General features: G+C 43.7%; 2 long non-coding RNA genes across 2 annotated transcripts in view; one reads left to right on the top strand and one right to left on the bottom strand.

Moving 5' to 3' along the window:
• Window positions 1-38,318: 38,318 nt before the first annotated feature.
• On the top strand, window positions 38,319-60,626 carry LOC117513302. Its single transcript, XR_004561546.1, has 3 exons — window positions 38,319-38,329; window positions 48,638-48,642; window positions 59,697-60,626. It is a non-coding gene; the product is annotated as an uncharacterized LOC117513302 (long non-coding RNA).
• Window positions 60,627-69,201: 8,575 nt separating this feature from the next.
• LOC117514009 overlaps window positions 69,202-72,089 on the bottom strand; it is a 16,605-nt gene continuing 13,717 nt past the window's right edge. The window contains exon 5 of the long non-coding RNA XR_004561769.1: window positions 69,202-69,777. This is a non-coding gene — a long non-coding RNA (uncharacterized LOC117514009). The remainder of the gene's footprint in view (window positions 69,778-72,089) is intronic.

Here is a 72,089-nt window from a genome sequence, read left to right as displayed (position 1 = left end):
TCCCAGATATAGGATACAACTCAGGAGAACTTTATAGCACAAACAAGCAGCTACTAAGATGAAAAATATCACTTGCACTGTAAGGGAGCATCAGCTTCTACATGTTGATCATGTCACAAGTTTCTCTGTGCATGGTCCAGCACGCAGGTGAATCAGTGTTGAGGAACCCAGCAGCAGGAGAAGGCCAATGAGATGTCCACATTTCACCTGGGTGCGGCAGATAAATGTTATTTTAGAGATGTGCGAATGGGCTCGTTGTCTGCTTGCATGGCTGCCGTTCAAGACCCAAGGAGGTTCCACGGTGTTATAGATGTGGCAAAGCTCAGTACCAGTGCATGCTCCCAGACTTGACTTGACTTAACAATACTACTCAACAAAAATATAAACGCAACACTTTTGGTTTTGCTCCCATTTTGTATGAGATGAACTCAAAGATCTAAAACTTTTTCCACATACACAATATCACCATTTCCCTCAAATATTGTTCACAAACCAGTTTAAATCTGTGATAGTGAGCACTTCTCCTTTGCTGAGATAATCCATCCCACCTCACAGGTGTGCCATATCAAGATGCTGATTAGACACCATGATTAGTGCACAGGTGTGCCTTAGACTGCCCACAATAAAAGGCCACTCTGAAAGGTGCAGTTTTATCACACAGCACAATGCCACAGATGTCGCAAGATTTGAGGGGGCATGCAGTTGGCATGCTGACAGCAGGAATGTCAACCAGAGCTGTTGCTTGTGTATTGAATGTTCAGTTCTCTACCATAAGCCGTCTCCAAAGGCGTTTCAGAGAATTTGGCAGTACATCCAACCAGCCTCACAACTGCAGACCATGTGTAACCACACCAGCCCAGGACCTCCACATCCAGCATGTTCACCTCCAAGATCGTCTGAGACCAGCCACTCGGACAGCTGCTGGAACAATCGGTTTGCATAACCAAAGAATTTCTGCACAAACTGTCAGAAACCATCTCAGGGAAGCTCATCTGCATGCTCGTCGTCCTCATCGGGGTCTCGACCTGACTCCAGTTTGTCGTCGTAACCGACTTGAGTGGGCAAATGCTCACATTTGCTGGCGTTTGGCACGTTGGAGAGGTGTTCTCTTCACGGATGATGCGAAGGAGATGTGTTGCACTGCATGAGGCAAATGGTGGTCCCACCAGATACTGACTGGTATCCCCCCCAGTAAAACAAAACTGCACCTTTCAGAGTGGCCTTTTATTGTGGGCAGTCTAAGGCACACCTGTGCACTAATCATGGTGTCTAATCAGCATCTTCGTATGGCACACCTGTGAGGTGGGATGGATTATCTCAGCAAAGGAGAAGTGCTCACTATCACAGATTTCGACTGGTTTGTGAACAATATTTGAGGGAAATGGTGATATTGTGTATGTGGAAAAAGTTTTAGATCTTTGAGTTCATCTCATACAAAATGGGAGCAAAACCAAAAGTGTTGTGTTTATATTTTTGTTGAGTATATGACATTTTGATCAAAACAAATTTATTTTGGCTTCTCTAGTACTAGATATGTAGAACAATTCCAAATCAACTAGTACGTAGTTTAACTAAATTTTGAGGTGTGTCATTTTGTCCTATTGCACCACTATACTAGATTTTAGGGTTCACCCACCTGCCAAATCCCACTTTAACCCTTAGGGACAGACATACACTGGATAATTGCTGATGAGTCCCTTTGGCCTTCTCCAGTTACTGGGTTCCACAGGCACCTGCATGCTGGATTCTGCATAGAGAAATGAGCCACATGGCCAAAATGTAGAAGCTGACACTCTCTAACAATGCAAGTGATGCTCCTCTTCCCAGTCTCCCTTAGTAACCACTCCTTTGATGCAAAACCATTCCAGCAGTACCCAAGGATCCTCCAAAGATACCTAGTACCAAAGACGTTCAGTCCTCACCTTAGATCACCTCAAGAACCCCTGTACAATATTCAGAAATAACACAACAAAACACAAATATTTGCCATTATTTGCAGTTCTCTGAGGAGCCTTTGCCAGGAGCCCCTGTCAAAGTGAATTTATTCCCTTGATTGATGCTTCTGACACAAATTGGCTGCTCTTTCCCCCTTGCAGTTTTTTTTTCCAACAAAAGATCCATGTTATTGTCACTGTTCAAAGATTTTATGTTCATGAAAAAAAAATCTGCAGAATGACACCACATTGTGCACTGTGTACTTTAACATTCCACAGCCCCTCATTACTGACAACTTGCTAGAGTCCAAACTCCCAATGATAGTGCATAAACATCTGCTTATGGAGAACTGATTAACTGAAATGATCTGAGGAGCCAATGTTGGCCAATTTTGCTCTGATTATGCAATGCTCTCTCTCTCTCTCTCTCTCTCTCTCTCTCTCTCTCAACTAGTTTGTATAAGTTTTATATTCAAAGAAGAACATTTTCTCTTTCAAAATCATTTGGTCTTTAGGAAATTTATTGGAAGGAGGTGTCTGCAGCTAACAGAAATCCAAACTAACTGCAAATGTGTTAGACAACTCCTGTTTGTGCTGTTGTCATGGTTCACATTTCTGCTGTTCTGGTTTCTGTCTTCTGGGTTTCAAGAATTAATGCTATTTTTCTCAATATTCTCCTAGTGCTGAGTTTACTTTCTTGCATGCTTTTATTCTGAAGCCTCCTCTGTGTTTATTCACCGTAGATTGACTTCTTGTTCACAGGTTTCTGGATTTATGTGTCTCCTCACTTCTGCCTTTATTTTGTAGGGTTTTTAACTCTTCACAACTCACCTCCTCCTTGCCAGATAACCTAGCTTCACACCAGCTCTCTCACGTTTTTCTCTCATCTTTACCTCAGTATTATCAACTCCTGCTGCTTGTCTGTGTGGATGACTCTTCTGCTGCTCCCCTTAAGGGCACAGTTGTATCCCAGACTGTTTTTCTGTGCAACAGACCTTTGCCTGTTCAAGCGACCAATCACCTTACCTGTTTCTACCAGAACAACATTGTGGTACAGACTGTTCCTGTTGTGTGTTTTCATGAAGTGAGTTGCACCACTGGATAACAAACCACCTTTTGACCCTGCCTCCCCCCACTCCCACAAAGTACAGATTGATTATCCCTGCACTGAAAGGTACTGTACATCTACATGCCTTTGCACAGCCCCATTCCACTTTATATAACAGCTGAGTGGATCCTTGTCATATGATTGGTGCTTTATAAGTCACATGACATGGTTTATTTGTCCCATTTGTGTTGCGTTGCATTTAGCGTGCAAATACGCTTTACGTGCCATACGTTTTGTAGTATTGCACTCTGCAAACACAGCCCCCCTACACACACACACAAATCAATTTTATTTATATAGCGCCAAATCACAACAAACAGTTGCCCCAAGGCGCTTTATATTGTAAGGCAAGGCCATACAATAATTACGTAAAAACCCCAATGGTCAAAACGACCCCCTGTGAGCAAGCACTTGGCGACAGTGGGAAGGAAAAACTCCCTTTTAACAGGAAGAAACCTCCAGCAGAACCAGGCTCAGGGAGGGGCAGTCTTCTGCTGGGACAGGTTGGGGCTGAGGGAGAAAACCAGGAAAAAGACATGCTGTGGAAGACAGCAGAGATCAATCACTAATGATTAAATGCAGAGTGGTGCATATAGAGCAAAAAGAGAAAGAAACACTCAGTGCATCATGGGAACCCCCCAGCAGTCTACATCTATAGCAGCATAACTAAGGGATGGTTCAGGGTCACCTGATCCAGCCCTAACTATAAGCTTTAGCAAAAAGGAAAGTTTTAGGCCTAATCTTAAAAGTAGAGAGGGTGTCTGTCTCCCTGATCTGAATTGGGAGCTGGTTCCACAGGAGAGGAGCCGGAAAGCTGAAGGCTCTGCCTCCCATTCGACTCTTACAAACCCTAGGAACTACAAGTAAGCCTGCAGTCTGAGAGCGAAGCGCTCTATTGGGGTGATATGGTACTATGAGGTCCCTAAGATGGGACCTGATTATTCAAAACCTTATAAGTAAGAAGAAGAATTTTAAATTCTATTTGTCGGGATGTGTGGTGTATCTGTGCTTTGTCTGGGTTGTACTTCCTGTGGTTCTTCTGTCGGTAAATCTACTAAGTTGCTGTCCGAGTCTGATGTCTCCTGTGGCCTGTCTATCTGTCGGTCTGTATTGTCTGTCTGTTGGCCTGCGTCTCCAGTTGTTGCTGAGTCTGCATCTGAGTCTGTCGCGGCTCTGTCTGGCAGGGATCCACTACTCTCTGAAGCTGTGCGTTGTCTTTGTTCAATCAGTCTCTGTGAGCGCCTTGGCCGGTGTTCGCCTGGCTGCAGGGAGGCGTGGCCTTCCCTCGGTGCTTCTTCTGGCTGCAGGGAGGCGTGGCTTCTCTTGCTTCCCCCCTTGGCCCGGCGGCTCTGCCAAGACGAGCTTGCCGAGGCCGCAGGGGCGCTGGGCCACCAACCCTACAGCAGTGGTTTAAATGAAACCAAGTGTTCTTACCGTCTACTTTGACTGCTGTACGTGAGGCAAGAATAACTTTAAAAGGACCTTCTCGGCGGGGCCTGTCCCACTTCTTTTTGAACACTTTGACGTAAACCAGATCACCAGGCTGGATGCTCTGATTTTCGAGTGGAATCTCTGCTTCTCTGTCTTCTGTAGCACATTTGACCTGCAAAAAGATAGTTTTGTGTATTTGGGTCAACTGTCTCAGATAATTATGCCATTCGTCTTGTAGCTGCTCCAGCGATGGTCCTTCGTAGGGTCCTCTCAGGTATGGAATAGGCATCGGCCGACCTGTAAGAGCTTCAAATGGTGTCAAATGGGTTAGTCGGTTAGTTTGTGAGCGCATTGACAATAAAGCAAGCGGCAACGCATCCAGCCAGGTTAGTTTGCCATTGCTGTCTGCTATGATTTTTGCTAGTTTGTTCTTTAAAATGCCATTAGCCCGTTCCACCGCCCCATTTGATTGGGGGTGATAAACACACCCAAATTTCTGTTTGATACCCAATTGTTTGAATGTTTCTTGTGTAACCTTGGCTACAAAAGCCCTACCGTTGTCAGATGAGATAGTATCTGGAATGCCAAATCTTGGAAAGACATCTCGGCACAAGAATTTGGCTACCGTTTTATGGTCTTGATTTGCAGAGGCTACTGCCTCAATCCATCGGCTGAATCTGCATATCACTACCAAAACATATCTCATTCGTTTAACTCGATTTTCAGCTCCCATGTCTATGAAATCCATCATAAGATGTCTGAATGGCCCATCAGGGACCGGAATGTGGGCTAAAGGGGCTGTGAATGATTTCCGGACATTGTACTGTGCACATACCTCACACTCATTCAACAAACGGTCCACTGTAGCTGCCATATATGGTGACCACCAGACAGCTTTTAGTTTGTTCATAATTTGGACTCGCGAACAATGATCGGGTCCGTGGGCCCAAATGATTGCATGTCGTAATAAATTGGTAGGTAACACAAAATGTCCATGACTACTGCGCCACAGCTTGTCCGCTGGCCCCTGACTGCGTGTCTCAATAGCGCCTCGTTTAACCCACATTCGTTTTTCTTCTCCACTGGCCCTACTTTGAGCCACTATCAGTGTGTCAAGTGAAACCAGTGGGGCACAATCTTGGATGGTTAGCAGGGGAAACATATTTTCCCCTTGTGCTCCTTTGCGAGCTGCGTCATCTGCTAGGTTGTTACCTTGAGCTATGATGTTATTATTCTTTTGATGACCTGCACATTTAATGATGGCTACCTCAGACGGTAATTGGAGAGCTTGTAACAGTTGGGAAATTGCTTCTCCATGAGTGACAGGGGTGCCATCTGCTCTCAGGAATCCCCTTTGTTTCCAAATGTTTGCATGTACATGACATACGCCATAAGCGTAGGCTGAGTCTGTGTAGATATTAACACGTTGATCTTTAGCTATCTGGCAAGCCATAGTTAAGGCTTTGATTTCTGCCAGTTGGGCTGAACAAGGCTGATCAATTCCTTGGGACTCCAGTAATTCAAAGGTCTCGCCATCCGTGTTTAGTTTAACAATCCCCATACCTGCATGCAATCCCGCGGCATCCCGAAAGCATGAGCCGTCCACGAACAGGGTTAGATCTGCATCTATGGCGTGATTATACAAATGTTCTCTGGCTCTCAAAAATTTCTCTGTCTCTGCCACACAGTTATGTGGAGTACCATCTAATGGTGTGGTCAATTTGGTGGCGGGATTCACCGTGTGACAACGTTGTATTGTTATTTCTGGAGCGGACAACACAACTTCATATCCAGTGCGTCTAGCTTGTGTTAAGACAAAACGTTGACTGGTTAGCAGGGCATGTAACTGATGCGACGTGTACAACGTTACTGCATGTCCCATGATTATGGATGATGCTTTTTGAAATGCAAAGGCAGCTGCTGCTAGACCCTGATAGCATGGTGGCAATCCTGTTTCAATGTTGTCAAGCTTTGTACTATAATAGGCCAATGGTTGTTTTCCTTCATTTGTTTCCTGCATTAGTACAGCACAAGCATAACCAGCTTTTTCAGTAACATACAAATGGAAAGGTTTCCCATAATCTGGGTTACCTAACGCGGGAGCAGATTGCATGTCTGTTTTTAGGGCCTCAAAAGCTCCCGTTGCCTGATCTGTCCAGATGAGGAGAACTGCATTGCTTGTTTGCCCCACTGCTCTAATCATGGCACGCAAAGGTGCAGCGCTAACAATTTCTCTTGTTGGGCCGATAACACCATCTGTCCCTCTGGTCTAGGATTGAGCTCCACTTTTTGAGCTATAGCCTCATCATTTACTTTTAAATTAATTCGTATAAACTGCTGGTCTTTTGACAGATGTACTTGTGGACTTTCCATGTTTTGCCATTCTTCAACTTCTGAGGCTGTCTTTACCATTGGACCTAGGTCATGGGATTCGTACTTTTCAGAGACTAAAAGGGTCACATGAGGCGTGGCATTCGGCACTTGATACCATTGTTGTTCAGCTGAAGTTAGCTTGACAGAAGCTGCGGCCCCTTGGGGGCCTAAATAAATTTCTGTGGTGGTTATGTGAAACAGCCGTTGATTCATCAATACATCCCAGCAGCATGCATAGTCAGTCTGTTCTTGTTTGGCAACGAACATCAGGGTGACATGTAAAGGTAAACTAGGTGTATATACTGCTTCATAGTGTTGTTCTGCCCAGGGCTTCCATTTTTCCCATTCCAGTTGGAGATTTGAATTTTCTGGTTGTAACTTCAGCCATATACCATGGGTTGCACAGGTCGGACCTTGTTTTCCATGTCCATAAGCACCATAATGTTGGCGAGTGCTTCGTCAGGAAAGTGTATTTGCAGTCCTTGATGGGTACACACTATCTGGGTTTGTAGCTTACATAAAATGTCTCTTCCCAGCAAATTCACAGGTGTATTTTGTGAGTATAACAGGGGTGCTTCAATTGTTTTTCCTGCAATCGTTACAGGAAGTGGGCGTGTAAAAGGTATTATTTGAGTTTTCCCAGAGAAGCCGATGGTCTTAATTACAGACCCAGAGAGGGGGAGATGAGCGCCCATTTTCCCTATGCAAGAGTATGTTGCCCCTGTATCCACCATGAAAGGGAAATCTCTGTTTTGTATATTAACGGTGACGGTTGGCTCTTCCTTAGGTATCATCGAAATAGCCAATGCCACCGTTTCCCCCTCTGTCTTCTCTAGGCCCCCCTATTGCCAATAGGCAGAGGGTCCAACCCAAGGTCGGGCCGGACAATTTCTCATTCGATGTCCAGGTTGTCCACAGCTCCAACACTCATTAGAGGGTTGATCCCCTATTGGGGGTGTTGATCCCATAGGCGGTCCCGCTTGACTGTTCCTGGGAGCTGAGTTCTGGAATCTGCTTCCAAATGAAGGTTGGCGAGATCCTCTTCACCACCCTCCTCTTTGACCTTGAAAGTTCCGTGACTCTCCTCTCCACCCATGACTGTAGGTGGGTCCATTTCCGGGTGTGCCAGTGCTATGGTAGTGACAGTGATGCTCCACTGGTGCTGAGACTTCTCCTGCAGCAGTGCTCCCTGCTGCTCCCTGGGGGCTCTGTGTGGCTGTTACCACAGGTGCCTGTATGGTGGCAGCAGTGTTTGCTGTAGGGCCTGTGCTTGCCGGCTCAGAAGGAACAGGGGTCATCATTGGTGCCTGGGTCTTTGTTTTTTCTTTCTTGACTTTGGTTAGCTCTCCCAACTGCATCTGCACCAATTTTTTCGTCAGGGATTTTGCTGCATCTTCTTCTTTTTGTTTTTCTTTCTTGTAGATTTCAAGATGGTGACAAATATGCTCAGAGTATAAAGCCCAATTCATTTTTGATAGTCCCACAACTCCATCTAGGGCTTTCTGAACCTCATCTGGTAGAGCCTTTTTTACAGTTATTTTAAACAGGATTTCAGTTGCTGGAGAATGGTTCCATGCATTTCCTGTTTCCTCCGCCCATCTCTTCTGGAATCGGTGCAGGAACTTCTTTGGGCACTCTTCAGGTGTCCACTCCTCATCATCCAATTTAGAGGGATCCAAGACCTCAGGGTACTTTCTTCTCAGTCCTTCCCACATGGAGTTTCTATAGCGATTAAAGGGGACTTCATCATGTTGATTAGTGCCCATCATTTGTGTTAGTCCACCGTTTCCTGCTAATTCTTCAGTGTCATGTTTTCCCATTACATGCATTAGCAAGGCTTTTATGTCACCTAAAGACAAGGTTATCCCTGCAGTGCCTTCTTCTAAGGCAGTTATCCATCTCCCAGCTCCTTGGGTGATGTCTGGCAGCCTGTTGGCCAGCCCCACCATGTCTGTCCAGCTCCATGGGGTATACACATGATGACCATTTCTAACCACCAATGGGCATATGAGGTCTTCGTCCTCCTCTTCTTCTGTGGGGGCTCCATACTGTCTTCCAGATCGAGTGCGACTGACTGGTTCCAGGCAGTCCATCCAGTCGGTTATATTCTGTTCTAAAGCCGCTATGTCTTTGGCTACACATTGTTGTCTTTGCCTGAGTCGGGCCTCTTTTGCACTCTCAATGACGATCTCACCAGAAATTTTTCGGGTGGGTGGCTGTACCAGAGTTCATGAACATTCCTGACCTTTCACTCACACAGACATTCTTTTTCCCGGGAACACACACACCTTCTGAGCATTTTATCTACAAGGCCTGATAATTTTCAATCTTATCTTTTTTAGTCTCTTATCAATTTTCTTAGTCCAGGTTCTTTTGGGTAAGAGGCAATTAAAAATATCACCTGTCAACTTGGGCGGAAATCCCGACTCACTCCTCCAGATCGTGCAGAAATTATAAAAGGTTTCTGCTTACCTTTTAGTCGTGATCACTGTTATTTACGGTCTGGAGGGATGAGCTGGACTGCGCCAGGCTGCCGGAATGCCCCTGGACCCTCCTGAAGCTGGCTCGCCAAGTTCTGTCGCGGCTCGTCTTTAGTCTTCTCAGGATGTCGTCTTTTAGATAACACAAACTAATTGCAAGTGATATGCTAGAAAAGGACACAACACTTTAGAATAATTCAGCCTTAAGCAACATAAAATGCACAGAGTTTTTAAGTTTATTTAAGCCTTCGACACAGAGCTTAGACAAACTGAGTCCTCTAGAGAGACTGAACATATGACAACCGCACTCATCTATTTATTGGAGACCCGCGGGCATCGCTCCTCCTTCGACTTTTTTATTTATTTCATTCCCAAGACATGGTTTTCTATTGGAAGCGTCCTCTAGTGAACCCTAAGCAGGTGTTAGGCCATTATTTCAATGTGAGAAAACGCTCCCATTAAAACGTGAAGGATTTACAACTGATTTTTTTAAAAGACCTTCAGCCACAGGTGCAGCTGGCCTGAGGCCCCCCCCCTGCACGTGGCCTCAGCCACAGGTGCAGCTGGCCTGAGGCCCCTGCACGTGGCCTGCGGGAAAGCACCTAAAAGGCCTTGGAAAGCCCCTGACAGACTGAATGACTAATAGAGCCCTTTTTTGGGGTTGAACACCTGCTAGTTCAACCAGAGGACATACAGTTCGGATCAGGACACTTGATAGTTCATCATAGTTCGAATAAGGACCTAAAAATTCTTCTACATATTCTAGAATTAACAGGAAGCCAATGAAGAGAGGCCAATATGGGTGAGATATGCTCTCTCCTTCTAGTCCCTGTCAGTACTCTAGCTGCAGCATTTTGAATTAACTGAAGGCTTTTCAGGGAACTTTTAGGACAACCTGATAATAATGAATTACAATAGTCCAGCCTAGAGGAAATAAATGCATGAATTAGTTTTTCAGCATCACTCTGAGACAAGACCTTTCTAATTTTAGCGATATTGCGCAAATGCAAAAAAAGCAGTCCTACATATTTGTTTAATATGCGCTTTGAATGACATATCCTGATCAAAAATGACTCCAAGATTTCTCACAGTATTACTAGAGGTCAGGGTAATGCCATCCACAGTAAGGATCTGGTTAGACACCATGTTTCTAAGATTTGTGGGGCCAAGTACAATAACTTCAGTTTTATCTGAGTTTAAATGCAGGAAATTAGAGGTCATCCATGTCTTTATGTCTGTAAGACAATCCTGCAGTTTAGCTAATTGGTGTGTGCCCTCTGGCTTCATGGATAGATAAAGCTGGGTATCATCTGCGTAACAATGAAAATTTAAGCAATGCCGTCTAATAATACTGCCTAAGGGAAACATGTATAAAGTGAATAAAATTGGTCCTAGCACAGAACCTTGTGGAACTCCATAATTAACCTTAGTCTGTGAAGAAGATTCCCCATTTACATGAACAAATTGTAATCTAATAGATAAATATGATTCAAACCACAAACACACTAGTGGGGGTGGCGTTTAGCTAAACATGGCGGAGTTTGTTTTGTTGACAGATGATGATTTGAACAAGCTAATTAGCAGAGCTAATTCTTCTAAGACACACAAAAACATCCATTAAGTCATAAGCCTTCTGGAGGCACGAAGAACTGTTAGGATGAAAACCTGGACAAATTTCTGACACAAGTATCATGGACTACATCTGTTTTTTCCAAGTTGACTGAGAACAATTTTGGACTCCTACTTAAAGTTTGTGTTGGACTGCTGATGTTAAAGCACCAGTGATGCACATGTAAGTCCCTTTTCTGTTTTTTATAAATTAATATAATATCAAATGACAAGGATTTTCGCCGTTAATATAAAACAAATAATGAATGTTTTTACATTCTTTCAATGGTACGAATATTTAATTCAGTGAAAGATTCGTACCATTGAACTCATAAAAATTCATTATTTGTATAATGTTATATTTATTCTTCTTTCCTCGGCGTCCCTATGTCTTTGTATTCTTTCCTTCGCTAGCCGAAGCTGCTCAGCTAGTTCTTCATTATCTCTTCTGGCCAGATCCAGTGTATCACAGAAGCTCTTGTGCCACTCTTCGGAGCCTCTATAGCCTGTGAAGGTCCAGTCGGCTGACTTATGGTGGGAGGGGACGGTTTTCAGTGGACCTCGATGTGCAGGCGGAGCCTTCAGGTCTCTCTCTTTATCCTCGTCTGCCTCCGTGTCACTGTTATTTGTGGCCCCCCCTGCTGGTCGTGGTGAGCGACCACTTACTTTCGGACTTGGAGACCTTGTATGATCCATTTGACAGACTGAGCTTTTAGTGTCAGTGTGAATTTGCCCTCCACATCCATGCCTTGGTCCTCTTCACGAGTTCCTAATACAAATTGTCCAGCTGTCCTTCCCATATCATGACGTTTATATGGGGGTGGCTCTGCTTCCCAGCTCGGTGCACTGGCTTTAGTGTCTTTGGATCTTTCCTCTGTCATTTTTTCTCTTTTCTGCTGTAGCCTCTGTGCTTCCTGCTTGAACAAGGCCAAAACCTCTTTTTCTTCAGTGCATTTTTTGTTGTTATTTACGTTCTTCTGCTGATCTTTAATTTCTTTTTTCTGTATTTCTACCGCAACTACTTCACACATCACCGGATCAAATGATCCCTCCAAAGGCCATTGCCTGCCCCCATGTGACCTTTTGTGCCACTTTTTCATACATTGGTTGGCCTTAATGCGTTTTCCTGGATATTTTCTTAGTACTAAGTCTAGCGGGGTACTTTCCCGACCTTGACCTTGAGAGTTACCCATGTAACCCTGACAAACGCTATGTGAGGTGTTTCTATGGTGTTCTGGTAGTCCCTCAGGGGCTGTCCTGATCCAGACCAATAACTTGCTGGCTGTAACACCTGTTTTGTATTTTAAACCCTTAAAAGGATTAAATTTCCAACTGTTATGCCCGTCTTCTTTTTCTTTAACTAAATACGAAAATTTACCTGTTTCCCACCGAACCTTCCTTGGGACCACAGTCAGAGTCAACCTAGGAAACAGTTCTTCACCTGGATCGGTTGGCAGTGTTATTAAATGATTTAATGGTATGCTAAGTTCTTTATTAGGATCAGCACAAAGCAGCTCCAGCCACGGGGTTAAACCCTGATGCCACAGACGTCTTATCAGCAGCTCCCAATTAATTAGAGGGAATTGTTCTTTCTTTTGCTTCAGATTGATTACCTTAGTAATCTGCCATAATTTCTGATTGATCTCTTGTTCGTCCTGCCAATGTTCTGCTCCTACCCTGTCAAAATAGGTCCTTTCCAGCCAAAAATGTGTCCTGATTCCCTGGGTTTCGATGTCTCCGTCAGTCAAGTAATGTTCTGGGAGTATTGTTTCATCATCACTTAAGTCTCCCATCAAAGACTGTCCCAAGCATTGATCAGTCTGTCAGCTTTTTCACTATAATCTAAGCTTTAACTCTTTTGATTTATAACCAATTTTATTTCTTTACTCCTCTTACAACCCTAACACTTCCTAATGTCTTTGCTCCCGATTTTCTATTTTCCTTCTAATTTTTTAACTTTCTGCTTCTCGTCTTTTTCTGCTATGTTTGTTTATTAGTTTTCTTTCTTTGAAATAATATCTACCTTCTCTGTATTTACATAGCAGTCTCTTATCCTGTCTTTTTCTTCACTGTCTCTGTTTCACACTTTCCTCTCTGCCTGTCATGCACCTCCCAAGTCCTTCTGTTGGGTCTAAACACCTCCTCCTCGTACTCTTTCACATTAATCTTGTATGTCAGCCAGCCTGCAAGCCCTCACAGCTTTGCCTGCAACTCCCCGCTCTCCCACACACCAATCTTCAAAAGCTTTATACACAAAAATTATTAAAAACAACTTTCTATATATCTCTATCTAGACTTCTGCCACTTTTCACTCCGCTGCTTTAAACAACGTTTTTATTCACTTAACACCAATGTGTTCTGTTTAAGCATGTATCTCTTCTTCACGTTAGACAGCTTCTCCGGCGCTGCCAGCAACTTCATATATTATTTTTTTACAAGCCCTCTTTGAGCGTACAATATTTCATTTACTTCTACGCCTTACCGCGCCTTGCGTGCGTATCCTGTGCTTAATATATTATTTTTCACCAGCTCCTCTCTGAGCATACAATATTTCATTTATTTCTACGCCTTACCGCGCCTCGCGTGCGTATCCTGTGCCTTTTTGCACTTTCTTCTACTTTTTTCTTCACTTACTGAGCTCCTCGTGAGCTTAATGTGCCTTTGCACTGAAAATACTCTCTTTTTCTTTTCTTATAAAAAACTCATATTACTGTGTACTTAATTACTTATTCTTCTCCCACGCCCCACAAGCGTGTATTTGGTGCCTTACTGCACTATTTTCTGCTTCATTAATTCTCATGTATTCTGCACTAACTCTCTATTTATTTTATTTTATTTATAGTTTTTCTCTTTTCTTAAAAAATGACGTCCTTTATTGAGCTCTTTTACTTACTGTCAGCTGTGCTACTTTGCACTTTTCTCTTTTTATCACGTACGGTATTTCTACTGCGCCCCCTCAGGCGCTTATCTTGTGCTTCCTCTGCACGTATTCTCTGTTAAACTCTTTTTCTCACTTATTTCACTTCAGTCTCTGTTAAACTCTTTAAATAACCTTGTATTACCTTGTATCTATTTGTCAGTATACTCCCCTAAATTAACCCCTACAGCGCATGCTATTAGCCGGCACGTTAGTAACGAATTTCAACACCAATTATTCTCCAAGCATCCAGGTTAATTCTCCATGCACTCTTTTTCGCACCAGAGTTCATGAACATTCCTGACCTTTCACTCACACAGACATTCTTTTTCCCGGGAACACACACACCTTCTGAGCATTTTATCTACAAGGCCTGATCATTTTCAATCTTATCTTTTTTAGTCTCTTATCAATTTTCTTAGTCCAGGTTCTTTTGGGTAAGAGGCAATTAAAAATATCACCTGTCAACTTGGGCGGAAATCCCGACTCACTCCTCCAGATCGTGCAGAAATTATAAAAGGTTTAGAATAATTCAGCCTTAAGCAAGATAAAATGCACAGTTTTTAAGTTTATTTAAGCCTTCGACACAGAGCTTAGACAAACTGAGTCCTCTAGAGAGACTGAACATATGACAACCGCACTCATCTATTTATTGGAGACCCGCGGGCATCGCTCCTCCTTCGACTTTTTTATTTATTTCATTCCCAAGACATGGTTTTCTATTGGAAGCGTCCTCTAGTGAACCCTAAGCAGGTGTTAGGCCATTATTTCAATGTGACAAACGCTCCCATTAAAACGTGAAGGATTTACAACTGATTTTTTTAAAAGACCTTCAGCCACAGGTGCAGCTGGCCTGAGGCCCCCCCCCGCACGTGGCCTCAGCCACAGGTGCAGCTGGCCTGAGGCCCCTGCACGTGGCCTGCGGGAAAGCACCTAAAAGGCCTTGGAAAGCCCCTGACAGACTGAATGACTAATAGAGCCCTTTTTTTGGGTTGAACACCTGCTAGTTCAACCAGAGGACATACAGTTCGGATCAGGACACTTGATAGTTCATCATAGTTCGAATAAGGACCTAAAAATTCTTCTACATATTCTAGAATTAACAGGAAGCCAATGAAGAGAGGCCAATATGGGTGAGATATGCTCTCTCCTTCTAGTCCCTGTCAGTACTCTAGCTGCAGCATTTTGAATTAACTGAAGGCTTTTCAGGGAACTTTTAGGACAACCTGATAATAATGAATTACAATAGTCCAGCCTAGAGGAAATAAATGCATGAATTAGTTTTTCAGCATCACTCTGAGACAAGACCTTTCTAATTTTAGCGATATTGCGCAAATGCAAAAAAAGCAGTCCTACATATTTGTTTAATATGCGCTTTGAATGACATATCCTGATCAAAAATGACTCCAAGATTTCTCACAGTATTACTAGAGGTCAGGGTAATGCCATCCACAGTAAGGATCTGGTTAGACACCATGTTTCTAAGATTTGTGGGGCCAAGTACAATAACTTCAGTTTTATCTGAGTTTAAATGCAGGAAATTAGAGGTCATCCATGTCTTTATGTCTGTAAGACAATCCTGCAGTTTAGCTAATTGGTGTGTGCCCTCTGGCTTCATGGATAGATAAAGCTGGGTATCATCTGCGTAACAATGAAAATTTAAGCAATGCCGTCTAATAATACTGCCTAAGGGAAACATGTATAAAGTGAATAAAATTGGTCCTAGCACAGAACCTTGTGGAACTCCATAATTAACCTTAGTCTGTGAAGAAGATTCCCCATTTACATGAACAAATTGTAATCTAATAGATAAATATGATTCAAACCACAAACACACTAGTGGGGGTGGCGTTTAGCTAAACATGGCGGAGTTTGTTTTGTTGACAGATGATGATTTGAACAAGCTAATTAGCAGAGCTAATTCTTCTAAGACACACAAAAACATCCATTAAGTCATAAGCCTTCTGGAGGCACGAAGAACTGTTAGGATGAAAACCTGGACAAATTTCTGACACGATTTTTTGCTAGACTGAGGACACGTGGTTTTTTTTTTTTGGTTTTTTTTTTGGAAGTATCATGGACTACATCTGTTTTTTCCAAGTTGACTGAGAACAATTTTGGACTCCTACTTAAAGTTTGTGTTGGACTGCTGATGTTAAAGCACCAGTGATGCACATGTAAGTCCCTTTTCTGTTTTTTATAAATTAATATAATATCAAATGACAAGGATTTTTGCCGTTAATATAAAACAAATAATGAATGTTTTTACATTCTTTCAATGGTACGAATATTTAATTCAGTGAAAGATTCGTACCATTGAACTCATAAAAATTCATTATTTGTATAATGTTATATTTATTGGACAGCAAACAAAGTTTTGCCTATTTGTCTGTTTGACTCCATTACTTCTTACATAAGTATTTTTTCCTTTTCTTTTTATTCTTGTTTATGCACCAATAACACCAGATCAAATTCCTTGTATGTGAGAACTTACTTGGCAATACATTTGATTCTGATTCTGATTTTGACCTTCCACTGATGTTGTTCTCTCTGTCTGATTCCTCTGTTAAGCCATTACAGCTGTTAGATTCATCAGGATGTGCTTCAGTTTTCCCCCAGTGGCCGTGGTATTAGTGGTGAAAAGAGCACACAGTCTAGCAGGACAGGGCATTTTGACAAACTGCCCACTGTGCACAGTATAATAGCACATCCTGTAAGATATACAGTGAGCACGCAGCACATCAAACTCCAAAGTTCACTTCCCTTTGGTGTAATAAATATCACACTTCAGTCCAGTCTTAAAAGTCTTTGCAGCACATCGGTGACGATGCTTTTTGGAAAATCTGCCACTGAGGCATGAGGTTAGGTTTCACAACATTACATCACCTGTCTAATTGATCTGCTTGTTTGGGTTCATTTCATGCCTGCATGGAAGTGCTGATGAAGGGGGTGTGGCTCCTCACCCCCTCAACTGTGAGTGTGTGTGTGTGTGTGTGTGTGTGTGTGTGTGTGTGTGTGTGTGTGTGTGTGTGTGTGTGTGTGTGTGTGTGGGGAGGCAGGTATTAGCCCTGACAGATCGCACTGTTAATTGCTAATTGTGTTTCTCATTAGGCGCAGGGGTGACAGGTGTTGTTAGAGTGTTGTGAGTTCTTTGAGCACTCTCCCATGAATTGCACTGACTCCCTGCACGCCACAGTGCCGATTCGCTTGCTAATGGTTCCCACGAGAACTCCCATCAGCCCCTGGGCTCGGTGCAGCGAGGGTTCGGCATTAGATACTGTGTTGTAGCAAAAGGCACGTGGGAGATCTCCCAGAAGAGAGTTTGTCAACCAAGACATCCGTTTATCTCAGTAAACCTGTATGTATGGTCAGTGTATTTGTTATGTATTTCACAAGAGTCTAAATGGACTGAAATTAAATTTGATGTGGCATGAATGCAATTTTTCCATGATCATACAGAAACACAAGTCATACGAGGTCTGTCAATAAAGTATAGGTCCTTTTTATTTTTTTCAAAAACTATATGGATTTCATTCATATGTTTTTACATCAGACATGCTTGAACCCTCGTGCGCATGCGTGAGTTTTCCACGCCTGTCGGTGACGTCATTCGCCTGTGAGCACTCCTTGTGGGAGGAGTCGTCCAGCCCCTCGTCGGAATTCCTTTGTCTGAGAAGTTGCTGAGAGACTGGCGCTTTGTTTGATCAAAATTTTTTCTAAACCTGTGAGACACATCAAAGTGGACACGGCTCGAAAAATTAAGATGGTTTTCGGTGAAAATTTTAATGGCTGATGAGAGATTTTGAGGTGATACTGTCGCTTTAAGGACTTCCCACGCAGTGGGACATCGCGCAGCGCTCCGAGGCACCGTCGTCAGCCTGTTTCAAGCTGAAAACCTCCACATTTCAGGCTCTATTGATCCAGGACGTCGTGAGAGAACAGAGAAGTTTCAGAAGAAGTCCGTTTCAGCATTTTATCTGGATATTGCACTGTTAAAGGAGATTTTTTTAATGAAAGACGTGCGGGCGGATTGCAGCGTCGGCTCGCAGCCGCTGCGACACTCCGCCACAGGAAAAACACCTCTGTTGGAAGCCTTAAGGACAAGTTGGAACATGTCCAGCTGTTAAACAATTTCTCATATACTCACTCCACTGAAAGCCATCAAAAGCCGCCTGGATTTTACAAATGGTTATCAACACGGAGGTGTTTTTCCTGTGCCGCCGCACCGCGCCGGCTGCGTCCCGACGCGCGGACCCGTCCGTACGTCTTTCATTAAAAAAATCTCCTTTAACAGTGGAATATCCGGATAAAATGCTGAAACCGACTTCTTCTAAAACTTCTCTGTTCTCTCACGACGTCCTGGATCAATAGAGCCTGAAATGTGGAGGTTTTCAGCTTGAAACAGGCTGACGACGGCGCCTCGGAGCGCTGCGCGACGTCCCACTGCGTGGGAAGTCCTTAAAGCGACAGTATCACCTCAAAATCTCTCATCAGCCATTAAAAGTTTCACCGAAAACCAGCTTAATTTTTCGAACCGTGTCCACTTCGATGTGCCTCACAGGTTTAGAAAAAATTTTGATCAAACAAAGCGCCAGTCTCTCAGCAACTTCTCAGACAAAGGGATTCCGACAAGGGGCTGGACAACTCCTCCCACAAGGAGTGCTCACAGGCGGATGACGTCACCGACAGGCGTGGAAAAACTCACGCATGCGCACGAGGGTTCAAGCATGTCTGACGTAAAAACATATGAATGAAATCCATATAGTTTTTGAAAAAAATAAAAAGGACCTATACTTTATTGACAGCCCTCGTATTTCAGCGTTACAATTTCAATCGTTCAAAATTTTTGCAAGGCGGCCGCTGTCGTATTACATTGCATGGTGTTGCATACATGTTATGACAAGCAGAGAGACACAAAAGGAGAGGCACAGGTGTACGTGCACATGCATACAGTGATATTTGCACTGGGAAAAAATAAAACACTGCAATACAGTGTCTTCTCGCCCGGTGACTGCTGGGATAGACTTGTGACCCTTGATTGGAATAAACATATATAGGTAATGAATGAGTCAGACATCTGTAAATATTTTGTGTGAGGACTAGATCCAAGTTTGTGTTGTTGTAACCCCAAATAACACCAACCAAAAGAAAGTTTCAAAATAAAGTTGTTTGGCTTTAATGGACCCGCCTTCCTGAGTGTCCATAGAGTGTTGGCGTAACCAGAGACAACAAATATTTTCAAAGTTATTCCACTGGAAATGTTCCTGAATGCATGCAATATGTATTTTTATCCCCCATGAAGTAAATACTAAAATAATTTTGGCAATGTTAATCATCAGGAAAATGTGTCATGTCAGTTAGAAAGGATCAAAGTGTGTGTGATCAAAGTTTCATTTGGAATGAGGTTAGTGCAAAGCTTTCCATTCCAAATGAAATTGCTCAGAGGGCTGCTGCACACCGAGAGCACTCTGCAAACCACAATGTAAATGTACACATAAATATACATGTCTGTAATGTGTTTTTCATTATATATGCTTTCATCATTGGACTTCTACTCAACAAAAATATAAACGCAACACTTTTGGTTTTGCTCCCATTTTGTATGAGATGAACTCAAAGATCTAAAACTTTTTCCACATACACAATATCACCATTTCCCTCAAATATTGTTCACAAACCAGTTGAAATCTGTGATAGTGAGCACTTCTCCTTTGCTGAGATAATCCATCCCACCTCACAGGTGTGCCATATCAAGATGCTGATTAGACACCATGATTAGTGCACAGGTGTGCCTTAGACTGCCCACAATAAAAGGCCACTCTGAAAGGTGCAGTTTTGTTTTATTGGGGGGGATACCAGTCAGTATCTGGTGTGACCACCATTTGCCTCATGCAGTGCAACACATCTCCTTCGCATCATCCGTGAAGAGAACACCTCTCCAGTGTGCCAAACGCCAGCGAATGTGAGCATTTGCTCACTCAAGTCGGTTACGACGACGAACTGGAGTCAGGTCGAGACCCCAATGAGGATGACGAGCATGCAGATGAGCTTCCCTGAGACATTTCTGACAGTTTGTGCAGATATTCTTTGGTTATGCAAACCGATTGTTTCAGCAGCTGTCCGAGTGGCTGGTCTCAGACGATCTTGGAGGTGAACATGCTGGATGTGGAGGTCCTGGGCTGGTGTGGTTACACGTGGTCTGCGGTTGTGAGGCTGGTTGGATGTACTGCCAAATTCTCTGAAACAACTTTGGAGATGGCTTATGGTAGAGACATGAACATTCAATACACGAGCAACAGCTCTGGTTGACATTCCTGCTGTCAGCATCCCAATTGCACGCTCCCTCAAATCTTGCGACATCTGTGGCATTGTGCTGTGTGATAAAACTGCACCTTTCAGAGTGGCCTTTTATTGTGGGCAGTCTAAGGCACACCTGTGCACTAATCATGGTGTCTAATCAGCATCTTGATATGGCACACCTGTGAGGTGGGATGGATTATCTCAGCAAAGGAGAAGTGCTCACTATCACAGATTTCGACTGGTTTGTGAACAATATTTGAGAGAAATAGTGATATTGTGTATGTGGAAAAAGTTTTAGATCTTTGAGTTCATCTCATACAAAATGGGAGCAAAACCAAAAGTGTTGCGTTTATAATTTTGTTGAGTATATGTGAGTTCATTATGAAGCCATTGACACCAATCACTCACAAATATTTTGCTTATCAGTGTATGCCTTAGATTAGGGCTGCCCAAATCTGTAGGGTACCTGCCTCATGTGTTTCTTCACTCTCCCTGCTCCATCCACAGCTAATTAACTTTGACAGATGTGTCCAACCAATGCGCAAAATAATCAGGTGTGAATAGAGCAGGTAGACAGGAAAACATGCAGGGCAGATGCCCTCAGCAACAGATTTGGGAAGCTCTGCTTAAGATCAACCATCTGGGCTTTTTCGTTGTTGAGACACACACCAAAAGGTGTTTTTTGGACTGTGTTTTCCTTGACCTTTTACCAAACTGCTCCAAAATCTAATCTAAATAATATTCCAACCAGGTCTGATCCATCTAGGCTTCTTGGTTGTTGAGCCATTCAATAATTACCATGTTTTCCGTGACCTTCACCTATGACCAAAAAACTTCACAATCTAATCACCTCTATCTATCTATCCATCTATCCATCTATATATCTATCTATCTACAGTAGTGTTCAGAATAATAGTAGTGCTATGTGACTAAAAAGATTAATCCAGGTTTTGAGTATATTTCTTATTGTTACATGGGAAACAAGGTACCAGTAGATTCAGTAGATTCTCACAAATCCAACAAGACCAAGCATTCATGATAAGCACACTCTTAAGGCTATGAAATTGGGCTATTAGTAAAAAAAAAAAAAGTAGAAAAGGGGGTGTTCACAATAATAGTAGTGTGGCATTCAGTCAGTGAGCTCGTCAATTTTGTGGAACAAACAGGTGTGAATCAGGTGTCCCCTATTTAAGGATGAAGCCAGCACCTGTTGAACATGCTTTTGTCTTTGAAAGCCTGAGGAAAATGGGACATTCAAAACATTGTTCAGAAGAACAGCATAGTTTGATTAAAAAGTTGATTGAGAGGGGAAAACTTATACGCAGGTGCAAAAAATTATAGGCTGTTGGACATGTGGAAGTAAATGGAAAACAACCATCAAAATGGATAGAAGAATAACCAGAATGGCAAAGGCTCACCCATTGATCAGCTCCAGGATGATCAAAGACAGTCTGGAGTTACCTGTAAGTGCTGTGACAGTTAGAAGATGCCTGTGTGAAGCTAATTTATTTGCAAGAATCCCCCGCAAAGTCCCTCTGTTAAATAAAAGACATGTGCAGAAGAGGTTACAATTTTCCAAAGAACACATCAACTGGCCTAAAGAGAAATGGAGGAATATTTTGTGGACTGATGAGAGTAAAATTGTTCTTTTTGGGTCCAAGGGCCGCAGACAGTTTGTGACATGACCCCCAAACTCTGAATTCAAGCCACAGTTCACAGTGAAGACAGTGAAGCATGGTGGTGCAAGCATCATGATATGGGCATGTTTCTCCTACTATGGTGTTGGGCCTATATATCGCATACCAGGTATCATGGATCAGTCTGGATATGTCAAAATACTTGAAGAGGTCATGTTGCCTTATGCTAAAGAGGACATGCCCTTGAAATGGATGTTTCAACAAGACAATTACCCCAAGCACACTAGTAAACGAACAAAATCTTGGTTCCAAACCAACAAAATTAATGCCTCACAGATGTGAAGAAATCATGAAAAACTTTGGTTATACAACTAAATACTAGTTTAGTGATTCACAGGATTGCTAAAAAAGCAGTTTGTACATAATAGTTTTGAGTTTGTAGCGTCAACCTCAGATGCTACTATTATTGTGAACACCCCCTTTTCTACTTTTTTTACTAATAGCCAAATTTCATAGCCTTACCAGCGTGCATATGATGAATGGTTGATCTTGTTGGATTTGTGAGAATCTACTGAATCTTCTGGTACCTTGTTTCCCATGTAACAATAAGAAATATACTCAAAACCTGGATTAATCTTTTTAGTCACATAGCACTACTATTATTCTGAACACTACTCTATCTATCTATCTGTCTAGCAATATTCCCACCCATTTTTGCCATTTTTGATTTATCTTGTCCACAGTCACACAATGCAGGGTAATAAAAAGAAGTTGTGCTGTTGCAAGAAGCAAAGAGCACATCTTTAGAAAGGAATGGTGGATCAGGCTTAAATTTCCTGTCCACTGTACTGTAGGTTGGATTCATCCACACATTGTTTGAGAAGAAAGAAGCCAGAGCAATACTGATAGGTGCAACTTTGCTTCACTCATTCTATTCAGCGATTGCATGAGGACTTTTTGTTTCCTTGCTGGAATCCAAGTCAAAATGTTTGAACTGAGAGAAGGTTGTACAGCAGGTTTGTCTGTGTGGGAACAGGTTGTAAAATCTTAGTCTACACGTTATAATATCTTTTCTGATTAAATTGCTTCACATAAATACGACACATATCTGATCACTCATTTGGGCTTGTGAACAATACGGTGGAGCATATATTTTTACATACACTTTGGCCAAAAACTTTCAGTATGCCTTTACTGCACATATTCCATTCTCTCAAACAATATGTTTAAGTCAGTTCATTCATCTACTTTAAATACACATAGTTATTTTAAAGTGCTGTAATAGGTTTACGTAATTTAGTTTTTTTTTCATCAGTATGTCAGATTTTCAGTAGCTCAAAAACATTTAAATACACCAAGATGCTTCTTTCGTCTTGCACATGAGTCCAAGACAATTTTCCTTTTGGAACAATATGTCGTATTGTATCATATTAACAGCATAGCAAATTCAACAATTGTTGGAATTACTTGTAAACAGCTTCTGAATGAATAACTGAAACAATTCAGGGTTAATTGTGGAACCTTTAGCTGTATGGAAGGGCAAAGAACCAATGCTGCCCTGTGTGTGTGTGTGTGTGTGTGTGTGTGTGTGTGTGTGTGTGTGTGTGTGTGTGTGTGTGTGTGTGTGTGTGTGTGTGTGTGTGTGTGTGTGTGTGTGTGTGTGTGTTGGGGGGGGGGGGGGTTCCAAGAATTCAACTCAGGCTTTCAAAGCCCAATTTTCGATCTCAAGAAGTCAGGTTGTTCCATAGAAGCGTCTCCAAAAATATCCACAAGTAACTACATAAAACTGCTTCATCGTGAGCTTTGAAATTTGAGGTGAGGATGTTTGAACCTCCTATATTTGGTAACATTGCCATCTTTTGCTATGCAAGATGAAGATAGCATAAATAAAGATCTGTCAAGTTGGTTGTGAAAGCTTGATGCTTATCATGGAGTCCTGGTGGCCACTAAGGCTATCAGTGCATGTACAAATATTTTCTAATCTTCAGACATTGAGCTGTTTGCTTGTATCAGTTGCCTGTTTCCATTAGATGTTACCGCATGGTCTGACAGTGTTGTACCTTCTGTTCTGTATTGATAGAATAGCCGGAGCAGATGACCAACCACTGAGTCTGGTCTGCTTGAACTTTTTGTAAGTTTAAAGAAAAAAGTAGTCTTTTCTTATGAGAGTTGCCAGTGTGCTTTGCCATGCATTGGGTAAGGTCTACACTCTAATTCATGGGTGGGCAACGAGGGCCGAGACACTGCAGGTTCTCCTTGCAACCAATCACCTCAGCAGGTGAGTTGCTGATGAAGTTCTCCATTGAATATAAACACCTGATCGTTAATGAAATCACCTGCTGAGGTGATTGGTAGCAAGGAAAACCTGCAGTGTCTCGGCCCTTCGTGGCACGATTGCCCACCACTGCTCTAATCACTACACTAGTTCTTTTACTCATACGCATATTATGTTGTGAGGTGACTTGTGTTTTGGTGCTATATAAATATGTTGAGTTGAATTGAATGATCAAATCAAATCAACTTTATTTATATAGCGCCAAATCACAACAAACAGTTGCCCCAAGGCGCTTTATATTGTAAGGCAAGGCCATACAATAATTACGGAAAAACCCCAACGGTCAAAACAACCCCCTGTGAGCAAGCAATTGGCGACAGTGGGAAGGAAAAACTCCCTTTTAACAGGAAGAAACCTCCAGCAGAACCAGGTTCAGGGAGGGGCAGTCTTCTGCTGGGACTGGTTGGGGCTGAGGGAGAGAACCAGGAAAAAGACATGCTGTGGAGGGGAGCAGAGATCAATCACTAATGATTAAATGCAGAGTGGTGCATACAGAGCAAAAAGAGAAAGAAACACTCAGTGCATCATGGGAACCCCCCAGCAGTCTAAGTCTATAGCAGCATAACTAAGGGATGGTTCAGGGTCACCTGATCCAGCCCTAACTATAAGCTTTAGCAAAAAGGAAAGTTTTAAGCCTAATCTTAAAAGTAGAGAGTGTGTCTGTCTCCCTGATCTGAATTGGGAGCTGGTTCCAGAGGAGAGGAGCCTGAAAGCTGAAGGCTCTGCCTCCCATTCTACTCTTACAAACCCTAGGAACTACAAGTAAGCTTGCAGTCTGAGAGCGAAGCGCTCTATTGGAGTGATATGAGGTCCCTAAAATAAGATGGGACCTGATTATTCAAAACCTTATAAGTAAGAATTAACAGGAAGCCAATGAAGAGAGGCCAATATGGGTGAGATATGCTCTCTCCTTCTAGTCCCTGTCAGTACTCTAACTGCAGCATTTTGAATTAACTGAAGGCTTTTCAGGGAACTTTTACGACAACCTGATAATAATGAATTACAATAGTCCAGCCTAGAGGAAATAAATGCATGAATTAGTTTTTCAGCATCACTCTGAGACAAGACCTTTCTAATTTTAGAGATATTGCGTAAATGCAAAAAAGCAGTCCTACATATTTGTTTAATATGCGCATTGAATGACATATCCTGATCAAAAATGACTCCAAGATTTCTCACAGTATTACTAGAGGTCAGGGTAATGCCATCCAGAGTAAGGATCTGGTTAGACACCATGTTTCTAAGATTTGTGGGGCCAAGTACAATAACTTCAGTTTTATCTGAGTTTAAAAGCAGGAAATTAGAGGTCATCCATGTCTTTATGTCTGTAAGACAATCCTGCAGTTTAGGTAATTGGTGTGTGTCCTCTGGCTTCATGGATAGATAAAGCTGGGTATCATCTGCGTAACAATGAAAATTTAAGCAATGCTGTCTAATAATACTGCCTAAGGGAAACATGTATAAAGTGAATAAAATTGGTCCTGGCACAGAACCTTGTGGAACTCCATAATTAACCTTAGTCTGTGAAGAAGATTCCCCATTTACATGAACAAATTGTAATCTATTAGATAAATACACTCAACAAAAATATAAACGCAACACTTTTGGTTTTGCTCCCATTTTGTATGAGATGAACTCAAAGATCTAAAACTTTTTCCACATACACAATATCACCATTTCCCTCAAATATTGTTCACAATCCAGTCTAAATCTGTGATAGTGAGCACTTCTCCTTTGCTGAGATAATCCATCCCACCTTACAGGTGTGCCATATCAAGATACTGATTAGACACCATGATTAGTGCACAGGTGTGCCTTAGACTGCCCACAATAAAAGGCCACTCTGAAAGGTGCAGTTTTGTTTTATTGGGGGGGGATACCAGTCAGTATCTGGTGTGACCACCATTTGCCTCATGCAGTGCAACACATCTCCTTCGCATAGAGTTGATCAGGTTGTCAATTGTGGCCTGTGGAATGTTGGTCCACTCCTCTTCAATGGCTGTGCGAAGTTGCTGGATATTGGCAGGAACTGGTACACGCTGTCGTATACGCCGGTCCAGAGCATCCCAAACATGCTCAATGGGTGACATGTCCGGTGAGTATGCCGGCCATGCAAGAACTGGGACATTTTCAGCTTCCAAGAATTGTGTACAGATCCTTGCAACATGGGGCCATGCATTATCCTGCTGCAACATGAGGTGATGTTCTTGGATGTATGGCACAACAATGGGCCTCAGGATCTCGTCACGGTATCTCTGTGCATTCAAAATGCCATCAATAAAATGCACCTGTGTTCTTCGTCCATAACAGACACCTGCCCATACCATAACCCCACCGCCACCATGGGCCATTCGATCCACAACATTGACATCAGAAAACCGCTCACCCACACGACGCCACACATGCTGTCTGCCACCTGCCGTGGACAGTCTGAACCGGGATTCATCCGTGAAGAGAACACCTCTCCAACGTGCCAAATGCCAGCGAATGTGAGCATTTGCCCACTCAAGTCGGTTACGACGACGAACTGGAGTCAGGTCGAGACCCCGATGAGGATGACGAGCATGCAGATGAGCTTCCCTGAGACGGTTTCTGACAGTTTGTGCAGAAATTCTTTGGTTATGCAAACCGATTGTTTCAGCAGCTGTCCGAGTGGCTGGTCTCAGACGATCTTGGAGGTGAACATGCTGGATGTGGAGGTCCTGGGCTGGTGTGGTTACACGTGGTCTGCGGTTGTGAGGCTGGTTGGATGTACTGCCAAATTCTCTGAAACGCCTTTGGAGACAGCTTATGGTAGAGAAATGAACATTCAATACATGAGCAACAGCTCTGGTTGACATTCCTGCTGTCAGCATGCCAATTGCACGCTCCCTCAAATCTTGCGACATCTGTGGCATTGTGCTGTGTGATAAAACTGCACCTTTCAGAGTGGCCTTTTATTGCGAGCAGTCTAAGGCACACCTGTGCACTAATCATGGTGTCTAATCAGCATCTTGATATGGCACACCTGTGAGGTGGGATGGATTATCTCAGCAAAGGAGAAGTGCTCACTATCACAGATTTAGACTGGTTTGTGAACAATATTTGAGGGAAATGGTGATATTGTGTATGTGGAAAAAGTTTTAGATCTTTGAGTTCATCTCATACAAAATGGGAGCAAAACCAAAAGTGTTGCGTTTATATTTTTGTTGAGTATGATTCAAACCACCGCAGCACAGTGCCTTTAATACCTGTGGCATGCTCTAATCTCTGTAATAAAATTTTATGGTCAACAGTATCAAAAGCAGCACTGAGGTCTAACAGAACAAGTACAGAGATGAGTCCACTGTCTGAGGTCATAAGAAGATCATTTGTAACTGTTGTGTGGGCCGCCAGAAGAGGAGGTACTGCTGGCCCACCACCAGAGGGCGCCCTGCCTGAAGTGCGGGCTTCAGGCACGAGAGGGCGCTGCCGCCACGGACACAGCCGGGGTGACAGCTGTCACTCATTATCTCTTGACAGCTGTCACCCATCTACACTACATCATCTCACTCCATAAAGACCGGACGTAATCTCCACCTCGTTGCCGAGATATCATCTACCTGTGAAGGTAATATTCTCTGCTGTGTCTGAACTTAACACTGACTTATAGTCTGAACTTCTTTGCAGCCGTTTTCCTGTAAGTGTTGCCTTATCTGTGGGATTGGCATTTGGTGTGATCAGCGACGGCTTCGCTTCACACCCCAACCAGATAAGTGGTTAGACAGGAGCTGCACAAGTCTGTGATTAGAGGTGGAGGTGACTTTCCACCTTCTGATTGTTTTTGTTACTGGGTGTGCACACACCCACATCTCACTGTTTGTGCTCCTCGCCAGCAGTACCAGATCCGACAGTCGGGGACGGTGATCACCTGGGAATTCGGGACTTGGCGGCTCCAGTATTCACCAGGTTCTGTGGCGGTGGAAATCGTGTGGTCCCGGCTCTTCTCAGGACAGACGTCTTCTATCCTCGAGCCTGCCCACACGTCACCTTGGTGTATTGACTGCTATCAGATTCTGTGATTGTCTGTATAATCGTTGTGCACATTCACAACATTAAATTGTTACCTTTTGGCTCATCTATTGACCGTTCATTTGCGCCCCCTGTTGTGGGTCCGGGTTTGTGAGGGAGCTCAGAACTGTTTTTGATCAGCCTAACAGAGGCAAAACCGGGTCTACCGTGCTGCTGTCAATGAGACAGGGGCGCCGGAGCGCAGCCGAATATGCAGTCGACTTCCGCATCACGGCTGCGAGATCCAGCTGGAATATGACTGCACTCCGCGCCGCCTTCATAAACGGACTGTCGTCGGTCCTGAAGGAGCACCTGGTGGCTAAGGAGGAACCGCGGGATTTGGCTGAGCTTATCGATTTGGTTATACGATTGGACAATCGGTTAGAAGAACGCCGACGGGAGTGAGGCGAAGGGCGTGGTCAGGCACAAGGCGTCCCTCTTCATCCCGGGTCTGAAAGGGAGCCGTCTTCCCCACGCTCCACAGCCACAGCGCTCCGTGTGGCTACAGCTCGCCCTGCTGACGATGCTAGGGACACGAGCAGGGCCACATTCAGACAGAGGAGGCTGGTCCGTGGGGAGTGCTTTGTCTGTGGCTCGAGTGAGCATCAGCAGAGAGACTGCCTCAAACGGTCAAAACACAAACGCCCGCCCTTAGAGACTGGGCTGAGGGGGGGGGGTCAAAACATTCACGTGGGTCATACACATCTTTTAACACGACTCCCAGTTACAATCCTGAGCGGGGATTTAACCCTTCAAGCCCCAGCACTGGTGGACACGGGGTCAGAAGGGAATCTGCTGGATAGCAGATGGGCAAGGGAGGTAGGGCTCACTCTGGTGGCGCTTTCTTCGCCAGTGAGGGTGCAAGCACTAGATGGCACTCTTCTCCCTTTTATCACACACAAGACACTACCTGTAACCCTGGTAGTGTCTGGGAATCACCGGGAGCAGATTGAGTTTTTTGTAACTCCTTCTACCTCCCGCGTGATTTTGGGCTTCCCATGGATGATTAAACACAATCCCCGGATTGATTGGCCGTCTGGGGTTGTGGCTCAGTGGAGCGAAACCTGCCACCGGAATTGTTTAGGATCCTCGGTTCCTCCCGGTGTAGATGCTAATGAGGAGGTTAAAGTCCCTCCCAATCTGACGGCGGTGCCGGTTGAGAACCACGATCTTACTGGCATCTTCAGCAAGGATCTGGCGCTCACCCTTCCCCCGCACTGTCCGTACGATTGTGCCATTGATTTGGTCCCGGGCGTTGAGTTCCCGTCCAGCAGGCTGTACAATCTCTCATGTCCTGAGCGCGAATCAATGGAGATCTACATCCGGGACTCATTAGCTGCCGGGTTGATCCGGAATTCCACCTCCCCGATGGGTGCAGATTTCTTTTTTGTGGGCAAGAAAGATGGCGGACTCCGTCCATGCATTGATTACAGGGGGCTGAAGGACATAACGGTTCATAATCGATACCCTTTACCCCAGTTGGATTCAGTGTTCACGCCCCTGCATGGAGCCCAAATTTTCACCAAACTGGACCTTAGGAATGCGTACCACCTGGTTCGGATCCGGAAGGGAGACGAATGGAAGACGGCATTCAACACCCCATTAGGTCATTTTGAGTACCTGGTCATGCCGTTCGGCCTCACTAATGCCCCCGCGACGTTCCAAGCATTGGTAAACAACGTCTTGCGGGACTTCCTGCACCGATTCATCTTCGTATATCTGGATGACATACTCATCTTTTCCCCGGACCCTGAGACTCATGTCCAGCATGTACGTCAGGTCCTGCAGCGGTTGTTGGAGAACCGGCTGTTTGTGAAGGGCGAGAAGTGTAAGTTTCACCGCACCTCTTTGTCCTTCCTGGGGTTCATCATCTCCTCCAACTCCGTTGCCCCTGATCCGGCCAAGGTTGCGGCGGTGAGAGATTGGCCCCAACCAACAAGCCGTAGGAAGCTGCAACAGTTCCTCAGCTTTGCAAAATTCTACAGGAGGTTAATTAAGGGCTACAGTCAGGTAGTTAGCCCCCTGACAGCCCTGACCTCTCCAAAAGTCCCCTTCACCTGGTCGGATCGGTGCGAAGCCGCGTTCAAGGAGTTGAAACGCCGGTTCTCGTCTGCACCTGTTCTGGTGCAGCCCGACCCTAGCCGCCAGTTTGTGGTTGAAGTGGACACCTCTGACTCAGGGATAGGAGCCGTGCTATCCCAGAGCGGAGAGACTGATAAGGTTCTTCACCCGTGTGCCTACTTTTCTCGCAGGTTGACCCCAGCTGAACGGAACTATGACGTCGGCAATCGAGAACTCCTTGCGGTGAAAGAGGCTCTTGAGGAGAGGAGACACCTGTTGGAGGGAGCGTCTGTGCCTTTCACGGTTTTCACTGACCATCGGAACCTGGAGTATATCAGGACCGCCAAGCGGCTGAACCCCAGGCAAGCCCGCTGGTCACTGTTCTTCGGGCGTTTTGACTTCCGAATCACCTACCGCCCCGGGACCAAGAACCAGAGATCGGATGCATTGTCCGGGTACATGAAGACGAAGTCAAGACTGAGCTGTCGGATCCACCGGAGCCCATCATTCCGGAGTCCACTATCGTGGCCACCCTCACCTGGGACGTGGAGAAGACCGTCCGGGAGGCCCTGGCACGGAGCCCGGACCCCGGAACAGGGCCGAAGAACAAGCTCTACATCCCACCAGAGGCAAGAGCTGCTGTCTTGGATTTCTGTCACGGTTCTAAGCTCTCCTGTCATCCGGGGGTGCGAAGGACCGTGGCAGTGGTCCGGCAGCGCTTTTGGTGGGCGTCCCTGGAGGCCGACGTCCGGGAATATATCCAGGCCATCTTCACGATAGTGGACCAGTTCTCCAAGGCGGCCCACTTTGTGGCCCTCCCGAAGCTCCCCACAGGCCCAGGAGACTGCAGACCTCCTGGTCCACCATGTCGTCCATCTGCATGGGATACCTACTGACATCATCTCTGATCGTGGTCCCCAGTTCTCTGTAGAAGAATTTTTAGGTCCATATTTGAACTGTGATGAACTATCAAGTGTCCTGATCCGAACTGTATGTCCTCTGGTTGAACTAGCAGGTGTTCAACCCAAAAAAAGGGCTCCATTAGTCATTTAGTCTGTCAGGGGCATTCCAAGGCCTTTTAGGTGCTTTCCCGCAGGCCACGTGCGGGGGCCTCAGGCCAGCTGCACGTGTGGCTGAGGCCACGTGCGGAGGGGGCCTCAGGCCAGCTGCACCTGTGGCTGAAGGTCTTTTAAAAAAATCAGTTGTAAATCCTTCATGTTTTAATGGGAGCATTTGTCACATTGAAATAATGGCCTAACACCTGCTTAGGGTTCACTAGAGGATGCTTCCAATAGAAAACCATGTCTTGGGAATGAAATAAATAAAAAAGTCGAAGGAGGAGCGATGCCCGCGGGTCTCCAATAAATAGACGAGCGCGGTTGTCATATTCAGTCTCTCTAGAGGACTCAGTTTGTCTAAGCTTTGTGTCGAAGGCTTAAATAAACTTAAAAACTCTGTGCATTTTATCTTGCTTAAGGCTGAATTATTCTAAAGTGTTGTGTCCTCTTTCTAGCATATCACTTGCAATTAGTTTGTGTTATCTAAAAGACGACATCCTGAGAAGACCAAAAAGACGAGCCGCGACAGAACTTGGCGAGCCAGCTTCAGGAGGGTCCAGGGGCATTCCGGCAGCCTGGGGCAGTCCAGCTCATCCCTCCAGACCGTAAATAACAGTGATCACGACTAAAAGGTAAGCAGAAACCTTTTATAATTTCTGCACGATCTGGAGGAGTGAGTCGGGATTTCCGCCCAAGTTGACAGGTGATATTTTTTAATTGCCTCTTACCCAAAAGAACCTGGACTAAGAAAATTGATAAGAGACTAAAAAAGATAAGATTGAAAATTATCAGGCCTTGTAGATAAAATGCTCAGAAGGTGTGTGTGTTCCCGGGAAAAAGAATGTCTATGTGAGTGAAAGTTCAGGAATGTTCATGAACTCTGGTGCGGAAAGAGTGCGTGGAGAACTAACCTGGATGCTTGGGGAATAATTGGTGTTGAAATTCGTTACTAACGTGCCGGCTGATAGCATGCGCTGTAGGGGTTAATTTAGGGGAGTATACTGACAAATAGATACAAGGTAATACAAGGTTATTTAAAGAGTTTAACAGAGACTGAAGTGAAATAAGTGAGAAAAAAGAGTTTAACAAGAGAATACGTGCAGAGAAAGCACAAGATAAGCGCCTGAGGGGGCGCAGTAGAAATACCGTACGTGATAAAGAGATTTAAAGAGAAAAGTGCAAAGAAGCACAGCTGACAGTAAGTAAAAGAGCTCAATAAAGGACGTCATTTTTTAAGAAAAGAGAAAAACTATAAAAAAAAATAATAAAATAAATAGAGTTAGTGCAGAATACATGAGAATTAATGAAGCAGAAAATAGTGCAGTAAGGCACCAAATACACGCTTGTGGGGCGTGGGAGAAGAATAAGTAATTAAGTACACAGTAATATGAGTTTTTTTATAAGAAAAGAAAAAGAATATTTTCAGTGCAAAGGCACATTAAGCTCACGAGGAGCTCAGTAAGTGAAAAAAAAAAAAGGCAGAAGAAAGTGCAGAAAGGCACAGGATACGCACGCGAGGCGCGGTAAGGCGTAGAAATAAATGAAATATTGTATGCTCAGAAAGGAGCTTGTGAAAATAATATATTAAGCACAGGATACGCACGCGAGGCGCGGTAAGGCGTAGAAGTAAATGAAATATTGTATGCTCAGAAAGGAGCTGGTGGAAAATAATATATTAAGCACAGGATACGCACGCGAGGCGCGGTAAGGCGTAGAAGTAAATGAAATATTGTACGCTCAAAGAGGGCTTGAAAAAAGTAATATATGAAGTTGCTGACAGCGCCGGAGAAGCTGTCTAACGTGAAGAAGAGATACATGCTTAAACAGAACACATTGGTGTTAAGTGAATAAAAAGGTTGTTTAAAGCCGCGGAGTGAAAAGTGGCAGAAGTCTAGATAGAGATATATAGAAAGTTGTTTTTAATAATTTTTGTGTATAAAGCTTTTGAAGATTGGTGTGTGGGAGAGTGGAGAGTAATCTGTGTAAAGCTGTGAGAACTTGCAGGCTGGCTGACATACAAGATTAATGTGAAAGAGTACGAGGGGGAGGTATTTAGACCCAACAGGAGGACTTGGGAGGTGCATGACAGGCAGAGAGGAAAGTGTGAAACAGACAGTGAAGAAAAAGACAGGAGAAGAGTGCTATGTAAATACAGAGAAGGTAGATATTATTTCAAAGAGAGAAAACTAATAAACAAACATAGCAGAAAAAGACGAGAAGCAGAAAGTTAAAAAAAAAAAAAAAATTAAATTAGAAGGGAAATAGAAAGTCGGGAGCAAAGACATTAGGAGGTGTTAGGGTTGTAAGAGGATTAAATAAATAAAGTTGGTTATAAATCAAAAGAGATAAAGCTTAGATTATAGTGAAAAAGCTGACAGACTGATCAATGCTTGGGACAGTCATTGATGGGAGACTTAAGTGATGATGAAATAATACTCCCAGAACATTACTTGACTGACGGAGACATCGAAACCCAGGGAATCAGGACACATTTTTGGCTGGAAAGGACCTATTTTGACAGGGTAGGAGCAGAACATTGGCAGGACGAACAAGAGATCAATCAGAAATTATGGCAGATTACTAAGGTAATCAATCTGAAGCAAAAGAAAGAACAATTCCCTCTAATTAATTGGGAGCTGCTGATAAGACGTCTGTGGCATCAGGGTTTAACCCCGTGGCTGGAGCTGCTTTGTGCTGACCCTAATAAAGAACTTAGCATACCATTAAATCATTTAGTAACACTACCAACCGATCCAGGTGAAGAACTGTTTCCTAGGTTGACTCTGACTGTGGTCCCAAGGAAGGTTCGGTGGGAAACAGGTAAATTTTCATATTTAGTTAAAGAAAAAGAAGACGGGCATAGCAGTTGGAAATTTAATCCTTTTAAGGGTTTAAAATACAAAACAGGTGTTACAGCCAGCAAGTTATTGGTCTGGATCAGGACAGCCCCTGAGGGACTACCAGAACACCATAGAAACACCTCACATAGCGTTTGTCAGGGTTACATGGGTAACTCTCAAGGTCAAGGTCGGGAAAGTACCCCGCTAGACTTAGTACTAAGAAAATATCCAGGAAAACGCACTAAGGCCAACCAATGTATGAGAAAGTGGCACAAAAGGTCACATGGGGGCAGGCAATGGCCTTTGGTGGGATCATTTGATCCGGTGATGTGTGAAGCAGTTGCGGTAGAAATACAGAAAAAAGAAATTAAAGATCAGCAGAAGAACGTAAAAAACAACAAAAAACGCACTGAAGAAAAAGAAGTTTTGGCCTTGTTCAAGCAGGAAGCACAGAGGCTACAGCAGAAAAGAGAAAAAATGACAGAGGAAAGATCCAAAGAGACTAAAGCCAGTGCACCGAGCTGGGAAGCAGAGCCACCCCCATATAAACGTCATGATATGGGGAAGACAGCTGGACAATTTGTATTAGGAACTCGTAAAGAGGACCAAGGCATGGATGTGGAGGGCAAATTCACACTGACACTAAAAGCTCGAGAGCCACAAGGAGACAGGTCCTCAGTCTGTCAAATGGATCATACAAGGTCTCCAAGTCCGAAAGTAAGTGGTCGCACACCACGACCAGCAGGGGGGGCCACAAATAACAGTGACACGGAGGCAGACGAGGATAAAGAGAGAGACCTGAAGGCTCCGCCTGCACATCGAGGTCCACTGAAAACCGTCCCCTCCCACCATAAGTCAGCCGACTGGACCTTCACAGGCTATAGAGGCTCCGAAGAGTGGCACAAGAGCTTCTGTGACACACTGGATCTGGCCAGAAGAGATAATGAAGAACTAGCTGAGCAACTTCGGCTAGCGAAGGAAAGAATACAAAGACATAGGGACGCCGAGGAAAGAAGAATATTACAACAATCGACGCCCAATCAAGGGAATCACATTATAGAGCCACCCACCCGAAAGATTTCTGGTGAGATCATCATTGAGACTGCAAAAGAGGCCCGACTCAGGCAAAGACAACAATGTGTAGCCAAAGACATAGCGGCTTTAGAACAGAATATAACCGACTGGATGGACTGCCTGGAACCAGTCAGTCGCACTCGATCTGGAAGACAGTATGGAGTCCACACAGAAGAAGAGGAGGACGAAGACCTCATATGCCCATTGGTGGTTAGAAATGGTCATCATGTGTATACCCCATGGAGCTGGACAGACATGGTGGGGCTGGCCAACAGACTGCCAGACATCACCCAAGGAGCTGGGAGATGGATAACTGCCTTAGAAGAAGGCACTGCAGGGGTAACCTTGTCTTTAGGTGACATAAAAGCCTTGCTAATGCATGTCATGGGAAAACATGACACTGAAGAATTAGCAGGAAAGGTTGGACTCACACAAATGATGGGCACAAATCAACATGATGAAGTCCCCTTTAATCGCTATAGAAACTCCATGTGGGAAGGACTGAGAAGAAAGTACCCTGAGGTCTTGGATCCCTCTAAATTGGATGATGAGGAGTGGACACCTGAAGAGTGCCCAAAGAAGTTCCTGCACCGATTCCAGAAGAGATGGGCGGAGGAAACAGGAAATGCATGGAACCATTCTCCAGCAACTGAAATCCTGTTTAAAATAACTGTAAAAAAGGCTCTACCAGATGAGGTTCAGAAAGCCCTAGATGGAGTTGTGGGACTATCAAAAATGAATTGGGCTTTATACTCTGAGCATATTTGTCACCATCTTGAAATCTACAAGAAAGAAAAACAAAAAGAAGAAGATGCAGCAAAATCCCTGACGAAAAAATTGGTGCAGATGCAGTTGGGAGAGCTAACCAAAGTCAAGAAAGAAAAAACAAAGACCCAGGCACCAATGATGACCCCTGTTCCTTCTGAGTCGGCAAGCACAGGCCCTACGGCAAACACTGCTGCCACCTTACAGGCACCTGTGGTAACAGCCACACAGAGCCCCCAAGGAGCAGCAGGGAGCACTGCTGCAGGAGAAGTCTCAGCACCAGTGGAGCATCACTATCACTACCATAGCACTGGCACACCCGGAAATGGACCCACCTACAGTCATGGGTGGAGAGGAGAGTCACGGAACTTTCAAGGTCAAAGAGGAGGGTGGCGAAGAGGATCTCGCCAACCTTCATTTGGAAGCAGATTCCAGAACTCAGCTCCCAGGAACAGTCAAGCGGGACCGCCTATGGGACCAACACCCCCAATAGGGGATCAACCCTCTAATGAGTGTTGGAGCTGTGGACAACCTGGACATCGAATGAGAAATTGTCCGGCCCGACCTTGGGTTGGACCCTCTGCCTATTGGCAATAGGGGGGCCTAGAGAAGACAGAGGGGGAAACGGTGGCATTGGCTATTTCGATGATACCTAAGGAAGAGCCAACTGTCACTGTTAATATACAAAACAGAGATTTCCCTTTCATGGTGGATACAGGGGCAACATACTCTTGCATAGGGAAAATGGGCGCTCATCTCCCCCTCTCTGGGTCTGTAATTAAGACCATCGGCTTCTCTGGGAAGACTCAAATAATACCGTTTACACGCCCACTTCCTGTAACGATTGCAGGAAAAACAATTGAAGCACCCCTGTTATACTCACAAAATACACCTGTGAATTTGCTGGGAAGAGACATTTTATGTAAGCTACAAACCCAGATAGTGTGTACCCATCAAGGACTGCAAATACACTTTCCCGACGAAGCACTCGCCAACATTATGGTGCTTATGGACATGGAAAACAAGGTCCGACCTGTGCAACCCATGGTATACTGGCTGAAGTTACAACCAGAAAATTCAAATCTTCAACTGGAATGGGAAAAATGGAAGCCCTGGGCAGAACAACACTATGAAGCAGTATGTACACCTAGTTTACCTTTACATGTCACCCTGATGTTCGACGCCAAACAAGAACAAACTGACTATGCATGCTGCTGGGATGCATTGATGAATCAACGGCTGTTTCACATAACCACCACAGAAATTTATTTAGGCCCCCAAGGGGCCGCAGCTTCTGTCAAGCTAACTTCAGCTGAACAACAATGGTATCAAGTGCCGAATGCCACACCTCATGTGACCCTTTTAGTCTCAGAAAAGTACGAATCCCATGACCTAGGTCCAATGGTAAAGACAGCCTCAGAAGTTGAAGAATGGCAAAACATGGAAAGTCCACAAGTACATCTGTCAAAAGACCAGCAGTTTATACGAATTAATTTAAAAGTAAATGATGAGGCTATAGCTCAAAAAGTGGAGCTCAATCCTAGACCAGAGGGACAGATGGTGTTATCGGCCCAACAAGAGAAATTGTTAGAGCAAATACCACCAGTGGTGTGGTCCAAAAGCAAAACGGATGTAGGACTAGTAAAAACAGCCTTACCAGTAAAAATAAAAGTAAAACCGGGAGCAAAACTGCCTCACCAAAGGCAGTATCCATTAAAACCTCAGGCTATTGAAGGCATAAAACCAGTAATCAAGGGACTAATGGCAGCTGGAGTTTTAATAAAAACTGCAAGCCCATGCAATACTCCTATCTATCCTATCCCTAAAAACAATACCAAAGAGTATCGGCTGGTACATGATCTGCGTCCTATCAATGCAATAATAGAAATGGATGCACCTATAGTACCTGATCCGCATACTATACTATCAAGCATCCCTGCTGGAGCAGAATGGTACACAGTAATAGATCTGTGTTCAGCCTATTTCAGTGTGCCTGTGCACCCAGACTCACAACATTTGTTTGCATTCACATTTCTGGGACAACAGCTAACGTATACACGGCTACCTCAGGGACTGAACCTGTCCCCAGCCATCTTTAACAAAGTCCTGGCTGAAGATTTACAACACCTTGACATACCCAGTACATTGGTGCAATATATGGATGATCTCCTTATTGCATCAGAGACTCAAGAACAGTGTGAAAAAGATTCATTAATTGTATTGCATGCATTGGCAGATGGAGGTCATAAAGTAAGTAAGGACAAATTGCAGTTCTGCAAACAACAAGTAGAATACTTGGGAAGACAGTTGTGTGGGACCACGCGATGTATAGCCCCAAGCCAAGTGGAGGCTATAATCAAGGCTCCCAAACCCCAAACAGTGGGACAGATGCTTTCATTCCTTGGGATGGCAGGGTACAGTCGGCCGTGGATTTGTGATTATGCTATAAAAACTGCACCTTTGCGTGCCATGATTAGAGCAGTGGGGCAAACAAGCAATGCAGCTCTCCTCGTCTGGACAGATCAGGCAACGGGAGCTTTTGAGGCCCTAAAAACAGACATGCAATCTGCTCCCGCGTTAGGTAACCCAGATTATGGGAAACCTTTCCATTTGTATGTTACTGAAAAAACTGGATATGCTTGTGCTGTACTAATGCAGGAAACAAATGAAGGAAAACAACCATTGGCCTATTATAGTACAAAGCTTGACAACATTGAAACAGGATTGCCACCATGCTATCAGGGTCTAGCAGCAGCTGCCTTTGCATTTCAAAAAGCATCATCCATAATCATGGGACATGCAGTAACGTTGTACACGTCGCATCAGTTACACATATTGTAGACGAGGAAGAAGACATGCATGCACATTTACATTCAACGTTTTGTCTTAACACAAGCTAGACGCACTGGATATGAAGTTGTGTTGTCCGCTCCAGAAATAACAATACAACGTTGTCACACGGTGAATCCCGCCACCAAATTGACCACACCGTTAGATGGTACTCCACATAACTGTGTGGCAGAGACAGAGAAATTTTTGAGAGCCAGAGAACATTTGTATAATCACGCCATAGATGCAGATCTAACCCTGTTCGTGGATGGCTCATGCTTTCGGGATGCCGCGGGATTGCATGCGGGTATGGGGATTGTTAAACTAAACACGGATGGCGAGACCTTTGAATTACTGGAGTCCCAAGGAATTGATCAGCCTTGTTCAGCCCAACTGGCAGAAATCAAAGCCTTAACTATGGCTTGCCAGATAGCTAAAGATCAACGTGTTAATATCTACACAGACTCAGCCTATGCTTATGGCGTATGTCATGTACATGCAAACATTTGGAAACAAAGGGGATTCCTGAGAGCAGATGGCACCCCTGTCACTCATGGAGAAGCGATTTCCCAACTGTTACAAGCTCTCCAATTACCGTCTGAGGTAGCCATCATTAAATGTGCAGGTCATCAAAAGAATAATAACATCATAGCTCAAGGTAACAACCTAGCAGATGACGCAGCGCGCAAAGGAGCACAAGGAGAAAATATGTTTCCCCTGCTAACCATCCAAGATTGTGCCCCACTGGTTTCACTTGACGCACTGATAGTGGCTCAAAGTAGGGCCAGTGGAGAAGAAAAACGAATGTGGGTTAAACGAGGCGCTATTGAGACACGCAGTCAGGGGCCAGCGGACAAGCTGTGGCGCAGTAGTCATGGACATTTTGTGTTACCCACCAATTTATTACGACATGCAATCATTTCGGCCCACGGACCCGATCATTGTTCGCGAGTCCAAATTATGAACAAACTAAAAGCTGTCTGGTGGTCACCATATATGGCAGCAACAGTGGACCGTTTGTTGAATGAGTGTGAGGTATGTGCACAGTACAATGTCCGGAAATCATTCACAGCCCCTTTAGCCCACATTCCGGTCCCTGATGGGCCATTCAGACATCTTATGATGGATTTCATAGACATGGGAGCTGAAAATCGAGTTAAACGAATGAGATATGTTTTGGTAGTGATATGCAGATTCAGCCGATGGATTGAGGCAGTAGCCTCTGCAAATCAAGACCATAAAACGGTAGCCAAATTCTTGTGCCGAGATGTCTTTCCAAGATTTGGCATTCCAGATACTATCTCATCTGACAACGGTAGGGCTTTTGTAGCCAAGGTTACACAAGAAACATTCAAACAATTGGGTATCAAACAGAAGTTTGGGTGTGTTTATCACCCCCAATCAAATGGGGCGGTGGAACGGGCTAATGGCATTTTAAAGAACAAACTAGCAAAAATCATAGCAGACAGCAATGGCAAACTAACCTGGGTGGATGCGTTGCCGCTTGCTTTATTGTCAATGCGCTCACAAACTAACCGACTAACCCATTTGACACCATTTGAAGCTCTTACAGGTTGGCCGATGCCTATTCCATACCTGAGAGGACCCTACGAAGGACCATCGCTGGAGCAGCTACAAGACGAATGGCATAATTATCTGAGACAGTTAACCCAAATACACAAAACTATCTTTTTGCAGGTCAAAGGTGCTACAGAAGACAGAGAAGCAGAGATTCCACTCGAAAATCAGAGCATCCAGCCTGGTGATCTGGTTTACGTCAAGGTGTTCAAAAAGAAGTGGGACAGGCCCCGCCGAGAAGGTCCTTTTAAAGTTATTCTTGCCTCACGTACAGCAGTCAAAGTAGACGGTAAGGACACTTGGTTTCATTTAAACCACTGCTGTAGGGTTGGTGGCCCAGCGCCCCTGCGGCCTCGGCAAGCTCGTCTTGGCAGAGCCGCCGGGCCAAGGGGGGAAGCAGGAGAAGCCAGAGACCCTACAGCAGCACCGAGGGACGGCCACGCCTCCCTGCAGCCAGAAGAAGCACCGAGGGAAGGCCACGCCTCCCTGCAGCCAAGGCGCTCACAGAGACTGATTGAACAAAGACGGCGCACAGCTTCAGAGAGTAGTGGATCCCTGCCAGATAGAGCAGCGACAGACTCAGATGCAGACTCAGAGACAACTGGAGACGTAGGCCAACAGACAGACAGAAATACAGACCGACAGATAGACAGGCCACAGGAGACATCAGACTCGGACAGCAACTCAGTAGATTTACCGACAGAAGAACCGCAAGAAGTACAACCCAGACAAAGCACAGATACACCACACATCCCTAGTGACAGCTCATCTAGTGACGGCTCACTTAGTAGCACATCTAGTAGCACATCTCAACAGTCATCAGAGCAATGATTAAGGAATTATTCAAGGGATTGACAATACTACTGGTGGTCAGTATGGGAGAAAATAGACATCCAAAACATACAACGGACTGTGCCGTGGCCATGGCCGCAATAGCAGCTAAACAAGGCATTCTAAACACAGGAAAAACATATCATTTGGTATACATTAAATCAAAAGCCTACAAGAACATAGGAATACAGGGAAAGCTGGGGGATTACATATTAGGCGAAGCCATTAGCATCAAATGTGAAGAGGAGGGAACACTCAACATAGAGGTAATTTGTGATAAAAGAGGATGCAGGGAAACCAAGCAAGACGTAACTGTTACAGTACATGAAGCCACAAAATGGGTAAAAATCAAACCAAGGAAAAAGAGGACAATTAGAAGCCTAGAAACAAGCAGTCACTTAGGGAGATGGGATCCCAGTACAGACCTAGCCCGCACACAAGGGTTGAAGACCAATTTATTTTACCAATGGTTGAAATTTTCGGCTAGGCAGATCAGTGAAAAGCCTTGCATAGCCTGTCACCGGAAAGGTGTGATACCTCAGGCTAAACCCCTACCTGATATCAACAACTGTTATAGGAGTCCCCAACATAACCCAGACCAAGCAGAATGCTATACACAATGTGTTATGAAAATGGCAGTAGGTGATGAAAAATATGCTGCCGACAGTAAACTTTGTCCAGTGCCCCTAAGTACAGAAGGAACCGTTCCACCTATGATTAAAATAGAGAAAGGGATGATACACCCATTCTGTATAGCTAAAGGCTTAGTAGCACAATACATAAGCGATTGGCAGGTAGGGACGACCCAGCCAAAACACCACATACAGTGTATGCAAAAGCAGCAAGAATACAAACCGGCCAAAACAGCATGGAACATTACCGTCTGTCACACCCTGCCAGCAGCAGGCATACAGTGTGAACAAATAGTACCGGCCACAGGGGGGTCGGTAATTGGACTGAATCTCACCCATGCTTCATGGGTATCTACTCCAAATTTAGCTAAGGGAACGGTACCCTTAGCTGACATCTTTTGGATATGCGGACAAAGAAGGAAACTCCTGTCATCGCTGTCCCCTAATTGGAAGGGCCTTTGTGCTCCTGTGATGCTCACAGGAGCTATAACAGTAATTGAAATGCCAAATTCAATACAACCCATGCCACAGAAACTTCGTAAGAGAAGAGGAATAATGACGTTTAAAACAGACTACAACATCACAGTAAGAAACGGGATACCAGAAGGGATACCCCGACAGTTAGAAGCCATAGACAGTAGCAGAGTTAAAGCAGATGAAGATGCGGATAAATGGGGATGGGCATTGGCTCTGTTCGGGGTTACTCCAAAAATCCGTTCTAGGTTCCAGGAGGTGCAGTGGATTAATAACTTGTGGTATAATCAACAAAGATACCTGAACTGGACATTGGCAGCAGTAGGAGCCTTAACCGAACAACTGCACGCCACCTCGCTAATGACAATGCAAAATAGATTAGCTATTGAGATGATGATGGCTGATGAACAAGGAGTTTGTATTATGATCAAAGCCACCGAATGTTGCACAGCTATTCCCATGCGTACAGGGGAAGACGGAAATTTGACAGAGCTCTTAATCACACTTGAGGAGATGCAACAGGAACTGTTAAGTAACTCCATAGGAGGGAGAAATGAAACTGACGATTCTGGATACATTGTAGGGAATGGAATGAATATTGGCCCACTGTTTTCACTGTTTGGGACTCTAAGGAGAGGGTGGATATCATGGAAAGACTGGTTGTACCAGATAGGTGTAATCTTGGCACTAACAGGGGTGGCGGTCTTGCTGGTAATATGTTGTGGTATTCCCTTGATAAAATTTCTGGTCAATAAATTGATTTCATCCACAGTAGGACAGCTCCCACTGCTAGCCATCCGAGCCCTAGAAGAAAGCACAAACGAAACAGACAGAGAACCAGAATATATGGAAATGGATGAAATACCAATTATCCTCCCCGACAGCCCCCAGCTCCCTAATATTGTGGCGTACACCCCAGATAGGGAGGACTGGGATGGACCGTGCTTGGTGATATTGTAGACGAGGAAGAAGACATGCATGCACATTTACATTCACACACATGCACCCACAAAAATGAGGGATAGGATAGACAATATCTGAAAGAATGACATGGAGCTGTAATAATGAACGTATATGTATATTACTAGGACACAGGAGTATGGCTGAGAGACCAGACTCCCCTGATCAGGGACCTATGCCTGATCTGCCTCTATCAAGTCTGATTGGACTCTCAGAACTGTTTGGAGAAAAGGATATACAGGAGGGATGGTTGAGACATGATTGGTCGCCACAGCCGCCTTCCATCCAGCAGCTAAACCAGTTGGCAACAGAAGGATCTTCATCGTTCCAGCACCTGGCGATGACGGCTTCACAGAATCTGCCTGCAGCAAGAGTCGGCCCGAGGACTCCACCATCACCTGAAGGACCCTTTGGACTCAGGAACACACCCCTTCCGCAGATGCCATGGAGACAGTCACATGTGCCAGGGGCAACGATACCCTCCAGGGGAGGCAGCCAAGGTCGGCCATATGCAGCAACCGCCCGAGTGCATCCTAGACCCAATTCACTGCTAGGACCTGTCCCCAGCTTTCCACCCCCAAGGCAGGAGAGATATTCTGATCAGCCCAGTACCTCTGGAGGAGGATCAGCAGGGGTAGACCTTAGCCAAACTCACCCACCAGGACAGAGGGGAGCTTTGTACAGGCTACTAAATGCCCAGAGTGTCCCAACCACTTGCCTGTGCGACATCAACAATACTCCCCCCACACACGAAATGCCTTCCCCCTTGTACTTCCTGTCTCCTGGACTGCACAACCTTAATCTGGTCATGGTCACCCCACAGGACATGGCAATCTTGGTTCGAGAGCTTCGTCTTCCACAAGAGTCTGTTCCAAAAACCTTGGAGCAGCTCCTGCCCCTCACAAATCACATTCCCCATGAGCTATTTGAGGAAATCATGCCACAACTAAGTCAGACAGCTGCATACCTGTTCAGGATACACCGTGACAATGCCAACATCTCTTGTGCTCAGGAGGGCCTCCATACTCAACTGTGTGGTCTTCAGTCTAGTATGGACATGCTAGCCTGCATGATGGAGCATATGGAAAGGGAACAGCTAGGGCTGGCCACCACCACCCTGAATGTGGGCAAGAATTCTCTGGGGGCCCTGTACAACCTGGCCAAGCAGCACAAGGAGCTGGAAAGATCCATCAGAGAACTGCACGACTGTCTGAAAGCCAGAATTCCTGATCCTTCCCCCACTACCCCTGAAAGGCCAACCTCCCCATGTTCCCCAACTTCTCCCAAAACTTCAGATGCTGAGTAAATGCTGAGGAGCGCGGACTGACGTAATGGCACTGAACACGGACTATGATCTTGGTTCTTGAGTTTGAATTGCGGACTGGTTTCAGAAATCTGAGTGTAACTAAAAACAAAGAAGGATATATGTTAGTAACGAAAGTTGGGTAAATGTCTGTCCTTACCATCATCTGCGTAACACAGATAAAGCTAAATGCATACACATAGATATCACATTGCAAAGTTATAAAAAGGGGACCCTTACACGGCGTGTTTGTAGATTTAGTAGTAAAAATGCACCATAGGGACCCCTTTTTCTTAAATTATAGCATGCCTCAAGAGACATGCATCGCCTAAATTTGGCGTCTGGCCAAAAGGGCATTAGAAAACAAGCTGAAAAAGAAGAAAAACAAAGTGGAGAATGTTGAGAAATGGCCTATAATGAAAACCATTATATGATTGACTAAGGCAAATGACTTAAGGACGGACATGAAGGGAAACCATTTATTGTGTTTATCATTTAACTAGACATAGCTGCGCTAACCTTAGAATAGTTTCTTGATTGGTTGACTAAATAGTGGTAACGTAGGGGTTATTTGATGCATTTAAATAATAAATGTGTGACGCTTTAACAAAATAATATGTAGAACCAAGTATAATGGGTTGGAGCCTCTGGTTGAGTGAGTCAATAGATGCCAGAAGATGATTGGTTGCACTGATGTCAATGTGAAGCCTTTACTTTGCCATGATTAAGAGGTTGATGTAACTTGTTTTATGTGGCCATTTTAAGTGCCTTGAATTACACCAAAACTCAATGTTTGAATGTCACCTTGTGTTGATATAATCCAGCTAATTGCTCACCTTGTGCCTTAGTATGTAGGTTCACCTGCACTGCAATATATTTACCGTGTGAAGTATCACTGATATTCATATCCGCACCAGAGTTATCAGTAACTCGAGTGATGTGTTTTTCTTTTTTATTGCAATGCACAAATGAGGATGTCTTGTCAGTAAACAACCCAAGAGTATAGTTGATGTAATGGGACTCTTTCGAGTCCCAGAGGAGGGACTGTAGAAGAATTTTTAGGTCCATATTTGAACTGTGATGAACTATCAAGTGTCCTGATCCGAACTGTATGTCCTCTGGTTGAACTAGCAGGTGTTCAACCCAAAAAAAGGGCTCCATTAGTCATTTAGTCTGTCAGGGGCTTTCCAAGGCCTTTTAGGTGCTTTCCCGCAGGCCACGTGCGGGGGCCTCAGGCCAGCTGCACGTGTGGCTGAGGCCACGTGCGGAGGGGGCCTCAGGCCAGCTGCACCTGTGGCTGAAGGTCTTTTAAAAAAATCAGTTGTAAATCCTTCATGTTTTAATGGGAGCATTTGTCACATTGAAATAAAGGCCTAACACCTGCTTAGGGTTCACTAGAGGATGCTTCCAATAGAAAACCATGTCTTGGGAATGAAATAAATAAAAAAGTCGAAGGAGGAGCGATGCCCGCGGGTCTCCAATAAATAGACGAGCGCGGTTGTCATATTCAGTCTCTCTAGAGGACTCAGTTTGTCTAAGCTTTGTGTCGAAGGCTTAAATAAACTTAAAAACTCTGTGCATTTTATCTTGCTTAAGGCTGAATTATTCTAAAGTGTTGTGTCCTCTTTCTAGCATATCACTTGCAATTAGTTTGTGTTATCTAAAAGACGACATCCTGAGAAGACCAAAAAGACGAGCCGCGACATCTCCTCAAACGTCTGGAGGAGCTTCTGCCGGGAACTGGGGGCCACTGTAAGCCTCTCATCCGGGTATCACCCGCAGACCAATGGACAGGCAGAACGGGCCAATCAGGAATTGGAGCAAGCCCTGCACTGTGTGACGTCCGCACACCCGACGGCCTGGAGTGAACATCTGGCCTGGATCGAGTATGCGCATAACAGCCAGGTGTCCTCTGCCACCGGCCTCTCCCCATTTGAGGTGTGTTTGGGGTATCAGCCTCCATTGTTTCCCATGGTGGAGGGAGAGGTCGGTGTGGCCTCGGTCCAGGCCCATCTGCGGAAGTGCCGTCGGGTGTGGCACTCTGCCCGTTCTGCCTTGTTGAAGGCCCGGACGAGGGCGAAGACCCATGCAGACCACCGGCGATCCCCAGCCCCTGCTTACCAGCCTGGGCAGGAGGTGTGGCTATCCACGAAGGACATCAACGGGGAGCCGGCTTGGACGGTGCGCCGGCTCCTGGGCGTCCGTCGGATGGGCCGGGGGTTCCAGTATTTGGTGGACTGGGAGGGTTATGGACCCGAAGAACGCGCCTGGGTGAAGAGGAGCTTCATCCTGGATCCGGCCCTCCTGGCTGATTTTTACCGTCGTCACCTGGACAAGCCTGGTCGGGCGCCAGGAAGCGCCCGTTGAGGGGGGGGTCCTGTTGTGTGGGCCGCCAGAAGAGGAGGTACTGCTGGCCCACCACCAGAGGGCGCCCTGCCTGAAGTGTGGGCTTCAGGCACGAGAGGACGCTGCCACCACGGACACAGCCGGGGGTGACAGCTGTCACTCATTATCTCTTGACAGCTGTCACCCATCTACACTACATCATCTCACGCCATAAAGACCGGACGCAATCTCCACCTCGTTGCCGAGATATCAACTACCTGTGAAGGTAATATTCTCTGCTGTGTCTGAACTTAACACTGACTTATAGTCTGAACTTCTTTGCAGCCATTTTCCTGTAAGTGTTGCCTTATCTGTGGGATTGGCGTTTGGTGTGATCAGCGACGGCTTCGCTTCACACCCCAACCAGATAAGTGATTAGACAGGAGCTGCACGAGTGTGTAATTAGAGGTGGAGGTGACTTTCCACCTTCTGATTGTTTTTGTTACTGGGTGTGCACACACCCACATCTCACTGTTTGTGCTCCTCGCCAGCAGTACCAGATCCGACAGTCGGGGACGGTGATCACCTGGGAATTCGGGACTTGGTGGCTCCAGTATTCACCAGGTTCTGTGGCGGTGGAAATCGTGTGGTCCCGGCTCTTCTCAGGACAGACGTCTTCTATCCTCGAGCCTGCCCACACGTCACCTTGGTGTATTGACTGCTATCAGATTCTGTGATTGTCTGTATAATCGTTGTGCACATTCACAACATTAAATTGTTACCTTTTGGCTCATCTATTGACCGTTCATTTGCGCCCCCTGTTGTGGGTCCGTGTCACTACACTTTCCCAACAGTAACCTTCACTAATGCTGTTTCTGTACTATGATGGATTCTAAAACCTGACTGAAACTCTTCAAATAGACCATTCCTCTGCAGATGATCAGTTAGCTGTTTTACAACTACCCTTTCAAGAATTTTTGAGAGAAAAGGAAGGTTGGAGATTGGCCTATAATTAGCTAAGATAGCCGGGTCAGGTGATGGCTTTTTAAGTAATGGTTTAATTACTGCCACCTTAAAAGCCTGTGGTACATAGCCAACTAATAAAGATAGATTGATCATATTTAAGATCGAAGCATTAATTAATGGTAGGGCTTCCTTGAGCAGCCTGGTAGGAATGGGGTCTAATAGACATGTTGATGGTTTGGAGGAATTAACTAATGAAAATAACTCAGAACAATCGGAGAGAAAGAGTCTAACCAAATACCGGCATCACTGAAAGCAGCCAAAGATAATGATATGTCTTTGGGATGGTTATGAGTAATTTTTTCTCTAATAGTTAGAATTTTATTAGCAAAGAAAGTCATGAAGTCATTACTAGTTAAAGTTAAAGGAATACTCAGCTCAATAGAGCTCTGACTCTTTGTCAGCCTGGCTACAGTGCTGAAAAGAAACCTGGGGTTGTTCTTATTTTCTTCAATTAGTGATGAGTAGTAAGATGTCCTAGCTTTACGGAGGGCTTTTTTATAGAGCAACAGACTCTTTTTCCAGGCTAAGTGCAGATCTTCTAAATTAGTGAGACACTATTTCCTCTCCAACTTACGGGTTATCTGCTTTAAGCTGCGAGTTTGTGAGTTATACCACGGAGTCAGGCACTTCTGATTTAAAGCTCTCTTTTTCAGAGGAGCTACTGCATCCAAAGTTGTCTTCAATGAGGATGTAAAACTATTGATGAGATACTCTATCTCACTTACAGAGTTTAGGTAGCTACTCTGCACTGTGTTGGTATATGGCATTAGAGAACATAAAGAAGGAATCATATCCTTAAACCTAGTTACAGCGCTTTCTGAAAGACTTCTAGTGTAATGAAACTTATTCCCCACTGCTGGGTAGTCCATCAGAGTAAATGTAAATGTTATTAAGAAATGATCAGACAGAAGGGAGTTTTCAGGGAATACTGTTAAGTCTTCATTTTCCGTACCATAAGTCAGAACAAGATCTAAGATATGATTAAAGTGGTGGGTGGACTCATTTACATTTTGAGCAAAGCCAATTGAGTCTAATAATAGATTAAATGCAGTCTTGAGGCTGTCATTCTCAGCATCTGTGTGGATGTTAAAATCGCCCACTATAATTATCTTATCTGAGCTAAGCACTAAGTCAGACAAAAGGTCTGAAAATTCACAGAGAAACTCACAGTAACGACCAGGTGGACGATAGATAATAACAAATAAAACTGGTTTTGGGGACTTCCAATTTGGATGGACAAGACTAAGAATCAAGCTTTCAAATGAATTAAAGCTCTGTCTGGGTTTTGGATTAATTAATAAGCTGGAATGGAAGATTGCTGCTAATCCTTCGCCTTGGCCCGTGCTACGAGCGTTCTGGCAGTTAGTGTGACTCGGGGGTGTTGACTCATTTAAACTAACATGTTCATCCTGCTGTAACCAGGTTTCTGTAAGGCAGAATAAATCAATATGTTGATCAATTATTATATCATTTACTAACAGGGACTTAGAAGAGAGAGACCTAATGTTTAATAGACCACATTTAACTGTTTTAGTCTGTGGTGCAGTTGAAGGTGCTACATTATTTTTTCTTTTTGAATTTTTATGCTTAAATTGATTTTTTCTGGTTATTGGTGGTCTGGGAGCAGGCACCGTCTCTACGGGGATGGCGTAATGAGGGGATGGCAGGGGGAGAGAAGCTGCAGAGAGGTGTGTAAGACCACAACTCTGCTTCCTGGTCCCAACCCTGGATAGTCACGGTTTGGAGGATTTAAGAAAATTGGCCAGATTTCTAGAAATGAGAGCTGCTCCATCCAAAGTGGGATGGATGCCATCTCTCCTAACAAGACCAGGTTTTCCCCAGAAGCTTTGCCAATTATCTATGAAGCCCACCTCATTTTTTGGACACCACTCAGACAGCCAGCAATTCAGGGAGAACATGCAGCTAAGCATGTCACTACAAAACTACAGAGTCCAACATTGTTTTTGCAAAGTTACACACCGATTCAATGTTAATTTTAGTGACCTCCAGTTGGCGTAACCAGGTGTCATTACCGCTGACGTGAATTACAATCTTACCAAATTTACGCTTAGCCTTAGCCAGCAGTTTCAAATTTCCTTCAATGTCGCCTGCTCTGGCCCCCGGAAGACAATTGACTATGGTTGCTGGTGTCGCTAACTTCACATTTCTCAAAACAGAGTCGCCAATAACCAGAGTTTGATCCTCGGCGGGTGTGTTGTCGAGTGGGGAAAATGGTTAGAAATGTGAACGGGTTGGCGGTGTACACCAGGCTTCTGTTTAGAACTACGCTTCCTCCTCACAGTCACCCAGTCGGCCTGCTTTCCCGGCTGCTCTGGATCTGCCAGAAGGAAACTAACTGCGGCTAAGCTACCTTGGTCCGCACCGACTACAGGGGCCTGGCTAGCTGTAGAATTTTCCACGGTGCGGAGCCGAGTCTCCAATTCGCCCAGCCTGGCCTCCAAAGCTACGAATAAGCTACACTTATTACAAGTACCATTACTGCTAAAGGAGGCCGAGGAATAACTAAACATTTCACACCCAGAGCAGAAAAGTGCGGGAGAGACAGGAGAAGCCGCCATGCTAAACCAGCTAAGAGCTAGTAGCTGCGCTAAGCTAGCGAATTCCTAAAAACACACAAAGTGAATAATGTGTAAATAATTTAGAGGTGATTCAGCAGACGGAGTGCTTTAGTTAAGGCACGTGAAGATTACACTGTGAAACAAATCGTTATCTAGATCAATCTAACTGCGCAGATTAAACAGCTAACAGATACAGCAAAACACCGCTGTGCTCCGGAGCAGGAAGTGATACAATACCGCAGTGAGAGCCAACCACCAGTAGAGGCAAGCCAATGATGATGAATCATTGATGAATCCATGACATGACATGACATCCATGACATGATGAATCCATATTTTTTCTTCTGATACATCAACTGTTATTGTTACATTTTTTAATTGTTTTTTATTATTATTATTTATTTATGTCCACCAACTGATGGAGGTTAACTTTGGTTTTAGCCTGCATGACAGCAAAGCGACGACGTGTGTGTGTGTGTGTGTGTGTGTGTGTGTGTGTGTGTGTGTGTGTGTGTGTGTGTGTGTGTGTGTGTGTGTGTGTGTGTGTGTGTGTGTGTGTGTGTGTGTGTGTGTGTGTGTGTGTGTGTGTGTGTGTGTGTGTGTGTGTGTGGACAAAGTAAATCAAAAATAGCTGGGCTGATTTTCTTCAAACCTGGTGGGAATATTACTGCGAAAGATATCTAGAGGTGATTGGAGAGTGGAGTATTTGGCCAAACATGAAGGTCAAAGAAACCAAGAAGCCTAGATGAATGATCGAAAGCATGTGTCGATCAGCAAACTATTTGTGATTGATTCTATGAATGATTCATAATGAGGCCACACAGAAGTTACATGATGAACTCATACAGTACATAGTCAAAAACACCTTTACAGCCATACAGTGCTTTGCAAAAGTATTGGGCCACTTGGTATTTCACTCATTTTAATTTGTTTATTCCATTTCAAATACAAAAAGTAAATCAGGCTTCTCAATATAAAAAAAAATTCTAAAATTATCTTCCTTAAACTCAAACTCAAAGCAACTTTTATAACTTGATATAAATTCATTAAAAATATAAAAGGCAAGATGATGGAACGTAAGTAATGGAATGCTGAGGTTCCATTACTTAATACCTGTAAATAATTGGGTTGAGCCGGATAGTTGTTTCAGATGAGTATCCGGTACGGATAAAGCATTTTTGACAAGTATGAGCATGATACAAGTAAAACTCATCAATATCTGTGCTCGTGCTGAAGGAAAATTCGCATTGGCTAACTGACTGTCTTCACACTGTGTGATTGGCCAGTCACACACAGCGCCTGCCCCTCCCTACACACACCTCTACAGCCGCTCTGACCTGTCTCTCACTCTCACAGAGATACACACACGGACAGGAACTCTTCTCTCTCTCTTTGTGCTTGGCTCAGTACTCCTTAAGTTTTCTTCAGCTCACCTCTTTTTCAGTTTGTATAATATTTGAAGTTACTTGGTGAACTTGTTTCGTATCGTATGCAATGCTTTTGACAAGACAGAGCTGAAAATGGCTCGTGTCGTGTCGGTCACTGCCTCCTCTCCAGTCAGGGTGTTTATTTATTTATTTTTTAACCGTTTGCTTGCTCTTTGTTTTGTTGGTGATACGAGGGTAGGCTGAAAAGTTCTAAGGCTGACTATGACGCAGTTGTCGAATTGAACAAATTCAGGGTTATTTTTCTACACAGTCTCCCTGTAACTCCACACACTTCTTCCAGTGGTGCTTGAGTGCTTCGATTCCCTTGGCATAGAAGCTTTCATCTTGAGAGTCAAAATAGTCCTCAACAGCAGCCATCACCTCATCATTGCTCCGACAGTGCTTCCCAGCCAGGTTTTTTTCAGGTTTGGGAACAGATGAAAGTCCGAGGGTGCCAAGTCAGGGGAGTATGGTGGGTGATCTACCAGTTCGAATCCACACTCGTGGATAGTGGCCATGGCCACTGTTGACTTGTGAGCTGGGGCATTGTCTTGATGGAACAGCACCCCTTTCGTCTGCTTTCCTGGTCACTTCTTTTTGATAGCCTCGCATAACTGTCTCAGTAGGTTAGAACAGTACTGTCCATTTATGGTTTGTCCCTTTTCAAGATAGTCCACGAACATAATGCCCTTGGCATCCCAGAAAACTGAAACCATGACCTTCCCCGCAGATTAAACGACCTTGGCCTTCTTTGGAGGTGATGACCTTGGGTGTTTCCACTGCATTGATTGTTTTTTTTGTCTCTGGTTCAAAGTGGTGAACCCAACACTCATCCTGGGTAAGAAAACGTTCCATGTAATTGGCTGGATCCTCTTCAAATTGCGCCAAGTTTGCCTTCGACATGACTAGCCTGGTGCGTTTCTGATCAGGCGTCAGAAGACGTGGCACCCACCAAGCTGACATCGTTGACATTCCAAGTTCTTCATGCAAAATGTGTTCAATTCTCTCACGGGATATTCCCACAGCATCTGCTAGCTGATTAATCGTCGATCATCTGTCGTCTGTCACCATTTCATGAACAAGGTCAATGTTTTTCTGTGTTGTGGCTGTTGCAGGCCGCCCAGACCTTGGGTCGTCTTCAAGGCTCTCTCTGCCCCTCTTAAATTCAGCTGCCCACTTCTGCACTGTAGATATGGAGGGAGCTTCATCCCCTAATGTAGCAACCATATCCGCATGAATGTCCTTGAGCTTTAACCCCTTCTTAATCACACCGCGATGCCAGATTTTGTCCATTTTTGCCGTTTCCCTCTACCACGAACTTTCAAACTTGGCTATGAACCACAAACTACCTCACAACCTGGAAGAATAAAACACAGTTAGTCATCAGAAGTGTTGAACTTAATGCATGCCAAGTTTTATTGAAATGGCATTTCTCCCTCGTACAAAGTCAGTTGGAAAACTTTGCTCCTACTGAACGCTATGCTTTTGAGAAGAATACAGTGAACAAGGCTGACATATTATTTCTCTGTTTGCATCACTGGATGTTTGCATGAATCACCAAGTTCACACAGATCATTAAAAAATAAACAGTCTTACAGACCACTTGCATACATAAACACATGTAGCTGATCACACAAAGTAGCCTATAATAATATTTTTTTGAATATGGCTGCATGCAGTATCTGACACTTTCTCACTGCAGTTCATAAAAATATCATTGGTCAGTCGAACAACCTCTCTCTCTCTCCCTCTCACACAGTCACTCAGTCACACACACATGCACACACAGACACACCTTAATCAATATCGTTTAATTTTGTGTGGAAAAAAATGGCAAGAACGTTAGGTAGCAAAAAATAAACTGAAACAAATCGCAGTTTGATCATAAAATTAAAAAAAGAAAGTTGTGTTGAGTACGACAACTGTTGTTCAAGCATACTTAGTAGCTCATAATTTCCTACTACACTGAAGCTCAATTCTGAGGCTGTTCTGTTATTCATTCATACACTTAAGAATATTCATGTTCTGAGTTTAGAAAAACTTGTTTTGTAAAATAGTTCCTTTACTATTGTGATCAAAAACATTGAATGTCAATTCTGAGGCTGTTCTATAAATATTCATTCATACACTTAAGAATATTCATGTTCTGAGTTCATAAAAACTTGTTCTGTCAATAGTTCTATTACTTTTGTGATCAAAAACATTGAGTAGAATCTCAGTTTTGAGGCTGTTCTGTAAATAGTTTTCAAATAAACAATGAATATTGCAACTTCTGATCAATCCATATCAATTTCAGACTTAAAATGTACTGATTTAAGCCCCTGAAATTTTGGGTTAAACCACGCCCACTTCCGCTTTAGGCCCCGCCCACTACAAGTACAGATATGGATACAGATAATTTAGATGGCTGAACAGATACACATAGTGGTGTCATCCCTAGTAAATAATCAGTTTTATTGCCAGCTTTCTTCAGACATGTCAGGAGATGGATAAATGAACATTTCCAAGTCACTGAATATGTCTTGACTTTATTTACATCAATTACAAAGAAATACAAACAGTATGACACTCTGTGGTAAATCTGTGTGGAGTAGACAGTTCTCAAAAACTGAGTGACTGTGCAAGAAGGAGAAAAGTGAGGAAAGCCACCAAGACACACAGACAACCCAGAGGAAATTACAGGCTTCTGTGGCTGTGATTGGAGAAATTGTGCATAGTGCATGTTTTGCATTTTGTGTCACCAGTTATACAGCTTTACGATTAGGTGGTATAGAGGAGGGTTTTCTTAGAAGACCTGAAAGTTCAGCTACAGTTTGCCAGAAGGCAAATCTGAGATGCAAGCCTAGATTTGATATTTTGGTGAAAGAAGATCCTCTTGTATACCACTTCATCATGTATGTATGTATATTTACTTTATATCATGTAGTGTAGTGAGCTCATTTCATTTTGGAAATGTAATACCTGAATTTATCTTGGGGAGAGAAATTTTGAATTTTAAAGGGATTTTCTTGAAGAAAATCCATTAATTCAAAAGCCATGAACACTGACAAATTCTCTGCTTGACATAACGCACCTACACCAAAAGTTACCTTTGGCACAGGTATCCAACAGCAACGGCCATGACAATTTGTTGTCATTTGAAGCCTTACGGATGATACTAAACTGAATCTACTTACGAAGTTTGTTTTTGTCACCAGTTGAGTATATTCAATCAGGGCGCTCACAGTTTGTTCCTTTAATGCATATTTTGTTATTTACTTGGAGGTTTTTCAAGGGAAATGTGTGTGAAAAGACTGAAACTGCTTTCGTTGGATTAGAGTACAATTAGCAAACAAATTCTGGGTCAGCTCCATATTCTGTCTACTTTTGTCTGTAACACGTTTGATGTCCTTTAAGACCACATTTACTTATAGATTACAAGGCAGATAGAATTGGGATGTAATGCACATAAGACATGTGACATTCATATTTAAAAATGCACTCAGCCATTTGAGCATAGCAGGTCAGCCTTTCCACAGCAGAGTGTGGGGATGATGAAATATGAAAATGCCTGTTGTATTGGATGTGGTAATTGCATCTTAGACCATCAGTGAGGACACACATTGTGTGTTAGTAAAGGCCTGATATGTATTTTGAGGAAGGATAATGAGCTTCTGCCTCATTTTTGTGCGATTGCTGTTAAAACATTTGTGCTTGCTGTGTACTAATTTCTTTACTCATCACTAGGACAAAAAGAAGCTATTTGATACAAAATGAACAACTGGAAGGTAAATGTGGTTTCATTCCTTTGTAATTTCAGGTTTTGGCAAGTTGCTTGGTTCATTAAGTACATTTTTTATTAGTTTCAATATTGATTTTCTCCATCTTTTCGATGGTAAACTACAAAGTCAGTCAAGGTAAATGCAAACATAGATCACACAAAGTGCATCACATTAATGATCAACAAGGGGCAAGGGGCTACTGTTGATTAATCGAATAATACATTATTGATTTGGGAAAGTGTTTATTTTCAAAGATGTTCATCAAACAAAAATACAAAGCTTTGCTTTCAGTTTCTCAAATGTCAAAATAGTAATTTCATGATTCATGTCAAGACAAGTCAAGGAGCATGCACTAGTGCCATAACCATCCACCATACTACAGAACCATCCCAGGTCCTGCATAGTAACCATAGAGGCAGAGAGACAGTCCATCACCACCTGTTCAAAGTAACCATCTGCCACAGTCAGATGAAACACGGGCGTCCTGTTGGCCTTCTGCAGCCGCTGAAGTTCTCAACACTGAGGCACCATCTCACAACCATACATACAGTAGGAACCGAGAAGGATTTTCCCTAAAAGAAAAAAAAAAACAGACTGGAACCTACGTAGATTTGTTTTCCTTGCTGAAATGCTTTAAAAAGCCCTTGTGTACTGGTTGGTTGGGGGGAGGTGGGCACTAGCTCTATAGAGGTTACAATAGAGCAGCCCAATGGTTGAGTCCCTGAACTTCCACATGGACAGTCTACGGACTCTGGTGTCAAATTACGTCAGTGGAAGCAAACTAAACAGCAGCCATGTTTGCTTGGTTTGTGTTCATTTTTAAACAATGTATAAGTGATTTAGAGCACAATGAGAAATGTTTATGTTTGTGTTACACAGTGTACAGATGTTATTACGATCATCACCCGTTCATTATCCCATATTTTGAAAGTTTTGTGCTAACTGACTTTGATAGGTGCCCACTGGGTGACCCTCTTTGCGTTTCTGTTTACTAAAATCAATGTGGCACAGATTGCGGTGTAATAGAATCCTCAGCACTGGGGGTTGATTGTTTTGTTGTGTTGCTTGGTGTGCTGCTTCTCCTCTGTTGAGCCTTGATGTCACTGGCTACTAATTACAGCCTCAGGGCCCCGGACAACCAAGTGTGAGTGAGATGCGTCCCCACGGTGTCACCTACCTGTCCCCCACCGCTGCCATTAGCTCCACTTGGCAGCCATTATTAGCCTGGGTATTAGCATCAGGCTCACTCTGATGCCTGACGGTGGCTGCCACAGCACCCATGTGGTTAGTCTTTGTTCTAGAGTTCTCCAGGGGACACGCTGAAGCTCAGGGTGCTAATAATAATAATTATCTCTGAGAAGACAGTTTGGTCCCGCATGCTCAGCCATGTTTACAGTGTCACTTGATCCGTCTGGGTCCCAGGGCACTGATAAGGCTTTGCTCGAGGGATGGACAACATTGACAGCAGGGTTGGATTGACATTAAGACTTTGGAATCTTAATAAAAAATGTATTTCTTTAAAATGAGTCAGAGAATAATGTGGCACTAATGCGACTGAGTAAAGAGGTACAGTATTGGAAGCATTCATTTAGAGCTGTTGTTGTTCTCTGTGTGTGTGTGTGTGTGTGTGTTGCGTTCTGTGACATATTTTGAAAACCTAAGATATCGATACTGTAAGAAAAGCATGTCGAAGGTGGACTTCGACCCTTACAAATTTCTCCATGTACCTTTTGCTGATTATAAATTAGCCCCTAAAAGCACCCCACCACAACCCCCCCCCCCCCCCCCCCCCCCCAGAAGTAATTTTTTCATCAGCTTTGGAAATGTCTAGCCATGTTTCCTATAAACGCAATGAGCCGATGAATAGAAAGATATACAGGGAAATGGGAATGGGTAGGAGGCAGTCTGGGAGCTGGAGTTGCACACTTGTGACCACATCGTGAAGAACCACTTGGTCCCAGTGTGCAGTTAAACACTTTGTTTGGCATCACTGTGTGAGTGAATGCATGAGGCAACCTTGTAAAGCACTTTGTGCATCTGCATCAGATACAAAAGTGCTGCAGAAATGTCATTTACCATTTACTATGCTTTTTGTTGCTACTAAAAAGGTGAAAATGTCATTATCAGCCTTCGGTTGCACAGGCAGGATCCCTGCAAAGGTAAACATGTGCATGTTTATTTCATTATAAATAAATGTTTTTGAGCTGCGTCTTGAACGGTTAGTCATGTATCATTAATTAGCCCGATAGAACATGTCAGTGTTTGCATCCTAAATCAATTGTGCGCTGATTCAGTTCACTTTGTTTTTCTTTTTTGTCTCAAGTGAGGAGATGACCCCTAAAACCCTTACAAATAAAGACAGCTTGGTTCAAAAATGTTAGAGTTCTTCTTTAAAAAGACAACATAATGAGGATGAACTGATGAAATGTTGATTAACTTTGAGGCAATGTATTAATAGAAAACCAACTTTTATGTAAGACTGTATAACATAGATCTATCCACTACCCAGTGTTGTATAGTAACGAAATACAAAATACTGCACTACTGTGCTTAAGTACGTTTTGGGAGCCTTTGTACTTTACTTGAGTTTTTTAAATTCAGCTTACTTTCACTTTTACTTCACTACATTTCCGACCTTAATTGCATACTTCTACTCCGATACATTTTCTATGCGCCATGCCGTTACTCGTTACAAAAAAAAACCACACACACAAACACACACACACGAAAAAAGTCGTGTTTTCACTCAGACACCACTGATTACTACTTACGGCAACGAAATCAGGCCGATTTGTCATGAGGCATGTCCGGTGGGTTTTTTTTGCAGTTGCGCACTTGTGGGGTGTTTGTCAGGAAAATAATTTCTCTACATTGATTACAGACCTGCAGCGGGTCTCTAATCAACTTTTCTGGAGCGCGGCTTTGCTTTGAACCTTGAACCAATCGAAGCAGTGATTCGCAGGTTGAAGCAGTGATTCGCAGGTCGAAGCAGTGCTTCGATCTACGATTCAAGGATTTTATTTCGCTTTATCCTAATTTTTTCCCACTAAAACCCTGAAGAGCATATGTCTGTGAGTAATATTTAATATTTTTATGTTAAACTGACCTGTTATGGTCTTCTGAAACAGTTGATAGATGTATTTTATAACTTAAAAACAGGACAGATGCTAACGCGTTAGCATGTCTATGGCGTTTTCAATGTTAAAGGTAGCATTAAGCTGTTCCCATCAGCACGTTTGTCTTGATTTGTGTTCGTTGTCGTAAAAAAGTCAAATTGTAATTTTTTTTATTAATTTTTATTCATATATTATAGCAACAACAATAATAGTCTACATAATAGACAATAATAATAGACTAATAATATTACAATACAATTTTAGAGAAAGAGACAAAAAGAACCTAATGAACCAAAACACAACAGAAAAGATAAAATCATGTAACAATGAAAATAAATAAATACATATAGAAATAAATAACTGTTTCCTGTGAACACCTAGTGAGTAGTCTACTCTTGTTTAGGTTTTAAAACCTTGTTTCTGAAGTGTTTTTGTGTGATGTGCACAATTTTCAGTATTTTGACTAATACTACCAGTCATTTACAAGCCTAGATAAACTTTAATATATATAGAAAAAAGAAATCAGTCCGCTTTTGATTATTAACATTTACTTGTACTTTTACTTTCAATACTTGAGTACATTTAGTTGTACATTACTTGTCATACTTAAGTACAATAAATACTAGATACTTTAAAACTTTTACTTGATAACATTTCAATCGGTTACTTGAACTTCTACCAAAGTCATTTTTTAATGGGTATCTGTACTTTTACTTAAGTGTGATTTTCCGGTACTTTATACAACACTGCCACTACCTGCTGGAGCTGTCCAGTCTTGTGGGCATGATCTTATCATCATCACATGGAAATTAGGTACAGGCATGGTTTTACTTAAATACAGGTAAACCTTGTTAACTCCCTCTCGCATAAGTCGCATTTCAGCTTTACTCTCGGTCAATTTGTAGACCGTTGTATAAAAGTCCATTTTGATTTGACCATTTTTGGGAGGGATCATCAGTGTGGATGATTCTGGATGATGATTTCTTCTTCCTCCTCTGGTTGCTGCATGTCAGCGATGAGGGCCGATGATTCAGCCGCATGTGTAAATTCCGGCCCAATCTGAACCGGCATTAAGGATCTAAAGAGGAAGGTCACATCCAAAAACTTTGAGTCGTCCAGAATCGTCTGCATTGACCCCACTGCCGAACCCACTCTAAATGAAGACATCATCATCATCCAGGAAGGAATCATGCTTCATATGGTCAAAACTATTGTAATATGGCAAGGTAAGCTGATTTTAAGTTTTTTTGGTCAACCTCATTAACTCACAGTTTCAGATAACTCACGATCCGATTTTGTGGACTCCAACTTACACCAGTTAACGAGGTTTACCTGTATAGTTTGAAATTAGCTTGTTTGTCAATTTCTTTCATTTGTACCAGAAAGATTCAGTAGGCAATGTAAAATTGTATATTTTAATTCATTAAGATAATATCAAGAAAGAACAGTCTTTGGTGCAGGTCCCCACCACGGCAAAGAATGGAGGTATGATGATCTCGAATCTGGCCATTGGAAAAGGCAGGGGCAGAGCCTACCCCTGGGCAGCAGACAGGGACCAGCTGGTGACAGTGGGGTAGAGGGGTGAGCGTCTGGCTGGAGATCTGCAAACAGCGAGAGGTGAGTGACAGCATGACAGTTTAAGGAATGTGCGTGTTTCTTATTGTTTGAGAGTTGATGATTAACAGGGTCATCTGCCTCTGTTACAGCTGTTCTTAATGAACTGGTTCTGAATGAATACTAAAAATCTGAGGTTTCTGGTAGAATTTGTGCTTCACTGCATTTCCAGAGCCTATGTCTAGTGGCCACCAAGGCCACCACTGTTTGTGGGCTACAGACTGCAGGACAAAAATACCCTGAAATCCACATGTTTTAAATTGGAAACGTAATTAACACTTGGGGTGATTTGCTTTCAGTTTAGCCAAACTCAAGAATCTATTTAACATTAATTAAAACCACTGCAGTATGAGTTTAGCTGATTTAACATGTTAAAGCCACTCATTCACAACTTACCTAATTCTGTATTAACATGCACTTACCTGCTAATTTCTATCTGTGCTTTATGTTTTTACCTGCCAGGCTCATAACGAAATCCATTCAGCAACAGCTGGTTGCTTCTCAGCTCACAAAACAAATATTTTTTTCAGTGCTCAGTACCACAGTACCATCCTGCTGCAAGTAAAATAAAATAAGTAACAGGCAAACTACCTACATGAAAGCTTTAAAATTAAATCTGTAGCAGTTTAATATGACCATACAAAATGTGGAGGCAGATGCTCCAGCCACGCACAAAATTTTGCATAAATTATGTTTTTATGACATTACATACATATATATATATATATATATATATATATATATATATATATATATATATAAAATCCTTTGGGGAGGTAATGCCTGGAAGTTAGAGATGGGGTTGTTACCACAAGATCCTTGGTTCAATTCCCCATCAAACAGGCAACTCAATAATATGCCATTGAGCAAGGTACCACGTTGCTACTGGTAGTGCACTTGAGAGCCACTGACATCTGTGTGTGTGTGTATGAGAGAGAGAAAGAGAATGTAAGGCATTAATGTAAAGCACTTTGAGTGTCTGTATCAGATGAAAAAATGTTATAAAATGTTGTACATTTATACAACCCCTGGCAAAAATTATGGAATCACCGGCCTCGGAAGATGTTCATTCAGTTGTTTAATTTTGTAGAAAACAAGCAGATCACAGACATGACACAAAACTAAAGTCATTTCAAATGGCAACTTTCTGGCTTTAAGAAACACTATAATAAATCAAGAAAAAAATATTATGGCAGTCAGTAACGGTTACTTTTTTAGACCAAGCAGAGGAAAAAAATATGGAATCATTCAATTCTGAGGAAAAAATTATGGAATCACCCTGTAAATTTTCATCCCCAAAACTAACACCTGCATCATATCAGATCTGCTCGTTGACATTGACCCTATGCCATGACATTGACCCTATGTGTCTTTTTGCAAGGAATGTTTTCGCAGTTTTTGCTCTATGGCAAGATGCATTATCATCTTGAAAAATGATTTCATCATCCCCAAACATCCTTTCAATTGTCCAAAATATCAATGTAAACTTGTGCATTTATTGATGATGTAATGACAGCCATCTCCCCAGTGCCTTTACCTGACATGCAGCCCCATATCATCAATGACTGTGGAAATTTACATGTTCTCTTCAGACAGTCATCTTTATAAATCTCATTGGAACGGCACCAAACAAAAGTTCCAGCATCATCACCTTGCCCAATGCAGATTCGAGATTCATCACTGAATATGACTTTCATCCAGTCATCCACAGTCCACGATTGCTTTTCCTTAGCCCATTGTAACCTTGTTTTTTTCTGTTTAGGTGTTAATGATGGCTTTCGTTTAGCTTTTCTGTATGTAAATCCCATTTCCTTTAGGCGGTTTCTTACAGTTCGGTCACAGACGTTGACTCCAGTTTCCTCCCATTCGTTCCTCATTTGTTTTGTTGTGCATTTTTCGATTTTTGAGACATATTGCTTTAAGTTTTCTGTCTTGATGCTTTGATGTCTTCCTTGGTCTACCAGTATGTTTGCCTTTAACAACCTTCTCATGTTGTTTGTATTTGGTCCAGAGTTTAGATACAGCTGACTGTGAACAACCAACATCTTTTGCAACATTGCGTAATGATTTACCCTCTTTTAAGAGTTTGATAATCCTCTCCTTTGTTTCAATTGACATCTCTCGTGTTGGAGCCATGATTTATGTCAGTCCACTTGGTGCAACAGCTCTCCAAGGTGTGATCACTCCTTTTTAGATGCAGACTAACGAGCAGATTTGATTTGATGCAGATGTTAGTTTTGGGGATGAAAATTTACAGGGTGATTCCATAATTCTTTCCTCAGAATTGAGTGATTCCATATTTTTTTCCTCTGCTTGGTCTAAAAAAGTAACCGTTACTGACTGCCATAATCTTTTTTTCTTGATTTCTTATAGTGTTTCTTAAATCCAGAAAGTTGCCATTTGAAATGACTTTAGTTTTGTGTCATGTCTGTGATCTGCTTTTTTTCTACAAAATTAAACAACTGAATGAACATCCTCCGAGGCCGGTGATTCCATAATTTTTGCCAGGGGTTGTAGAAAATGTTCTATTTTCTTCCTTCATCTCAAAGGGTCTTCTCAAATGATCGACAAAATATGAAGCTCAATCATTCTGAAATGGAAAAAAATATAGTAAAGTGTTTCAATTAATCACATGCATACGTCACTGCTTGCATGTCAGTAATCTGAGTGAGTGAGTGTAACCACATTCTCTCAAACATGATAATTCCAAAATTAAGAATGCCACCATCTTGTTATTTATCATGTCACATGTTGGGATTTCAGAGATGATGTGTTGAACGTTTGATCATTATAGGTATTGGATAACATCTTCAAATATTGACTGACTGTTTTTCATGCAAAATATGAACATAATTTGATAATGATGAGTACTCAAATATTTCTAACAAAGTGTCTGTTTGGCCTACATTGCTGTCTGCAAGTCAACATAGATGCTTGAGCCACCAAAACATTAGATAAAGGTTTGGGGGGGGGGGGGGGGGGGGGTTGCAACATTTTAACCCATAAAGAAGCTCCTAATATGCTCAGTACAAATCTAATGATAAGCCTTTCTTTGAAGACCTTTAATAGAAAATTACTGTCAGTTCTGGGTCAAAACTTAGTAGTAATAATGGAAACATAAAGGCCATCTAATATGAAATACATTTTTTATTTTACCTTTTTGAAAAATAATATAAATAAACTTATAGATATGTTAATATTCCAAATGCAAATTGACAAAAAGCAGTGGTCTTGGTGGTCAGTGCAACTGAAGTGAATTTGTGCCAGAGCGGTTACTTGGAGAGACTCAGATGGGGAGTATCACTTGCATTGTGAGTGAATATCAGCTATAACATTTTGGTCATGTGATGCTTTTCTCTGGGCATGATCCAGGCTGTAGGTGCCTCAGTGTTCAAGAATTTTTGTTCCCCCATGTTTGCATAGTGGGTCAGGGTAATCCAATTGCCTAGTGGCTTGTGTTGATAGAACAGGTAGTGTTTGTCCGAGTCCACGACAAAACATTCTGATTGTGTGTCCCAGACTAACTGAAGGCCACTTCAGTTTTATGGATTTGTTTTACTAAGGCAAGAGTCCTTAAGACAACTCGCTGAGTTTCTAAGATCAGAAGACTCTATGCTTTATGTTTGCTTGCACGTCCATTGGGAGTCTCTCCAGATATATCTGTTAATGTGCTTAAACTGCAATTAAGTCTTTCCCTCTGCATCGTATATTGATTTCTGGTGGACCTTGCTCACTGGTCTCATTTCTCTGCTGGCTTCATCATGAAAATTCCACAACACCCAATGGCTGGAGAAGGCCAAGGACATTTGGTCACCTTGGTTCAGCAGATAGATGGCTACTTTGGAACAGTGGGGATGGACCAGTTGTCTGCCTGGATAGTTGCCATCCAGGACCCAAGGCAGTTCCATAGTGTGGTGGATGTGGCAACATGTAGCACCAGTGCTCCTAGGCCTGACTTGACCTAGTGGTCTTAGCAGTCACCAGACCTAAGCTTTAGAAATGACAGAAACTAACAAACAAGCTCATGCCAACTTTCATGTAACGTCCAAAGCCTCTGAAAAATATTAGGTCAATATAGACAATAAAAAATATTAATGACAACCAGTGACCATCTTTGGGTGCCTCTTCATGCTCCTCCTGTTCATCTTTGCCTTTTGCCATTGAGAGTGTTTCACAGCTTCTCCCGTGTTTCCGCTACATTAGAACCTACAGTGTGGAGAGCACAAACACAGACACACTCCCAAGTGCAGGCGAGTTCAAGCCTCAAGGGATCTTTTTATTTTCCAGCACACGCAGCAGATCCATCCAGTGCCAATTAGCTCATTATCTACGTGAACAAATTCACCCGTATGAGGGATGACTGGCTGAGTGACACGCTGCTGAGCTTTTGTTTTCACATTCAGCCAGAGTGCAGCGGAAAAGTAGCGTCGCAATCCTCCACTTCTCTTTCCATGAAAAAAACTCCTGTAACAGTAGAATGTGTCGGAAAAGTGCTGATGTCCACGCCTTATGCCTTTTTTATGAAAGTCAGGCGACGTCCCGGATCAACAAAGCCTTCACGTTGGAAATTATCTGGTTGTTTCAGCGGGGTTTGAGCCTGTCGATCGGCGCTTGGAGCGCGCCGCGCTCTCAGACGCTGTGGGCGGTCTTTAAACTGGCTGGAGCACTCCTTAATCTGTGTAATCCCAATAAAATCGTCCCTGAAAGCCATCTAAATTTTCCGAATGGTGTCCAGCTGGAGGTCTCTCACAGTTTCTGGAAAAATTTGATGCAGCAAAGCTCCAAATCGTTCAGACATTTATTCACAATAAAAATCCGACGAGAGGGGTGGACCACTGCTCACACAAAGCCTGCTCACAGGCAAATGACGCAACCGACAGGCGTGAAAAAACTCATGCATGCGCACGAAGGTTCAAGCTTGGCTGATGCAATCACACGTGATTCAAATCCATATGGTTTTTGCAAAAAATAAAAAGCTCTGATACTTTTTGGACAGACCTCGTATTTTTATGTAAAGACAAAACTTACGTGGGTTTTCTTCAGTGGGGAAGCTCATCGCGACGGTTGAGGTGTTGGCTTTACTAGTTGCACTGAACGCAACATGGGTGAGCCGTTCCTTTAACAGTTTATAAATATAATACAGAGATAAAGTACGACTATTAATACTGCAATTTACTGCTTTTTATAAAGACAATGACCATGTTTGGGATTTTATTTTTAATTTATTTATTGTTCGTGCATTTGTGAACACAATGCAGGTGAGCCACCGCTCTGTTAACAGTTTGTAAATATATAATATAGAGAAACTGTGATTTCTAATACTTAGATTTACTGCTTTTGATAAAGATGATAACAGTGTTTGGGGCTTTATTTTCTATTTATTTATTTTTCATGCATTTGTTTTGTATTTGTGATCCTGCAGCCCCAGTAGCCCCTGTGGCACTTAAACTCGAAACTGGCGTATCAGTAGCCAAGAGTGTAATCTGATGTGGCCGCGACAGAGTCAATACTAAAAGTTTGTGGCTAGCGGTATCTTCCTCTAAATTATTTAGCGGCTTATCTGTTTAGTGTTATAAAAGTTTACTTTTCAGTTAGCGGATTCATGATTATCGAAGCTAACTTTTCAGTTAGCTGTGCCCACCACTGCAATAATCACACCAAAATTCCTAGTGTGGGATCCTATATAAGGTGCTAGTGGGCCTATGGAGTTGGCAAAGACCTGAACCAGGTCAGAGCGACAGAACAGCACAAAGTCTGTTTTGTTTTCCCTTAATTTTAAGAAGTTTAAGTCCATCCACTTTTTAATGTCACTCATGCAGTTAAACGCAGCCTAAAGAGAATCTTTAGACGGGACCTTCAACAGAAAATATACCTGAACATCATCAGTAAAGCAGTGAAAAGGAATATCATGCTTCCTAAAAATCAACCCCAGGGGGAGCATATAGAGGGGAAAACAATAAAGGGCCAACAACTGACCCTTATGGGACTCCACAGAACAGAGGGACCACTGAAGAGGAGAACTGCCCGAAATGCATGAAGAAGGATGTGTCTGAGAGGTACAATTTAAACCAACTTGACGCAGTGCCTTCAATGCCTACACAGTGTTTGAGGCATGACAAGAGAATTGTGTGATCCACTGTGTCAAATGCTGCTGTCAGATCAAGCAGAATTAAAAAGGTACAGTTACCAGAATCAAGGTTTTATTAAAAGATCATTAAAAACCTTTAAAAGTGCAGTTTCATTACTGTAAAGAGGCTTAAAACCAGACTGAAGCAATTCACAAGCTGGCCCCTTTTAAAAATTGTTGGAGTTGGTTAAGAACAACTGGAGTTTGGAAATTGGCCTGAAATTAGACAACACCAAGGGATTCAAATTTTTCTTTTTCAAAAGAAGCTGCTGCACTTGCTGTTTGAAGGAGGATGGAACACATCCAGAGCTGAGACACCAATTAATAAGGAGCAAAATAAAAGACTCAACTGAGCTGAAAACCTCTTTAAAGAAACAGGATGGAATGCTGTTGGATGGACAGTTAGCAGGATGTAAGAGTTAAACTATTTCAGTGAGTGTTAGAGTGTAACTAGTGGTAAAAGTAGCATTGCACAATATTTTGAGCAATCAGGAAAATTTGAAACATCTTTTAAAAATTTGTGATGTCAGGATAAATTATGACTGAACAAGTGAACTTGTGCAGATTGGGGTAATGTTGTGCAAAAGTATTTAAAAGTGGGCAATCAGGTAGAATGGAATGTGTATTCATTGGGACCTGCCATTCTGTGAGCAGAAAAGCACAAATTTGATCCGTGGACTTGCACGCAATCTGCCGTGCAGGAGAGTAAATGTGTTGCAAGCCATTGTAAACTGTGCGCGGCTTTGTGCAAGTGTGCAAATAAAATTTTGATTTTGAAATGTTCAAAATCTCTGTCATGCATTAATCACGTGAACATTGTGCAAAGAATTAAAAAACTCTGAGTGTGAGTGCCAGTGTCTGCATCAGTGCACCGCATCACAGCAAAGCTCATCTGAACGATTATAACTGTTATGGTTTGGACGCAGATTGAGGAGCGATCCAGCATCTGACTGAACCCAGCGTCAAATAACCAGAAGCAGTTCCAAAAGAAACAAGTTTTATTTTTTCCCCCTAGTGCTGTACATGAAATACTAAACAAAACTGGTGAGGTGAAGAGGCGGCGCGCTTCCTCAGCGTCTCAATAGATCGGAGCCCGAACGTTTTGGACTCAGGAATTCCGCCTACACCCCCCCAGGTGGCTTTTCCCAGGACTGTACTCTGTGAAGGAGGAACAGAGGTGAGGTCATTCAACACTGTTACCACGAAATATTATTTAGAGGCACACTTATCAGCTACACGTTCAGGTCTGCTTTCGGATTTAGTTCAAAAGGGCTGCTGCTCACAGCTAGTGGAGGATAATCAATCCGCGCACCACTGCCGTGAGGAGCAAACCAGACAATTTTCACCAATATTTAATTATAGCTGCGCAAAAACGCCAAATTTCAATTACAGATAAGCCTTGCAGAATAATCACCTCTGATGTGTGCTGACCGCGTTTGCCTCTCACCCTCGTCCTCCTTCACAGGCGCAATGTCAGAATCTGGAGCGGCCCTCAGCATCCCCAAACGATCGTCACATGGTCGTATTCTCCGGCAGTTCAGCCCTGATCACTGCTGGCTTAAATGCAGCTCTTCATTTCTTCATTGGCACCAGCTGAGAGTCCTTAGATCTGCACGTGAATGCCACTGGTGTCGTAGATCGTCCTGATAGAGAGCCACACGTGAGTGCAACAGGTGCAGCAGATCACCGTAACAGAGGTGAGAGACTCTTCTGCAGTACACTCTCCCCAGAGATCAGCCCCAAACCACCTGGGAGGAAAATAAACACAAAAACAGCAAAACAATGCCCAGCCAAACCCCCCAACACACAACAGTACCCCCCCGTCAACAGGAAGCCTCCCGGCGACCGCACAGACCTGACCCGAAAACAACCCCTCTCATCGGGGTCCAAAGCAGGAGGCAGGCAGCAACGACGCCCCCAGAGTCCACAGCAGGCAACAGGGCCGGGAGATGCGGCTGGAAGGCCGGCTGGCATCAAAACAAAAACACCCCCCAAACAACTCCAAAAGAGTCCCAACACAACCCAACATGAAAACAAAAACACAGAAAAAAAAAACCCCAGCATCTCCCCCAGAGAACACCACAAACACACCCCAGGAAACACACCGGGGAAAACACAAAAGAAAAACACAACACCCACCCCAACACCTCCCCAGGGGACCGTCCCATCAAACCCCAGGAAGAAACGAAAAACATACAACCCCAAAAACCCAACAAAGCACCACAACACAATATAACACAAGCTACAGTAAAAAAAAAAAAACAATCAACACCCTCCCTCCAACATGTAGAGGTCAACTCCCCCCAGAGGACATTCTTGTAAACTCCGGGAGTAACAACCATGGCTGGGGCCATCCAGGAATCCCCAGACGTATATGGGAGCCTTAACGCCCCCCAGAGGACCGCGCCATCAAACCCCAGGAGATACCCCCACGACCCAGAAACCCCCACCCCAGCCAAACACAGCCAGTTGGCCCCACAGTCAAACTCCCCCCCAGAGGACCGTTTCATCAAACCCCAGAGGTGGAAAACAGGAGGAAACATAAACAACATAAAAATCCCAAACCCCCAGGGGACCCCAAAAAACCACCCCAGGGGCAAATAAAAACAATGGGAAGCCCCGTTGACCTCCCCAGCACCCCAAAAGACCCCGGAACACCCCCAGAGTCTGTCGGCAGACACGTCGTGGCAATCGGCTCAGGACTACTGAGCCGGGGAAGACAACAGGAAAAAATAACCCAGCCCCACCCCCAAAGGCAGGGGAAAACCGGCAATACGGCCGGTGTCGTCCCTCCGACTATACTCCAGTCTACCGGGAGGGGTGGACAGCAGAAAAGGCGTACGGCTCTGATCGGCCCCACCGCTCCGACTGAAGTATATTCCCACTGCCTCACACCACAGTGATGCCAATGGCGAACGGTCAGAGGCTCACCGAGGCTGGGGTGGAACTGGGAATTAACAAAACCCTGAACCCCCCCCCCCCCCCCCCCCCCCCCCCCAGGTGCAGAGGTTTTCTTGGAGATGCCCAGCATAACCAGCCTGCACCACCCCACAACACTAAAGACGAACGGTCAGAAGTGTGTGAGGTTGGGGTTAGGGGACAGGGAAATAAAAACCAACAAAACAAAATGACCCACACCACTAACAAAAATTAAACAACTATAAATAATAAAAACCCACGCTTACCTGAGCCCAAGCGAACTCCGATCAGCCAGCCTGTTCACTCCACCAGAACTGCCTCAAGTGCTGTACACAAAAATCAGTTCACAAAAACTTCCCCAATTATATCCCAAATAATTCTCAAAAAACACCTGGAGCCATATTACTGTCCTGTCTCCTGACACTCGTTTGACCGGGGCAATATGGCTGTTCTAACCCTTCTGAGTTGCATTGGCTCATCCACTAGAGGAGCTAGAGGTCCCATCGGAGAAGTCTCAGTGGAGCGAAGAAGAGGCCCGGACCTGTGTCGGGGCCTTCCCGACCGCCCCCGTCAAAACCCCGCTCGGACGTTCGCCCTCTCTCCCGTCCACGCTCCTTAATCCGATCATCTAGACGAATAACCAAGGATATCAACTTGTTTAAATCCTTCGGTTCGTCACGGACTACTAGCTTGTCTTTCAGGGAATCATTCAACCCATCTACAAACACCCCCCTCAAAGCAGCAGCGTTCCAGCCGGATTGTGCAGAAAAGATTCGAAAATCCACAGAATAAGCAGCTGCGCTTCACCGCCCCTGTCGGAGGTTCAGCAATCATTGAACCACGGTATTTGTCTTTACCGGATGATCAAAAACCAAACGGAACTCACGGGAAAATTCATCAAAAGATTCTAGCAGTGATGATTTATTGCTCTACAACGCAGTGACCCACGCCAGGGCGTCCCCTCGCAGCAGATTTGGAACATATGACACACGGCTGCTCTCAGAAGAGAAAGACGCCGGTCGCTGAGCAAAAACCAAAGAACACTGCATCAAAAACGGAGCACAAGTCTTCACATCTCCCGAATAAGGTTCTGGATGACATATAACCGGTTCAGGAGCCGAATCTCTGGACGGCGAACTTATCTGTACCGGGCTCGATGGAACCGGAGCTGCAACCGCAGGAAGCGGAACTGCCTGCGCTACTAGCTCCGTAACACGGGCATCTGTCTGCTGAATTTGGATCAAAACGTGCTGTACTTGCTCCCAAATCATCTCCAGCTGTTTCTGGACTTTTTCCTGAAAAGGAACTGCCTCTACCGCTGGGTCCATACTGGAATGGCCGGAGAATTCTGTTATGGTTTGGACGCGGATTGAGGAGCGATCCAGCGTCTGACTGAACCCAGCGTCAAATAACCAGAAGCAGTTCCAAAAGAAACAAGTTTTATTTTTTTCCCCTAGTGCTGTACATGAAATACTAAACACCGTAACAGAGGTGAGAGACTCTTCTGCAGCACACTCTCCCCAGAGATCAGCCCCAAACCACCTGGGAGGAAAATAAACACAAAAACAGCAAAGCAATGCCCAGCCAAACCCCCCAACACACAACAATAACGAGATGTTAAATCTAGGGCTGAAACGATTAGTTGAGTAATTTGAATAATTCGATTAAAAAAAATGTTCAAGGCCAATTCTGTGCCTCCAAGCTCAGTTTAACATTGTAGTACATGTGCTACGTCTGTGTATGGCACTGTAATGTCCCCAGAAAAAAACAGAAGACTAGAGCATGCACATCACACTCACGAGCGCCACTAGCTTAGCTTATGACATACACTCAACAAAAATATAAACGCAACACTTTTGGTTTTGCTCCCATTTGTATGAGATGAACTCAAAGATCTAAAACTTTTTCCACATACACAATATCACCATTTCCCTCAAATATTGTTCACAAACCAGTCTAAATCTGTGATAGTGAGCACTTCTCCTTTGCTGAGATAATCCATCCCACCTCACAGGTGTGCCATATCAAGATGCTGATTAGACACCATGATTAGTGCACAGGTGTGCCTTAGACTGCCCACAATAAAAGGCCACTCTGAAAGGTGCAGTTTTATCACACAGCACAATGCCACAGATGTCGCAAGATTTGAGGGAGCGTGCAATTGGCATGCTGACAGCAGGAATGTCAACCAGAGCTGCTGCTCGTGTATTTTATGTTCATTTCTCTACCATAAGCCATCTCCAAAGGCGTTTCAGAGAATTTCGCAGTACATCCAACCAGCCTCACAACCGCAGACCACGTGTAACCACACCAGCCCAGGACCTCCACATCCAGCATGTTCACCTCCAAGCAGATTGTAAACATTGACACGATGGAGTTTGATGTGGAAGAATTCAGAAAGATACAATTGGAATGGTTTGATTACCATTTACATTTCACTTACTATTTTTCATGCTAATCCTAACCCACTCCATAACTCTAACCATAACCCCGACAACCAAAAGATGTTGTGATACCGTCGCGAAAATGTAACACATTCTGTGATGGTATCACAAACTAACAGATTAAATCACTTTTTATGATGCCATCATGAACTTGGCATGAGATTGGATTGTTCACTGTTATACAGAACTAAAAC

Source organism: Thalassophryne amazonica, chromosome 7, assembly GCF_902500255.1.
Source record: "Thalassophryne amazonica chromosome 7, fThaAma1.1, whole genome shotgun sequence".
Taxonomy (NCBI): Eukaryota; Metazoa; Chordata; class Actinopteri; order Batrachoidiformes; family Batrachoididae; genus Thalassophryne; species Thalassophryne amazonica.
The sequence above is the reverse complement of the archived record's forward strand: the minus strand, read 5'-3'. Positions and strand labels throughout refer to the sequence as shown.